The 72089-nt window shown below is 35.6% G+C and overlaps 5 protein-coding genes across 9 annotated transcripts in view; 2 read left to right on the top strand and 3 right to left on the bottom strand.

Annotated features, from left to right (window-relative positions):
- Positions 1–237: 237 nt before the first annotated feature.
- On the bottom strand, positions 238–34163 carry LOC121414033 (syntaxin-binding protein 4-like). Of its 2 annotated transcripts, none has more exons than XM_041607076.1 (23): positions 34079–34163; positions 24335–24380; positions 23334–23425; positions 22725–22823; positions 22167–22236; positions 20963–21037; positions 20184–20293; positions 19149–19236; positions 18754–18883; positions 17093–17199; positions 16164–16603; positions 15245–15352; positions 14481–14689; positions 12348–12444; positions 11212–11342; positions 8566–8691; positions 7920–7985; positions 6174–6362; positions 4628–4753; positions 4141–4184; positions 3098–3243; positions 1554–1611; positions 238–599 (listed from the first exon to the last, which is right to left on the bottom strand). In XM_041607076.1, the coding sequence occupies exons 2-23, from the start codon at positions 24370–24372 to the stop codon at positions 500–502; spliced, it is 2649 nt and encodes an 882-aa protein (XP_041463010.1). In that variant the 5' UTR covers positions 24373–24380; positions 34079–34163; the 3' UTR covers positions 238–499. The 2 variants fall into 2 exon arrangements, with proteins under 2 accessions (XP_041463010.1, XP_041463019.1); XM_041607085.1 differs by having other exon boundaries at positions 34073–34133.
- A 59-nt stretch (positions 34164–34222) lies between these two features.
- LOC121414047 (probable bifunctional dTTP/UTP pyrophosphatase/methyltransferase protein) lies at positions 34223–45359 on the top strand. Its single transcript, XM_041607094.1, has 7 exons — positions 34223–34417; positions 37706–37834; positions 38492–38533; positions 40578–40695; positions 42089–42194; positions 43026–43189; positions 44158–45359. Exons 1-6 carry the CDS (start codon positions 34328–34330, stop codon positions 43162–43164), a joined length of 624 nt encoding a protein of 207 aa, XP_041463028.1. The 5' UTR covers positions 34223–34327; the 3' UTR covers positions 43165–43189; positions 44158–45359.
- A 6577-nt stretch (positions 45360–51936) lies between these two features.
- LOC121414056 (CCR4-NOT transcription complex subunit 7-like) lies at positions 51937–57667 on the bottom strand. The gene is made up of 7 exons (XM_041607107.1): positions 57585–57667; positions 56103–56350; positions 54910–55103; positions 54052–54213; positions 53365–53542; positions 52876–52953; positions 51937–52286 (listed from the first exon to the last, which is right to left on the bottom strand). Exons 2-7 carry the CDS (start codon positions 56211–56213, stop codon positions 52155–52157), a joined length of 855 nt encoding a protein of 284 aa, XP_041463041.1. The 5' UTR covers positions 56214–56350; positions 57585–57667; the 3' UTR covers positions 51937–52154.
- A 178-nt stretch (positions 57668–57845) lies between these two features.
- Positions 57846–65583, top strand: LOC121414064 (spermatogenesis-associated protein 4-like). The gene is made up of 5 exons (XM_041607120.1): positions 57846–58051; positions 58910–59158; positions 61095–61257; positions 62025–62202; positions 63005–65583. Exons 1-5 carry the CDS (start codon positions 57972–57974, stop codon positions 63157–63159), a joined length of 825 nt encoding a protein of 274 aa, XP_041463054.1. The 5' UTR covers positions 57846–57971; the 3' UTR covers positions 63160–65583.
- Positions 65584–68023: 2440 nt separating this feature from the next.
- Positions 68024–72089, bottom strand: part of LOC121414072 (WD repeat-containing protein 17-like) — a 55643-nt gene continuing 51577 nt past the window's right edge. For 3 of the 4 annotated variants that reach the window (XM_041607131.1, XM_041607146.1, XM_041607138.1), the window contains exon 25: positions 68024–71378. In XM_041607131.1, the coding sequence (XP_041463065.1) occupies positions 71259–71378 (120 nt within the window). In that variant the 3' untranslated portion in view covers positions 68024–71258. The remainder of the gene's footprint in view (positions 71379–72089) is intronic. The other variant, XR_005969803.1, reaches the window with a different exon arrangement.

Raw genomic sequence — 72089 nt, forward strand, 5'->3', positions numbered from 1 at the left:
TCTATTTCTAGCAGTCATCATACTAACCAGTCAGTAGTGAATCGTGTGTACAAAAACACTGGGAAAAAAAATTAAAGAAAAGGGAGCAGATATCACAAATTTCAACACATTCAAAGAGGATTTCATGACACAAATACAGACTTTTACTGACTATTTTTTTCTGAGCCTATTAACTTTAAGGATTTCAGTAGCTTATAACCAAGTGTAGATAATGTCTGGTGTCAAGAACTGAATTATTTGTCTGCCTAGAAATCGACCCCATTAATATTGAGAATATGGTTAACACCTGATGGAAAGTGTAAACAATGACAAGTGTCAAATGCAAATCCTGGCAGCCATCACTATCATGAATACTAGCAAGATCATAACTACAATTTGGAGGGTGTTTATGAAGAGTTAGGTGTCAAATCCTCCGTCTCTTTTGGATCATACCCCACATGACTACCAATAACTGTTCACACCAGACATTCTTTGTAGATGTTGATTTCAAGATCGTGTGTCACGTCCTCGTCTCTGGTAGACTATCTCTCTCATTAATGCTTGGAAGATGGTTGACGCCAGATAGGGGGTGTATCCATGTTGTACACTGAGTTACATGACTGCAGGTGTAAATTGAAAGAGCAAAACAGCATTCAAACATTGTTTCCTTTAAAAAAACATTCACTATTTAAGTCCCTCCTTAAAACCCACCTCTTTTAATTAGTTTCACTCTCCAATACTACGCTTCTATTGTGTTCTGTATGAAATCATACGCCTCAGTTAATTTGCATTATCATATTGTGTTCAGATTTTTAAGATGGATTGTGTACTTAGTTATTATGATTATTTAAATTTACATACATGATTATCGACCCGTTATATATAAGTTGTGTATTCGCCGATTATCTCTTTATTTGTACGTATAATTAATTTTTCATAATGGTATTTTCACTTTCAGTTCCTATGTTGTTCTTAAGTTTACTGAGATGTCTTGTATTCTTTTCTCCCCTTCTTTCTTAGCGCTTTGAAACTTACATATAAATTGCTTTATAAATGTTGTACATTGTTATTATCTTACTGTGGCACATGTACAGAGGAAAAAAAAAAAACATTTTCTTTGGCATTGGTATAGCACTGATCACTACCTCAGCAATGCACCGAACTTAATAATGCTGATCCAGAATCAAATATAACTTGGTGTTGAGCTGTCAATCATTTTGTAAACTCAAACTAAGTGTTGGAGCTAGAAGAGCTGCCAAACTGAAGAAGAACATGTCAATGCCTTAAAAGCTGTACATTAGTAATTTGGTGAGGAAATCAATATTTTCATAGGACAACACATAAAATTGAAACAGTATTTTGCAAGAAACCATACATATTTCTTCTCATTTTTCAGTACTTAAGTACTGATATTGGTACTTGACGCTCTGAGATACATTGTAGTGTAGGTAATCAGGATTGAGCATGCTAAACCAATAACTTTAAATCACCCAGTATTGCATTATTAGCTTTCATAATCAAGATTTATTCAAATTAATTGCTACTTTCTTAAGAAAATCATTGCCTGGACTCACTTTAAGAAGTACTTTGTTCCATCGGCTGTGTAAGCCTCCTCCCAGCCATGAGGTAAAGCTATGAAAAGAAGAAAATAAACAAAATAATAAAAATAATCAGTCAGGATAAAATGAAAGGTATGTCATCGCAAGGTTAAACAAAGGCTAAGGCCTCTAGGGAAATGATTCCTTTGGTGCATTCACAGACTTTTGAAATAAATTTTATTACTTTTAAGGCATTCAACCCCCTTGCGTACAACGCCTACTTAGCTTGTTGTAGCAAACAAATGGGAGACTGAATGTCAAACATTTGTACCGCTGCACACACGTACAATCCAAAATGTACCGTTGCACGGCTTTAGGAGGTGACGTCTCAATACAATTTGATTCATTGCGCTCAGTTCGCATATAGCCTACTGGCTAAATGCTGCCCAAGGTCAAGTGCGCTTGTGGGATTTTGCTTTTTTGCTTTCAATACTTTTGCTCCCTTTTCATAGATTATTGCAGGGAAAAACTCTTTTTTTTCTTCATATTTTTGCTAAACTCCGAGGTGTTGTACAATACAAATAGCAAGTATTCTTATTCGTGCAATGGTGCAAGATCTCGCATTCGGTGAAAGAAAGAGACACTCTCTATTCAATATTCAATAGAGCATCTCAATCTCTCAATCAAAGGGACATGCGTTCGAATCCCAGCCATGTCCTGTTTTCCTTCATTAAAGGACAAGTCCACCCCAACAAAAACTTGATTTGAATAAAAAGAGAAAAATTCAACAAGCATAACACTGAAAATTTCATCAAAATCTGATGTAAAATAAGAAAGTTATGGCATTTTAAAGTTTCGCTTATTTTTAACAAAATAGTTATATGAACGAGCCAGTTACATCCAAATGAGAGAGTTGATGACATCACTCAATCACTATTTCTTTTGTTTTTTATTATATGAAATATGAAATATTTTCATTTTCTCGTCATTGTCATGTGAAATGAAGTTTCATTCCTCCCTGAACACGTGGAATTCCATTATTTTAACATTTTGTGCTTCAGGCAATGAGGTCCTAATCATCAAATTTGTAAAAATTGAAATATTGTATAATTCAAACAATAAAAACAAAAGAAATAGTGAGTGAGTGACGTCATCAACTCTCTCAATTGGATGTAACTGGCTCGTTCATATAACTATTTTGTTGAAAATAAGCAAAACTTTGAAATGTCATAACTTTCTTATTTTACATCCGATTTTATTGAAATTTTCAGCATTGTGCTTGTCTGATTTTTCTATATTGATTTAAATCAACATTTTTCTGAGGTGGACTTGACCTTTAATAAATTTCTGCTGCAATGAACACAGATGAGATGTACAGAGTGCTGAGGGCTGATTGAGCTAAAGCTGAGGTAACAATAATAATAACAATGCGCCTCGGAATAGATTATTTCTAGATAGATGGTGCAATATAAATACCTATCATAAATTATTATCATCATATCCCCAACGGAAAAGCATAACATAGAGATGACTACAAATGTCATGGAATCCATGAATGAGATAGATGCTTTTCGACTTACGTTCTGATTCAACCAGTGCTTTCACAGCCTTCACCGTCTCCTTAGCCTCCGATGCAAGGTCGATAGGTCCCTTATGTCTGGCAAGATAACCAGGAGGTCGGAATCCATTCGTCCCTCTTCTAGCATTCTCTCCCTTGTTATAACGGCTGCAGCAAAAATGAAAGAAAAATCCAGGGTATTTAGTGAAATGATTAATAACAAAATGCTGAATGATTTATCACATGTAAATGCTTTTATAATAATTTCTTACTGACTAACGATAATAGCAAAATTGCATCTTAGAGCTCAGTGTCGTTTCACTTTGGTTCCGTGACATTTGCTCCGGCAGCAACAATTGCTCTGCTTTAAATTCCATACAATAATCGAAAGGACCAAATTCAACCCTCAGTTAAACACTATACCTGACCCTAAACCTAACATAAAAACCTATTGCAACCCTAACCCTACATCTTCGGAGAAATTAAGCCCAGAGCAATTGTCGCAGGAGCAGATGTCATGGCATCCCAAGACTGGACCCATCCTTAGAGCTCAGTGTCATTACACAAAGACTAGACCAGTCCTACAAGGACCGCAGCAAAGTAAGCGATCGTTCTCCATATCACAAATATCATAGGCATCATTTTGGAATCGGATTCACTAAAGTTGGATATTGCAATCATTGCTCCTGCATGTCAGCCTCATACTGCCACCTTGTTACTCATATTTGCTCCATTCATTTTAATTTACACCTCAAAATTAAACATGAAAATTTCTTGATGAGCCAACATGCATAGACACATGGTGTATTTTGGTTAAAACTTGATATAACATTTTGTCAAGTATCATTTACTTTAAAGAAAATCACATTCGCATAAACACCAGCTTTAGAAAAAACAAGTAAAATAGCATTATAAACTGTTTTGTTTACTGATAAATTTATAAGGATAGAAAATATATTGATGATAAGATGGATAATTTTTATGAAATTGTATAGGTTCAAGTAGTCTAAAAGAAATCATTAATTTTCACTATAGCTGTTGTCACTTAAAAGTAAAATCTTGTACCTGAGTGTTCCATTAGGGCTTTCTGTCAGATCTTCATGTACCGTCTGTTTCAAAACAAAATAAAACAAGCAAATTGAATTTTCTCATGAGATATACATGTATCAAATTCCATGTTTACTTTCTCATTTGTTTTAATTTACCTTATACTAAATGAACCCCTTCCCACAATAAAAAAGCAACATAAATTTGGGGAGAAAACTAAAAAAAATGTACACAGCACAATATTTCTGCCATTTCAATCAATGCACTGAACATTAAAATAAGCAAGTATAGCATCATAATTTTTCGGCAGCAAGCATTTATTTATCAAAAATACAAAAGTAGACATTTTGATTAAGATTTTGAATGGTGTAATGTTCTCTTATTTCCAAGAGCTTTTAATATTCTTTGCATACATAAGTATGATTATAAGAAGTTCTTTTGATGTAACTGCAGTAGGGAACTGCATCAGATAAATTGTTTAATGTATCCATTATTAGTTTCTTACTTCAGCAAACTGGAGTAATTTTTCCGTGGCCACTTCATAGGTTCTCTTGCTGGCCTGTACTTTTCTCAGCTCACAACCGAGCACTGCTAGACGATTCTGAAGCTCTCTCACGCTGGGTCCATCAGGCTAGGATAAATAAGAAACTTTTCTTTTAAAGGTTTATTCCATCCCCATAAAATGTTGATTTGAAAAATTAGAGAAAGATCAAGAAAGCATAACACTGAAAATTTCATAGAAAATGGATACTTGATAATGGAACCAAGAATTCTCAGTACATGTAGGTTATCATAAATTATGGTGTGGAAATTTTCGCGGATTTCGCGGCAAGATCGACGAGCACAAATTTATGAGCATCAATTTTAATGCAAGTTTTGATCTGCAGCTCAATTGGGTGTATCATTTTGGCAAAGAGATTGCATAATTTTTACCTATAGAGGGCGACATTTAAGCAAGCAAGCTTGAGCTCCGAAATCATATGCATCGCGAGAATATGTTCCAAAGCAATTTTTTTTAAGTCGCCGATATTTAAACTATGATTTGGGTTGAAATATAAATTGCTTTTGTTGTTTGATTGGTGAGTGTGAGATCTGGTGAGATCTGTTTTTAAGAAAACGTTGGGTCGATCACCCACGTTTGTTGATTGATCCCATGCACTTTCAATAGCCGTAATCCCCGGTCCTTACCCGGTGATCGATGGTCCATACCAGGCCAGTAGCACCTATGTTTTGCCTTCCCCGATATCTACCCCGCAAGTTGCGCTAAATGTCACAAAAGCTCATGATTGGATCAAAACAATACTGAATTATGCTGCGTTAGAGATAGAATTATGATCAGAAAATACAATTTCATCGCTGAAATGTTAATTAAAACCATTCACAGATATGGGGAAGAAGGAAATGACTTTGTGATTATGGAGTGTGCAGCGCAAATTCTAGAACCAGCGAATATGTTTTGAAGCTGCCAAGCAGCCAATACAGCAAAAAGAGCATTTACAGTAATAGAAAATGACATATCATTGTAATGCTTAGAGTCTCCTCTTTCATCTGAAACAACTTATATGAATATTCATTACTCCATGAGTGAGCAAAGACAATTTGAAAAAAAGGCACCTTGTACATGTAGATTGTATCGAACGTTCTTAAAAAGAAAATAACATGTTTAAAAAAAATTCAATATATGCACTTACAGATGAAACTTGAATCAAAGAAAATGTTCAAGGAATAATAAAATTCTGTTTAGTCTATACAATATTTGCATTTACTGCAGCTATCTAATCGTTAATAAAAGACTGCATGGCTGATCATCAACAAAATGGAGTGTTGTGTAATTCAGAGAGCTAACCTGTAAAACATCTTCACTTCTTAAAATTATTGAAATTCAAGCATTATTCATTCATTCAATTCAATTTATTTCAATCATAAAATATATACAAAGTAACATGCAACAATCGCGATTTAAAGTAATGAATGAAATTGGAGACTAATATGAAAGTTAAAAAAACTTGTAATTCTATAGAATTATACGACCAGAATACTGCTCAACTTACCACTGGTTCTGGTGGCGTATTTCTGGGCATTTTCTTGACCTTTGACCTGAGCTTGTTGAGTTCATCCTCCAGCATGACAACGACCTCCTCATAATCGAGCTCCATATTCCGTGCTTCCTGTTGGGCCACCTCTGCCAGGTGAACCCTTGATTTCAAGGCTTTGCTCTCATGGATAGCACTCTGTGCATGCTGCAGAGGGATACATGTACATCAATTCACAATAAAGATTAAAATCTATTTCTAGTTATGCGTTTGAAAAATGGCAGAAATTATCTCACTGTGATACTAAAAAATGATGTTTGAATGCAGCTACATGTATGACCTGGGTCCCGTCTTACAAAGAGTTACCATTGATTCAATCGATTTCCAACTATATGGAAATCCATTAATTTCACATTTTTTTCTCCAGGAAATTTTGCACTATGTCCTTTTTAAAAAAAGGGAAGCACACACATTTTCAAGAAAAAGATGAATGCATGAATATACATCATAGGCCTAGTGAGAAAGTATAGTGCTTTGATGACGTTGCTGGCTTTCCATAGTTGTGGTTGATCGGATCAATCGCAACTCTTTGTGAGACGGTAAAGGCATGGTCACACCGCCCGAGCGTTGTTAGAGCGGTTGTGAAGCGGAGATAAAAAAATCATCACTGCTTGCTACCGTTCACCATTTTCGATTTTGATTGTTTTTATTTTGTTTTTCGATTTTTTTTTTAATTTTTCCCCAATTTTGTGAGCGAAATTCGACCCCCTCTCCCCCCCCCCCCTCTCCCTACCGCTCCACGACCGCTCCAACAACGCTCGGGCGGTGTGACCAGGCCTTAACATGGTGATTTGCTGCAAAGAATGATTATCATAAAAAATGGCACTAAACTCATTTTATTCTTCAAAGCATGTCCAAAGCATAACAAAGATAAACATGTATGAGACTACACGAACACTGCAGACCAAATAATATGTGGGCAGTTGAAGAGCAATCCTTTGCAGAGGACGAATTTCATCTTTCCCCAGAATTTGAATATCTATAAGAATAAAATTGAAGGGAGAAGACAAGGCCATCAAGCAATTCCAATACCATAAGAGACAATACCATCTGAGTCAATAATCTATAAATATTCTCTTGTATCTAATATTCTAATTTTTCAAGGGCTACTTTTTCATAACCTACAGCATAAATCTGCAAAATTGGATTAGCTTCAACACTGCACTGAATAGGATTTTTCAGTGCTCTTTTGAGTATATCAGGGGCAAAATAGCTCGAGCCCCTACGTAATTTTTCCCCTAGTGATATGGTAATTCTTCAATTTGCAGAAAAATTGCACTGGTGACTGGCAGCACTAGCCCGAAAAGAAATAGTGTTTCTATTACTTATTACTTCTATCAGTTTCTCTAATTCAAGCATTTAACTTTTTAGAGCCGTGTTACACAAACCTTTCCGCACTTTTTCAAAGAGATGATATACGCATGATAACATTGATCATTATGTGCAATCAAGCATACCATCCATCAACTGTACGATTAACCATACGATCATTCACTAAACTTTGTGGTACCAAAGGACACCAACTTCCACGGCCCATTGCCAAAGAGTTACAATGAAACGCAACTTCAAAAATCAAACACAACTTGACTTTCAACCAATGAAATACGCGTATTAGGGACTTGCGCATGACTGATTGACTAGCTTTTAAATGCAGCTCTTTCAGCAACGGGCCCCGGAAGTGATAACGCAGCTCCAGTCACATACCTTTCTTATTCTTTGAAGCTCCTCCTCCACAGCAGAAAATGATCTTTCCTTCTCCAGCACAAGAAGCTGTGTATATGGTAATAACAAGAACATCAAACTGTAGTCAGTTAAACCATAAATTAAGAAGTGGGCATGTAAGTAAGTTGGGAAGGTTCTTTAAGATATTTTATCAGCTGGAATTAAAGAAATAACTATAATTTAAAGGCCATGTGCATCCCAATAAGGACTTGTCATTTGAATAAAAATTTGCACAAAATTAATATTCATTTTAGCAAAATTTGTTTAGAATTAGCAAAAAAATTCTGAAATTGGCCAAACCTCAATCATAATAAAAAGATGAATTTTTATAGTGCCGTCTCTATTTCCCCAGTCAAAATAGGGTTATAGGAAATTCAGTCCCACTCTGTTAAAAAATCCAGGAAAATGATGGGGTACATGTATCTCATTAGCACAAGAACAGTTCGCCAGTATTTGTAGCATACAAACTGCTTCATGTAATGCCATTGAGGTCTTTATCTTCAGTAGACCCTTATGGAAAAAGAAATAATTTCCACATTGAAAATTATGTTATCTTTCTTTCATTCTAATGAATAGCAAGGGAAGGAATAAGGTAGGAAAGTAACAGAAACAAAATATCTTGACAAACCTGCAGTTTCTCTGCCTCTTCTATGGCGTCATCTCTCTGCTTCCGAAGGTTCTCCATCTCTGCATAATAACCAGGAGCTGGAGCCACCACCGGTGGGGGTGGTGCGGGAGGAGGGGGACTGGGTAGCTGGAGTAATAAACAAACATGTGTATTAAAGTTCATAATGTGGTAAAGAAAAAAAAATGCTTTTTGGGACTAAAGATGACGATGAAATAGACAATCGAACTTCTGCCCATGCATTAACACTGAAGTTTCATCGGTCCTCCAGATTTTACAACATATACAAAAGCAGTGTAGGCCACATAGAGACAACATCAGGGCCCTGTAACACAAAGTTTGCAATTAATCATAGATTAATTATGATTAAGTTTACCTTTTGACTGAACTGACTATAATGTAAAATCAAATTGTTAAAATCGATCCTTAGATCAGTCACTACACTCTGTGTTACGGGACCCAGAACCGACTATAATGATATGGCGAAGAATGGGAGACCCTTCGAGGGTGTGAGTCCTTACATGCATCTTTTCTTTATTGAAATGGAGCCTGATTTAGTTGTAAGACAAGTGGAGCGCATCTGGCAGTCTCGCCTGCATTACGCAATTCAATATAGCAGCAGTGCTGGCTTGGAATACAGCTACTGAATATTTGTTCACCAAAGAAAAAATTCATACATGTATGATAATAAAACACTATGTCCATTGACCCAAAATGACCTTTGACTATGATCATGTGATCTAAGATGTGTGCAAAACAATCATTTATACTTGATTACCCTTATGTCTATGTTTCATAAACTAGATCCAAAAACTTTCAAATGGTAATTCAACAAATACCCCCAACATGGCCAAAGTTAATTGACCCTAAATGACCTTGGTAATGTGACCTGAAACTTGCACAGAATGTTAAGTGATACTTGATTACTCTGATGTCCAAGTTTTATGAACTAGCTCCATATAAGTTACGATTGAAATTTAGCAAATACCCCTAACATGCCCAAAGCTCATTAAACCTAAATGACCTTTGACCTTGATCATGTGACCTGAAACTCGGGCAGGATGTTCAGTAATACTTCATTACCCTTATATTCAAGTTTCATGAACTAGGTCCATATACTTTCTAAGTTATTATGTCATTTCAAAAACTTAGCCTTAGGTTAAGATTTGATGTTGACGCCGCCCCCGCTGCCGTCGGAAAAGCTGTGCTATGCAGGCGAGACGAAAATGGACAAAAACGAATTCCCTTTGACATAGAGGCCCCTTGAGTTGTAGAGTCCTTACTTTCATATGATGGAAGAGGGTTTACCTAAGTAGAAGAAAGGATCTAATCTTGTCGGTTTATATGTATATTTGTGAATATGTTTACATGCACAAAGGGATCCATTCCATACAGCAATATGGGACTACCATTAAGAGGATCTGAGAAAGTCACTTTAACCCATTAAGCCATATAAAGCCTAAGACAACTTGAGCAGGGGTCTATGCAAAAGTGCATTATATGGTGTTATGCCTATTTCTTTACATTGCCTCTTGTCTTCACATACATCTGCAGGATTCTACAAAAAGAAAACATGTTAACGACCACAAACTTTACACCTGCAATGAATACACAGATATTTTTAACAAGTGGAATGCCTCTGGCCGTCTCACCTGCATCACGCAGTTCAATATAGCAGCAGTGCTGACTTTGAAAACTACTCTAACTCGCACAAGATGTTCAGTGATATATGGTTACTCTTATGTCCACTTTTTATGAACTAGACCAATAAACTTACAGAGATATGATGGTTATTCAACAAAAAACCCCAACATGGCCAAAGTTCATTGACCTTACATGACCTTTGACCTTGATCATGTGACCTGAAACTCGCGCAGGATGTTCAGTGATACTTGATTACTCTTCTGTCCAAGTTTAACGAACTAGACCAATAAACTTTCAAAGTTATGATGGTAATTCAACAGATACCCCCAATTCGGCCAAAGTTCATTGACCTTTGACCTTGGTCATGTGACCTGAAATGCGCACAAAATGTTCAGTGATGCTTGATTACTATTATGTCCAAGTTTCATGAATCAGATCCATAAACTTTCAAAGTTATGATGGGAATTCAACAGATACCCCCAATTCGGCCAAAGTTCATTGACCTTTGACCTTGGTCATGTGACCTGAAATGCGCACAAAATGTTCAGTGATGCTTGATTACTATTATGTCCATGTTTCATGAATCAGATCCATAAACTTTCAAAGTTATGATGGGAATTCAACAGATACCCCCAATTCTGCCAAAGTTCATTGACCCTAAATGACCTTTGACCTTGGTCATGTGACATGAAACTCTAATAGGATGTTCAGTAATACTTGATTAACCTTATGGCCAAGTTTCATGAACTAGGTCCATATACTTTCTAAGTTATGATGTCATTTCAAAAACTTAACCTTAGGTTAAGATTTGATGTTGACGCCGCCACCGTTGGAAAAGCGGCGCCTATAGTCTCACTGCTATGCAGGTGAGACAAAAACCTTAGTCAAAATAACATTTTTGAGGCGTCAAAGTGCACCCTCCTTATTCATAGACGCACAGACATGGGGGCCCTCCTTTATACTGAAATAATATCATGTTGAATGAGTTAAGAGTGAGGTCCTTACCTTTCTGTGTTGGAACGGAGGAGGAGCAGAGAAATCTGTGACATCGTATCCACCATGACTCATCGACCCTGATCCTACATTACTATCGTCAAGCTTCATGTTGAACAGTTGCTTAGCAACAGCAACAAACTCTATCATGAAAAATAACAAAAACTAATTAATTACCAAGGAATTATGAAAACAAAAAACTAAGGCACTCATCAATGCAATCACGGAGAGCGTGAATGAATCTGAAATACATAAAGAGCTAATCCATGAATGCATATATTAAAGATGTTTGTTTGTCCAAAAGGGAAAAAGAGATTGTTAATCAGAACATCTGTGAGGCTTTCATCCAAACATAAGGCTATTACATGATGAATGTACCATATATACACTTTTTATTCCAAAACATGCAAATTTCATATGCTCATATCTGAAAATGAAAAAAAAAATATTTAATTGGAACATTTGCAGCATAATTCCAAACATAAAGACATTTCAAAGAAGTATGTATCATATACATTTGTTATTCCAAAGGTTGGTTATCTCGGAACATGCAAATTGCATATTTATGCCAAGATGTCTCTTAGTACGAATATGAAAAGAGTTCATTAATCTGAAAATTTGTGGTATTTTTCCACAGGTTTGTTATTCTAAAGGTTTGTTAATCTGACATTGTAATTCCCAAGATTCGCTGGTCCGAAAATGAATAATGAAGGAATTAATTTTTTTCCAAAGGATCAATAGTCTGAAAATGAACTAGGGTTTTAAATAACAAAGCTTATTTCATTTGCAAACCATTGATATGACAAAACTTGTTTCATTTTGGGAATTATGAACCTTCAAAATAATAATTCTTATGTTGTGTTTAGATTTTATGAACCTTCAGAATATTATATCTTTTTTCATTTCTGAAAAACAAACCTTCAGATTGACAAACTTTCCAACTAATTAACCTTCAGAATATAAAATCTTTGGAGTATTTGGACCATCAATATGATGAACTGTAACCAGTATGTCCGTCCGAAATATTTTTTAGATTTTGATGTTCACCATGAGATGGAGGATTTATTTGGGGGGGAGGGAGCAGGAACAGGGAGCTTATACCATAGCTGCAGTGACTGATATGCAACTAAAAGCAACAACATTCTTACCTCCATAAGGGACCATGCCACTCTGGTCTATACTCAGTCTTCTCATTAGTTCCTGGTTCTCACTGGGACTAGGATGGATCCCAAGATATTCCAGGGCCTAAAAAATACCAATTATTTCCAGGCCAGTATTAGAGTCACAGAATAGTCTAACATCAAGGGAAAGTAGTATTGTAATCAAGGCCAGAATTAGAATCACAGAGTAGTCTAATGTCAAGTGAAATTAGTTTTATATTCAAATCAATATGCATTATGTAAAAGTTTGTCAATTTGTCAAATTTCCAGTTATACTACAATTTTGTTCAATATCCACATGGTCTAACACCATTCAGTCTATATGACATGCACTTTTATGAACCAATAATCTAATGAACAAAGTGGAAATCATACCATCTATTCCTTAGACCAAGTGAGAGTAAGATTAAATGGGTATTGAACAATTGCAAAGAACGGATCAAACAGTAATTAGACCAATTTGATCATAGTCCTGGTCCCTGTTGCATAAAAGTTACTATCATAGAAACTTTGCCATCCAATGGTAACTACCATGGTAACAATGCTCATCAGCCAATCAAAATCAAGGACTCCATGAAAGTTACCATTGGATGACGAAGTTACCATAATAGTAACTTTTTTGCAACAGGTGGGTGTTTCACAAAGCTGTTACGAACAACTTTGCGCACGAGTGGTACCTGTTCTTGGGTCATAACGCAATTACATAGGGATGTCCCATAGCACAGGAAAGGATCACTAGTCGTATGTAAAGTGATTCGTATCTTACGAACAGCTTTATGAAACACCCACCAGGGCCCAAATGAGCTTTGCCCATGTGGTAATAAGACTACATGAGATTTAGACCAGCGCTTCACAAAAGGTGGGCTGCTCTCCCAGGTGGGCCGCAAGAAGCTCCAGAGGAAAAAAAAATGGGGGGAAAACTATAGTATGTTTCACAGACCTGGTCCCGTCCGGCAGCCCAAATATGTTTGATCGATCTACGTGGGTCAAACAAATCTAAAGCATGCTTTATGCACGTTGCAATATGCATACAGATTATGATGGTTTCGATCTAACTTTGATGTGAACCTTGTCAAGTATGCATATTGTGTAGAATTTAGTTAATTGTCGCCCATTTACCGGACCTTTGCGAATGCAGTTAGTTCTTGACATGTTTGTTTCGAACGTGCTTCAGGACTTTGTGTTCAAATTTCATGAAAACATACTTTCATCAAAATGGACCTTTTTTAAAGCGATTTAAAAAGGGCGAGGAGGAAATAAATTGAAAAGTCTCTGAATATAACTGTAAGAAAATATGACCCTGAATACATTAAATTGTGATTCATCATGACTGGCAGTGATGCAAAATCATGAGCGATGTGTGTCGAATGTTGAAGGTATTCAGTGTTCTTGTTATTAAGTTATGTTGTCACGGTTGTATACGTTTGGAGGAGGGGCTCAAAAGGCTGGGTTACCTAAAGTTATATGCACTAATATGCCCATTATCATTAATTTATATCTTTGAGTCGAGACAAGTAGTCATATCGCTTTCTTCAAATTTTGGTAGGTGGATTAGAAAAATATTTGAGAGGCAAAGTGGTCCTCGAGTAAAAAAAAGTTGAGAAGCGCTGATTTAGACCTACTACTTGCAGACCAAGTGAATGTGGAGATGCTGTGGTCGGGTGGTCTAAGGGGCCTGACTAGACATATGAAAGTCAGGGGTTCAATCCCCGGCCACGGCACTTATGCCCATGAGCAAGGCATCTACTATGTATGTGGGGGCATCATGGTCTTGTGGTTAAGACTCTCATCTTTCAATCAAAGAGACATAGATTCAAATCTAAGCCATGGCCTGTTTTCCTTCACCATTAAATTTATCCACAGTAATTGTGCTGCACTCAACCCAGGTAAGGTGAATGGGTACCTGGTAGGAGTTTATTCACGCAGTGCACATAACAGCTGTTCTACTAACACCAGGGTAATTATGCTGAATTGTAGAGCACTTACAGAGTATAATATTCAATCATTACTATCTTATCAACAATGCACTTTAATCCTACATTCAAATAAGTGAAAATGCTACATGCATCCTTGAAAACCACGTGTGCACTTGTTTGAATGAATCAAAGTCATTTTACTTACCACCTGAAGTTTATCAATCTTCAGTCTGACCTGGGGATCGATGGACAGCCGTCTGCTGCCAGGGCGGGGCACTGGACTATGGGCGGGGGATGAGGATGCAGAGAAGCTGATTGGTTGGTTGGTATAGTGGCTAAGGTTGTACAGAGGGAGCACTGGGGAGGGGTCACCCCCAGGGGGTAGGGGCACCGACGATCTCCTGTCAGAGACACCTGGTAAACAATAAATTCAAAAAAATACACACCAGTTGTGTAACAATATCAAAATGATGTAGTACAGAAACCAATAACATTACCACCCAAGGATCTGTATGTATTCATAAGAAAATGGGGGCCAAGCATTTCTGGAAGAAATTGTGCAATTACAAGATATTAGAAAAATAAGAATGAAAATTCCAGCAAGATATCAGGCCTTTCCAAAAAATAACAATACACTCTCCCACATCTTATCTGTGTTGGTGATCTTAAGCGAGATCATTTTTTTTAGCTTAGATTTCATGATTTCACAAAGTTCAATTTATGTATGAGATCTAGATCTACAATGATTTAGTGACAATAAACCTTGGCTTTACAGACTTTCTCAAAAAAAATCAGTGTTTATTCTAACTACAGCACATTCATTTATCTTTGAAGGTTATTGCAATTAAAGTGGCAAGATATAGACAAGAAAATTTTATTACATAAAAATATCATAAAGGAATTTACTTTCTCAATTTTTTTCATCTACATTACTGAGTATTCGCATTTGCATTACTACAGCTATTTTACCATTTGTAGTTACTCCCTCTGGTGTGGAGGTCATCTTAGGTTCCATGTATGTGCCAGGTTGAAGGTGAGGAGGGAGGGCGGAGGGTGGAATCATCTGGCCTTGGTTACCTGGTAAAGAATTAGTTGTGATTCTTCCAATCATCTTCATCTTACAAAATAATATACAATCCCCATATCTAATCACATTTCTGAAACTCGCTGTTCTTCACAACGATTACATTCTAAGATCAAAATAGTTCTCTACATTACTTCATCTTTACGGAGATCAAAATTCATTTTCACTTTTTAAATGATGAGATTGATATGTGGATTTCAAAGCACAGAGATTAAATAAATGAACTCAAAATAAATGCAGTTCCAATTCAATCTTTTAGTGAACATTTTGAAGTTCACCATGGTACCAAGTTGGCCCAAATTAAAGTTATTGGGCAATTAATGTTTCTTCTTCAGTTTTAAGCCTGGCTTGCACCTTTTCGTTTTGAGCTGTGTTTTAGCCGAAAACACAAATTCTCAGCATACAATGCAGCAAAACGTTTGCTTGCTATCACACAGTAAAGCGAGGTGTGCGAGCAAGATCAAGGTAAGTCAAGCTAAATCCAGCACTAACCAAGCTAAATCCAGCACCAAAATTGCGTTAATGCCTGCGTAAGCCATTCACTATTGGTCGCATTTGCTTCTTTGGATTTCGGTTGCATTCCGTTACAGATGTTTGGAAAAAAACTTCAATCTACCAAGCTAAGCACAATGTTTCTGTGTTGGTGTGCGTACTGACATTGTATCACCTCGTTTTGATTGCGTTGTGGTGACATTGGCCATGCCTGTCTGCATTCAGGCACTCCTCAGCTGACCACAAGCCAAAAATGCAAAGGTTTGAGCCAGTATTAACAAAAACTACATCTGTACATGTATGCGTGCCTACCCTGTGACCTCGGGTTCATCTCCAGTAGAGTTGAGGGAGCAGGCTGACCTACAGCCGGGGACCTCCTCTCAGTTAACCCCCCTCTTGGTGTGATGGTAGAATCCAGTGGGTGACTGGTATTAACAGCCTGCTGTGGAAGGTTCGACTGAGGCACGGGGGTGTGACCTTGCACATGGGGATGAGGGACATTACTAGAATGTGGAGAGTGGTGTGAGGGAGAGGGGAGATGGGGAAGTGTCCTTTGACCTATGACATCACCATGGAGCATACCATCGAGTTGTGGGGATGAATGGTGAGAGTGGGGATGGGGGGACTGATAGGGGGAGCTGAGAGAGTGACTGATGCCCGATGGGTGTGAGCTAGGGGTGTGGTCGCGGTCTTTGTTGACGGGTGTTCGGATACTTGGAATGTAGGATAGACTCACTGAATTCAGATCAGACCTGCAAAAAAAAAATACAAAATGACAGTTTAATCAAGGACAATTGCTTGATCCCATAGAAAACACTATAATGTTAAGCCACTCAACATACTGAACAGGAGAAATTTAGACATATTAACATCATTTTCACCAAGTGAATGCTACTGGATTATGTTCTATGGCGATATGGCCGACCATAAACAAATGGCAATTTACTTTGAAAATTGAATTTTAAAAAAATATTCAAAAACAATGAAACAAGATATGTGTGTTTTATATACAAAGGCTGTATTCTAAACTCTGGTGGAAAGTTGTTGTTTGAACAATGGCACTATTTCTTTTCTTCATGTTTAGTGTGCCAAACAGATTTAACAAGAAGCAAGCCAAGATCAATGACGGAAGCCAATAAAAGTGAGGGGGGATAATTAACCATCTTTCTATAACCATTATGGGCTGAGAATACATTCACTATTTAAACAATTTTACATCAAAAACTGAAATTAACACTTACCTCATACTGATCCTTGTAACAACAGCCTGGGCATCTTTCAAGGTCATACCCGCTAATGGCTGATCGTTGATGGCCACCAACTCGTCCTGGACCCTTACTCGTCCATCCTGTAAAGAAGAGTTAAACCACAACCCATAACTCTAAACCATGCATTCACAGCACACCTGAGCTTTGGTGGATTCACAATATGGTGTGTCATCTATCTGTTGCAATAGACCAGGGCTCCGTAACACAAAGGTTTGCGATGGATTGCAAATATGAAAGAACCGCACTGATTGGTCCCTGGTCAGTATTTTAAACCAAATGCGCATGTAACATTGATCTTGATTTGTCAGTTCATTTAGCGATTGATCGCTAATCTTTGTGTTACGGAGCCATGTTCGTAGTTACTACATGGACAATTTTGGTCAAATAACCTTTCATTTCTTTCATTATGATAGGCAGATTTCAAAGCAAGACATTACGTAAGCATGCCCTACATAGCAGGATGAAGAAATTGAATAGACCAGGTGACTAGAATAGCACACCAATGAACACTTTATGAAGGTATTTGTTGCATTCCTACTTTGAATGCATATCATAGTATGTTGCACAATGTACTTGGCAAGCTGTGAAATACCAGTCGTTCGTGGACGCATTGTAAATGAAAAACACAATTCAAAAGAATATATGAATAATCAAGACATCAAAGTTGGTGCTTATGATTTTAAACCACCATGTCACTTTAGTACAAATGACCTTCCTCTGATCATGCGCAGAATCTTTTGATCATCCGCAGAAAGGAACTACGAACTGGCTTATTATATTTTGATGGGGGTGTGCCTCACGAAACCCTGAAATGGGGATCTAAAGAACTGACTACAAGGGTAAAATATGGGGCCTTGGGAACTAAAAATATACCGGGTGGCGTGAAAAACAGAATCTACGGAGTAGGATCCTGGAAGTGAACTACAAGGTATACGGTGGTGCGCGCTATCGCTGTGCATGTGGGTGCTAGGGTGCATAGCACCGTGGTATAGAGAAAATATGAAGCCGTGCATGCAGCCACAAGCTTTGCGATGCTTGAGCCAGACAATTTAGACAGGGCTTGGGAACTGAGATGTTTAATAACATGGGTCTTGAGAGCAGGGCACACGGCATCTGAACAAAACTTTTGTCATTCGGAGCATCTAGGGAATTAAAAATTAGGTCTGAAAAAGGGGGTCATCAAAGCGGCACGTCCCCGTACCACCAATACATGTGTGTGCCCCCCCTCCCTGAGTACCCAACAACTTAACCCTAATTTTTTCAATAAATCTTTTGCATTAAATGTGAAAGTTCCAAGAAGATTATTAAGTTTGGCATAATGATAGGAATTATGAATCAAATTGTTTTGCATCAAGTCCTGTGGTCAAAGTAAAGTCCAACTCGGCTTCAAGTCGCAGGCGATGATGACGTCATTGCGATTTGGATTTGAAGTTTCTTTATTCCTACAGGAGGCTCTAACAAGTCTGAATTTTTATTTCGGTAGTCCTACCACGATTCTGAACTATGATTGCTAAGATTTTATTGGTTGGAATGTTCATATCAAATGTTATTACAATTTCTTTGAAATTTGGATCGCAACGAATTGTAAAGTGTGCGCCGGGCTTAAGCTGTTGAAGAGATGTTTGTAGGCTTACCCTATAGCAATCCCCTCCTTCCATAACTCTGTCTATAAAGATTCCTGGTCCTTCTTGATTATCACTACCTCCGTACAGGTGAAGACCAAGACCAGACACCTTGCTCACTATGATGTGGAGAACACCTCTCCTAAAAAAATGAAATGATTAAATAAATAAATCAATCAATCAACAAATGAATGAACATTTTATACAATTGACAATATATTTAATGATCATTCGAAAGGAAATACGTGAAATAATTACAAAACAATCAATCGCTCTGCTATGCAGGCGAGACAAAAATTGCATAATCCAGTTTTATACCTTGATACAATAGAAACCTCTTTTGAGAATAAGGGCCTCTATGTTACAAAATATTATTTGAATTTAATAGTTTTTAAAGGAATACGTACCTTCTGCCATCATTGTCTGACTGGTCGGCAGATGAGAATGATTCCACACTTGATGTCGGTGAGGAGCCCTGAGATGATAAACCTGGATCTAAAAGCAATACAGGTAAAGCAAATATACCACTTTCACAACAAACATCTATTTCAAATTCATACCACAATAACCATGGAGCGATGTGCACAGGGGGTTACTCTTCTGACTTTGAAACAGAGGGTCGTGGGTTCGAATCCCAGCCATGGCGTAATTTCATTCAGCAAGAAATTTATCCACATTGTGCTGCACTCAACCCAGGTGAGGTAAATGGATACCCGGCAGGATTAATTCCTTGAATGCATGAGCGCTGAAAGGCAGCTCGAGCTAAAACCTGGGTAATAATAATAATAACATTGCGCCTCGGAATAGAATATTTCTAGATAGATGGCACTATATAAATGCCTAAATGCATAACATTTCAATTTGTAACGTCTAATATTCCAAAAATGGTGAGGAGCATTTCCTTTTTTGTTTTCAATTAAAAATCATTAAGTAGATGATTTTCTGCTAATAAAATTATTATATTTAAAATAGAGGAAAATAAAGCATTGGGACCCCCCTTAAAAAATCATAAGCATAACATTAAAATGTTGAATAATAATAATAATAATGGCATATTTACCCAGGGTAGCCACTTCAATTTTGAAAACTTCTCCCAGCGGGCCCTGCTATTACCCCGGCTTTAGCACAGCTACCTTGATCAGGCGCTTGAGCAAATGTTCATACAGAACTTAAATGTACATGCATCCCCTTTGGGGGTACACAATTAATTATAAGATACAAATTGTGACACTGAATAAAAGATGTGGGGACATTATTATACAATTAAAACATGGTATTTTACAAAAGTGGGATTTTAATCTATTTCAACCATTCAAAAGACATTAAATATTTTCAATAGAAAAATAAATCTTGAAAAAATGCCAGAAATAGTTTTGCAATAGATACATGTACTGAACAATTATGCCAAAACAATAAAGATGAAATTAGGAAAAAAAACTTACATGCTATTCTATGAGATCTAGATGATGTATAACTAGTAGCTGAACCCGAACCGAGTCCAGATAAACGTCGAGCTAATTGATTATTCTCTAGTAATCGCTTGAATCTCCTCCTATGGTAATGTATATGATGTGAACAAAATTGATAACCAATCAGTCAATTACCTATCTTTGAACCTGTTTTGATTATCAATTATCTGTGTCAGGAATCTTACCAATCATACAAATTTAAAACAAATATAATGAAAATTAAAGCATTCATGTCATTGTCAAGAAGATTTACAAACAGTATTTCCACAAAAAAACTTCTTAAAAAATTTTTGGCAATCAACATCACTTTTTAATCATGAATAAAAACAGTAATAATAAAATAATAATAAAACAAATGAAAGTAATACTAAAAAAAATAGAAAATGTCAATTATAATAATGACATTAATATTGAAATCTATATTGATACACTATTTGTAATCTAATAAATGTTATAATTGAATGATATTTTTGCTTTCTTTGAAGCACTAGTTTAAACAAATGATGAGGAAGTTGAAATTGATATATAATACAAATATACTGCCAAGCTAACAATTTTGCAGTCATTATATTTGCATAAACTTTGCTATTACACAATAGCAAGAAATATTAACTTCCTGATGTAGAAAGTGAATGATGGGCAATAAAATCATATTAGTATTATACTCTCATGAATTTCTAATCTTGAAAAAAAATTGTATAATATTATGGTAAAATACTGTACCATTATTAAAGTTTAAGGAGAATACTCACAATGTTTGTGGACCTCTCGATATAACAAGTGTCACATGGTTTGATGCTGAAGCACTACGGAGCAACTGCACAGCCCTGGGAAACACCAACAATAAAAAAAATTGCAATCAGTTTCTGAAAAATCAAATCCTTTAATATTCAGGTATCACATTTTCAGAGATCTCATTGAAATTGATATTACTATTACAATACATATTTAACTGACAAATACTATACAATATCACTTAAGCCCTATCATCTTTAAATTTGCATCTTGTTTTACAGTTATGGGGAGCATCTGATTCATGAAGAACTCCCAGGAAATACATTGTATAGATGAACCAGTGAATATTGTAAGATGAAGCTGAAAAATCGAAAGTTTTTACAAACATGGATTATGATATATCAATTTTCCCTTGAAAATAATGACAGTTTTACACCTTTGGAGGGTTTTGAAATTATTTGCTTCATAGGGATTTTTTTAAAAAGGCACAGAAGATTTTGAAAATGTATTCAGAAGCTTTGGAAAGCACATTTTCCCTTGAATTATTTCCATGAAAATATTGTTCCCACTCTGCATTGACATGAAATTGTATCTTCCAAAATTACTGCGAGTCCTTCTTCACTACATATATTTATAATAATACTAATGATAACAATTGGCTTTTCTAAAGCGCAATATCAATCTACGACTGCTTAAAGCACTTCACAATTATTCTTATCCAGTCATTGGATTCATAGCTTTTAAGCAGCCAGTTAGGTGCACACTTGCTAAACCAACCACAATGACGGTTTCCTACCGGTACCCAATTAGCACCTGGGTGAATGCCTTGCTAAAGGACGCTAGGGCACACTGGGATTAAAAAGCACAACCCTCTGATTACAGGGCAAGAGTCAGAACTGCTACACCATGACGCTTCCACATGTACACATACCTTGATACAGAGAATGCCTCCAATAAATACAAGTGCATCAGCTATAAGTCTCCAAGCAGACTCAAAATTCACATTTTAACAAATAATACCGTGTCTAGGAAGAAGACTAGACTAAAAAATCTTCAGTGTCAGACAACTGCAGTACATGAGTGAATTTAGTCTCCTAGATTAGACACTGAACTATGCACTATGAGAAAATCAAGGATACGTGCCTGCAGAATACTCAATTATAGCGTTCTTCCTTAAGATTAATCTAATTTACTTTCGGAAAAGAATCATCAAAAACTCACCTTTCATTTGAAACCATATTCAAACTTTCATTGTTGACACTCTTGATCTGATCCCCTTCATGAAGACGTCCTGTTAAAAATAAATCATAATAGTAAACTAATTCTTTATTGCAGAAACAATATCAAAGGCATGTAAACATAAAATCAGGGTGAGATATGTGGAAAGGTTTAATACTAAAACCAGGGGTGGATCCACAAAAGGGGGGGGGCAAATTTTGCCCAGAGGAAAAATTTGACAAGCAAAAAAAAATTTAAAAGTTCTTCACTTTTGAGAGGGGTGGGGGGCAGCACACAGGCCAGCTGTGCCCCCCCCCCCCCTTGGATCCACCAGTGATTAAAACCTCTAAAACCAAAACAAAGTTTGCATTTTAAGTTATATACAAGCTTTGGGAAAACATGAAATTCCCCAGTACAGTATACAAACAGACAACTTTCCTCAGTTTAAAAATAACTGTTGAACCTTTGTCCACAGGTTCCTTGCAAAAAGAAAATGTAGTACATACAAATGAGGATTTCTAAACTTTCATAAAAATAGGATGGATGGAACTAATGACTTACCACTCTCTGAAGCTAACCCACCAGGGATCACCCTCTTCACAAATATCCCAAAGTCATTCTCTGCAACATCCTCACTATTACCGCCAACAATTTTGATCCCTGACAGAAAGTACCATAAGGAGAATGTTATTATCATTATCAATTGTTCTATTAAAAACATGTCAAACAGATTACATTGAAGAAAAAAAACTTCATAAAACTTAAAAGATGAAGATGCATGATTTCCCAGATATCTTGGAAGTTGAAAATGAAACCAAACATTTCCAAGAAAATGAAATCTCAATAGCACAAACTTGGTCTTCATTAAATTTTACAATATAATATAAGTACTGTTCTGTATGCAAAAGATTTCCTATTATTATCATTCCAACACGAGCAAGTACTCAAAAAATCATTGTGTCGCATACTAGAAATCGTTGATAAATTGAACTATATATACAAAAGAACTGAAATTTAATGTTAACATAAAAGCTTTGTTTTTTCATAATGGTATAATGTTTTGGGGAAATTATTTTACCAAACACTAAATCACTACCTTGATTTCCATATACTGGAGGAAAAAAAAGGAGTAAAAAATACCCATCCATAAGTGGTAAAACAAATATTTACCTAGTCCTGTTTTACAGTTGTTGAACACAATAGTATCAGTCTCTTCAAAATGTTGAGGACTGTGAGCTGGTGATGTACTGCTCTCTAAAGCACTGTGTAACATAAAAAAAGCAGGAGGGTTTGAAATTCTAACCTATCAAACAAATCTTAAACGAATTTCACTTTTGATTACAAATAAAGATTCAGGGCTTAAAGTTTAGATAATATTAGAGAGGTCATTGTTTTATAGGGAACATCTGAATATAAGCACAAATGGCAATAGTAACAATAAGAAAAAAATCTAAAATGAGAGGGGCATTCAGGCCACTGCTCAGGGCATCTAAGGGTCACGGCTTTGGTATTAGACTCCATACATCAATTCAATTTAAGCCCTGAAAATTGCCTTTCAAACACTATACCCATTCATAAGTATGAATTCCCGTTATCTCCTGATGGGGGGGGGTAGTCTAGCTGCTCGGATCATCTCATCTACTCTTTTCTGCCAAGACTCCTCATATCATCTACCCTTTTCCTGCGACTAGTAATTTTTAGGACTAATACTATTCTCTCTCCTCATCTTATTACTACACTCTCTCACCTTTCAATTCCACCCAATCTCTCCCAAGTTCATGTTTTGTCAAATTCTGTTTAAAAAACTATGCATATCATGAACCACTTTATTTGTACGGGCCCAGGTCAGCTCGGCACTTGAAACAGCTCATCCTCGACGATGGATTTGGTACCGAGTCGCCTGTCATAAAACCTATCCTTATGGTAAGATTCATAACATAAGGCAAAAATAAATTGAAATCATAGCAGAAAATACAAACATCTGTCTACAAAATAGCAATCCGATATTGGACAACTCAGCACCTAATTTTTTGGTGAAGCCGAGTTGTCTCAAGTGCCAAGTTAGGTGGCATCAATCGGTACCACCATGTAAACATGTTTCATAGACAAAACAGTGTAAACCCTAGAGTAATAAAGCTCATTGGTGGTAAATTATTAAATTGATTTCCTACCTGATTTCAGCATCAGTAAGTATTACAGATTCAGACATCTTGGTCCCTGGACACACACAAGAAAAATCAAAATAAAATTAGTCGTAAATTAATGAGACCACATGTCTTTATAGGTCTTTATGGCATTAGTGTTGCTCATGCTAACTTGTGTGTATTCACCTGATGAATGCTAATGAAACTAGAGGAGGAGGAGGAGAAGGAGAAGTAAAAATGTAAAAATGACCATAGATGATTGTGATTTTTTGCATGGTCAGCCCCCCCCCACTTTGAAAACCGCTCCGCAGCCCCTGGTAGTAGTAGTAGTAGAAGAAGAAAAAGGAGGAGGAAGGGGAGAAGAAGTAAGAGGACGCAGAGTAGGAGAAGGAAAAGAAGAAGAAAAGAAAAAGAAAGAAAAAGATAATGAAGGAGGAGGAGGAGGAGGAAAAAGATAAGAAGAATTTAAAAGGAAATGCAACACTGTGTCTAGCTATGCAACCGAACATTTAAAAACACTTTAAACTATTAACCTTCCCTTTACCAGGTCAACTTTCTCGGGTCAACAGAAAACAATTCAACTTTCACAAAATATACATCTTACCACATATTACATAATCTAGTCTAAGACTAAACCTAAACTTTAACAATCAATTGCATCACAAGAGAATTTTTATATAGATTCTATGCCATGTATATTAAAGAGACTGTCCATACTAAGTCAAAGCACAGTACTTTCTGTCATTTTGTTTATTTGTTTTTTGCACTTTTTGTTCTATCCTACTTTAGGTTTGAAGGGTTTTTTTTCCTTCAATCCCAAAACCTTCAGTATTAATATGCCTGGGGTCAGTTGCAGAAAGAGTTGCATTTAAACGCAAATCAAAAAATCAATCGCAAGTCAAAAAATCAATCGCAAGTCCAAAATGCGCGCTGTTCATTGGTTGAAAATCAAGTTGCGCATGATTTTTAGAGTTGGGATCGATTGCAACTCTAAAAATCATGCGCAACTTGATTTTCAACCAATCAACAGCGCGCATTTTGGACTTGCGATTGATGCCTCAAATCAAGCAAGATAAGAAGAAAAGAGATGAAAAATGAAGAATAGACAGAAAAGTAAGAATGGAAATGAAATGAAAAGAAATGAAAGAAATGGAAAAGGAAAAAAGGAAAAAGGGAGAGGGAGGGGGAAGACGGGGAGGAAAAGGGAAAAAAAAAGGAAAAAGAAAAAAGAAAAAAAGGGACAAGAAAAATGAAAGGAAAAGGAAAGGAAAAGAAACTGAAAGAAAAGAGAAAAGAAGACAAAACAAAACAAAACAAAAGAATAGAAAAGAAAACATTAAAAGGAAACTAAGCCTGAGTCATATCGATTATTTTGAAAACCGGTGTTCGACAGCTCTAATTCGATCGAACATCGATGCATCGAATATTGAAGGCGGGGAAAATTTAGTCTTGTTTTTGCGTCGATGCGATGCGCTTTGCATATATACAATTGTACGCACTGACGGTATGCGCTGGCATTGGCCGGGTGAGCGTTGCACAAGCAGATGACAGAGCAAAGTTCGTTTGTATTTTCCATGATCACAAAACACACAAAAAAGGCTGGGGACCAAAGCAGAATTCTTCCCAAAATATCTTCAACAATGATATTTGCAGATGACAACATATAAGTTCAAAATGAAACAATAATAAAGACATGAATCACGCAGAGTCGATCCGAATGATTTTCGGTCGACTAGCATTCGCAGTCCATTCACCAGCCCCGTCCGCAGCTCCGTACATTCACTTTCCCGAAACGACAGGCGTGCTTGGCGTCAGCGCCAGCAAACAAGTGCAATCAACGGAGAGCGCTGTAACTTGCCTGAGATTGTGTAGTTGGATCCAAAATGAGCTCCAAATAAATTTATGGGAATAAATACGTGATTTTCTCTGGATGGTCATTTGAATTGCTATTCAATGCTGATATAACGATTGTGAGGAAAGATTGTGGAATATGAGTTATGACAATGTTCGAGAATTAATCCTGATGACAATCCAGTTTTTTTAGACGCAATTGAGCATGCGATCAAAATAAATACGAATGTTTCGAATCGAGCCCTAAATTCATCTAAATTATTACGATTTAACAAGATTTTATGGTCATACTAAGAATATTGACGATGTCAGCAAAGTATGTTATGTTCATATGGAAGACATAATACTGGGATTATTTCTATTGTTATTCCATCTCTGGACGTCTCCTCCAAGCTCCGAGAAAATAAGCACAATGCGCATGCGTGTTTGATGACGTATGACATATTTTCCCATTCATGAAATCAGAGCCCAAAGTTGGGCACAAACTAGCTTCAAATTGATAGGAAAAAATATCAAACGCAATTTTCTCTGTTTTGTCATGTTAAATGTTATTATATGGTGATATTACGAACTTGAACAGAGTTTTTGCATGAAGACAATGTTCGAGAATCAATCCTGACGTGATGATTATTTTTTTAGACAAGTGCACTAGCTCGACTCAAGTCAAGTCGATCGTCATGAGATGTCCGCCATTGAAAATTGAAACGAAATACAAACGTTTCACATCAAGCTCTAAATTCATATTAATGATTATCATATGCAAATTATTGTTAAATATTACGATTAAATAATGCTCTATGGTCATGATTTTAATATTGTTCATGAAAGCAAGATTTATTTTACGTTGATCGCGTCAATTTCCGGCCATTTTCTGGTTTGATTAAAGAACAGTACTGCGCATGCACGATCGGTGGCCATGACTTCCATTCATGAATTCATCGTGCATAAATTATCTCGGCACGAGCAGACGAGTAAGACTCGAACTATGATCGAAATAAACTTCAAATTAATGGTGAATAGCATCATAATTACTCATTCGGTTTCATTTTGGGGGCAATAGAAATCAAGTAAGTAGTAGTAAAGTTGGACATTACTGATATTTTGATGATTGTGTAAACCAAACGAATCGGCCGGCCGACGTATTTTTTTTTTTTTTCGATGCACCGATTTTGCAAAATCTGCACCGGTGTTCGATGACATCGATCGAACACCGATTTTAAAATCGATTCGACTCAGGCTTAAAGGAAACCAAAAAAAAAGAAAGAAAATAAACTTAATAGGAAAAGAAATAATAAAAAAAGAAACAAAAGAGACAAATATAAAAAAAACTAAGAAATTTTAGTTTAAAAAATGGATTAAAAAATGAAAAGAAATTTAAGGAATAAGGATTAAAAGAAGAGAAAAAAAACCAAAAGCTTGTACCTGTTTGAGTGTGTCAGTTTTAACAACGTTCTCATTCAAAAAGAATATGAGAAAAGTTATTATTCTAAATAGCTGCACGTGGGAAAATGATTAATTCTGACTGGTTGCCATTATAAGCCTAAGGACAGTCCCGAGACTAGTAATAAGAAGAAACCGCATTTGTCTTTGTCCGTCTAGTTACTAGGGTGTCTGGAGAAAACAAATTATTTTTTTTTATTTCAAGAAAATCACATTTTCTTTGTGAATTTGAAGAGAAATGACTTTCAGACTGACAGAATTGTAACATTTTTGAAAAAAAATCCAATTATTGGCTGCAAAAAAGAAGAATGAAATTAGGTCAATTTTCAGCATTTCTCTGCCATAGACTGTGTAGTTAAGAAATGGACACACACAAATCCAAATTTTTAGCTTCCGAGAGCTGTTATAAATTTATTAATGCCAAAAACTTGTCCACAAAGAGTACAATGGGATTTTTTATGCTCTTTCTGATGGTATGATTTTTATAAAGATTTGGAGCCCAGATCACAATGAAAATGTGACAAAGTGAAAAAATTGTGCAAAACAGAAATTTCATTTTCCCATAGAAAACGCATGGGGAAATACAAAAATAAGACTTTGCAATTTATCTCTAAAATCCTTATTTAAAATGGTCATATAAACTTAGGAGTCAAATTGACTGTTAACAGAGCTGAGTGAGAACTAAAACTGGTTCAAAAGAAACTGCTGGCTAGCGACCGACGGGTTTCCATTCTCAGCCGTTCTCTGATTGGTCAATTAATTAGGCAGTGCGGTGTCTGTGTGTTCCGTGTGTGTATGTGTGATGCGAAGCGTGCAGTACATGTGTTCACTGGACGTGAGGGCATAGAGTAGACACCCAGTCGTTTTCTTGATTTTAACTTTACAATAACAACGATCAGGGATGGGTTTATTTTGTCGCAGTGTGTGCATGTGAAGGATATTACAGCTCTTAATCAGCTCTCTTTCCAAACTTAAAAGTGTAATGATAATTGCTACATTCCAATTATTTGATTTGTTTGTTTTAGAAAAGGTGTTTTATTTTTTACTCAGTCTACAATCCTCTCATTGATTAAAGAGAGTCTTCACTTAATTGCGTTTCATTACATTAACAGAATGACCACTGTAATGAAAATGGAAACATGCCAGTCAATTGACCAGCAAAATGTGAAAATGGAAACATGCCGGTCAATTGACCGATATAATATGAAAATGGAAACATGCTGGTCAGTTAACCATATGTTTCAGTGTATAATGAAAATGGAAACATGCCGGTCAATTGACCAGCAAAATGTGAAAAATGGAAACATGCCGGTCAGTTTACCATATGTTTCAATGTATGATGAAAATGGAAACATGCCGCTCAGTTTACCATATGTTTCAGTGTATAATGAAAATGGAAACATGCCGGTCAATTGGTTATATGTTTAAGTGTATAATGAAAAAGGAAACATGCCGGTCAATTGACCAATATAATATGAAAATGGAAACATGCCGGTCAGTTTACCATATGTTTCAGTGTATAATGGAAATGGAAACATGCTGGTCAATTGACCGATATAATATGAAAATGGAAACATGCCGGTCAGTTTATCATATATTTCACTGTATAATGAAAGTGGAAACATGCCGGTCAATTGAACGATATAATATGAAAATGGAAACATGCCGCTCAGTTTACCATATGTTTCAGTGTATAATGAAAATGGAAACATGCCGGTCAATTGACCGATATAATATGAAAATGGAAACATGCCGGTCAGTTAACCATATGTTTCAGTGTATAATGGAAATGGAAACATGCCGGTCAATTGACCAATATAATATGAAAATGGAAACATGCCGGTCAATTGGCTATAGGTTTCAGTGTATAATGAAAATGGAAATATGCCGGTCAATTGACCAGTGCACATGCATAATGAAAATGGAAACATGCAGGTCAATTGACCGATATAATAGAAAATGGAAACATGCCGGTCAGTTAACCAAATGTTTCAGTGTATAATGGAAATGGAAACATGCCGGTCAATTGACCAATATAATATGAAAATGGAAACATGCCGGTCAATTGGCTATATGTTTCAGTGTATAATGAAAATGGAAACATGCCGGTCAATTGACCAGTGCACATGCATAATGAAAATGGAAACATGCAGGTCAATTGACCGATATAATAGAAAATGGAAACATGCCGGTCAATTGGCTATATGTTTCAGTGTATAATGGAAACATGCCGGTCAATTGACCAATATAATATGAAAATGGAAACATGCCGGTCAGTTAACCATATGTTTCAGTGTATAATGAAAATGGAAACATGCCGGTCAATTGACCGATATAATATGAAAATGGAAACATGCCGGTCAGTTAACCAAATGTTTCAGTGTATAATGAAAATGGAAACATGCCGGTCATGGTTGTATATTTCAGTGTATATGGGAATGATGAAAACATGCCAGTCAATTCTGTTCATTTTCTCTCTTAATTTTTGTTTATCCCTCATTGTCTATCTACTAAAGAGAAAGACTCAGACGCAGTGTGTTTTTTAATTTGCTTTTTCATTTTATATTCTTTGAAAAACAGAATGTGACAAGAACGTTTTTAATCAGCTATCATGATATATGAAAAAAATGTCAGTGCGCATTGAAAATGAAATTTGGCAACAGACAAATGAACATGATTTTTTTTTCATTTTTTCAACATTTTTTTTATTTATTCACCATGCAACACACAATAAATCGACAGAAATATAGATATAAGGCATAGGAGGAGCTGAACTTAAACAAAATATGTACAGATAGCATCATAGGCAAATACTTCATTTGAACTAAAACATTGGTTCTAATTAAAAATGAAAAAAATAGAATAATGATCTATATCATGTTAAAATATAGACATTACTATGATTACAGAGATTATATCATCTTGATATATTTAAAAAAAACATGTATCAACTATACCATGAGGAAAGTATGCTTGGAAAAATCATCACAGACTTACAGTATTTTGAAAGAAATAAATCCATACAAGTACAACTATACATGTATAACATATTCTCTGATAAAAAAAATTCAGGATATTCAAATGATGAATTGGGCATTGATAGCGGTATATAATTCATGGTGGCCAGTTCAGTTAAAAAAACTGTTCTCTCAGCAGGCCCTGCCATACCCCGGCTTTAGCTGGGCTGCCTAGGTGCTCAAGCATTGAAGGAATGTTAAGGGGATTGAAGGGGGGGGGGGGAGGGGGCATCATGCCCCAGCCCTTTTTGCATGGGTTAAGAAGGTGTAAATTTATTTTCAGTAATACCAATTTGATAATAGAAAAATTATTGGGTTCATAATAAAATAACAAATACATATATTTGCATATTTTAACTGAAATCTGTAAAATCAGTGCACCATATATGTAAACAGGGGCCGCGGAAGCGAGGGGGCTGGGGGCTTTAGCCCCGGCCCCCACTTTTTTCCAAAACGGTGTATATACAAAAAGTTAGAAATGACCGTAGGATTTACGATTTCATGTAATTTACACTGAAGAAAAAGGAACAAGTGGGGATACGTGACATCAGCCCACAAAACGTACCTAATATGAATATTCATGACGATGTGCATCAGTAGGGGAAGACGGGGTAAGTTGAGCATATGGGGCAAGTTCGAGCCACCAGCCCCAGGCCAATAATGAATGAGTCAGACATTGTGGTGGTGTCATTTATTGATGACCCATAGCATAACCCCTAACCCAACCACATTGTTTCCAACTTTGAAACAAAACTTTGAACAAACTTACCCCATATATGGGGCAAGTTGAGCCATTTGACATCGTTTTTTTCAAAGGTCACGACGACTTTCAGTGTGGGGATAGAAAGTTATATATAAGTGGAAAATATTTCAGAAGAATCAAATTTCAAGGCAAGGTACTTATTTCGACAAGATTATTAATCATAAATTAATAAAACTGTCACAACTTACCCCGCCTTCCCCTATACTGTTTTCACAAAATATTGATAAACTTTGAAATTCAATAACTTTGTTATATCCTCCTACACAAAAAAAATTGATTTTAAAAAAGGCATTAACATTCCGAATTAAACCTTTCTTTAAATATATATAGCTATAGGGAACTACACTTTATGTCATCATATCAAACTAAAACAACTTGAAATACAGCTGATATGCCTTCTCCACTACCCCCCCCCCCCCCCGGCCGAGCCCCGATAATACCCTAACACAATAATAGCGTGGTAATCCCTTGTACTCATGTATTGAATTTATATAGTCTCATGAGAATTAAAAAGGGGATTAGCATGGAAGTTCCTTTTGACATGGATAAGTCCCTTCAATAGTAAACTTGTCAGACATTAAGCATCCTGCCATATAAATCAACAATATAAAATACATTATAATTACAACTATTAAATCATATGCTATAGGCAAACCAAACGCCCATACTCACTGACATTTTTTTTGCACTGAAACATGTCAATTGACCAGCATGTTTCCATTTTCATTATACATTGAAACATATGACCGGCATGTTTCCATTTTTATTTTACACTGAAACATATAGCCAATTGACCTGCATGTTTCCATTTTCATTATACACTGAAACATATGGTAAACTGACCGGCATGTTTCCATTTTCATATTATATTGCTCAATTGACCGGCATGTTTCCTTTTTCATTATACACTCAAACATATAACCAATTGACCGGCATGTTTCCATTTTCATTATACACTGAAACATATAGCCAATTGACCGGCATGTTTCCATTTTCATCATACATTGAAACATATGGTAAACTGACCGGCATGTTTCCATTTTCGTTATACACTGAAACATATGGTTAACTGACCGGCATGTTTCCATTTTCATATTATATCGGTCAATTGACCGGCATGTTTCCACTTTCATTATACAGTGAAATATATGGTAAATTGACCGGCATGTTTCCATTTTCATATTATATCGGTCAATTGACCGGCATGTTTCCATTTTCATTATACAGTGAAACATATGGTAAACTGACCGGCATGTTTCCATTTTCATATTATATCGGTCAATTGACCGGCATGTTTCCATTTTCATTATACACTGAAACATATGGTAAACTGAGCGGCATGTTTCCATTTTCATATTATATTGGTCAATTGACCGGCATGTTTCCATTTTCATTATACACTGAAACATATGGTTAACTGACCGGCATGTTTCCATTTTCATATTATATCGGTCAATTGACCGGCATGTTTCCATTTTCATTATACACTGAAACATATGGTAAACTGACCGGCATGTTTCCATTTTCATATTATATCGGTCAATTGACCGGCATGTTTCCACTTTCATTATACAGTGAAATATATGGTAAATTGACCGGCATGTTTCCATTTTCATATTATATCGGTCAATTGACCGGCATGTTTCCATTTTCATTATACAGTGAAAAATATGATAAACTGACCGGCATGTTTCCATTTTCATATTATATCGGTCAATTGACCGGCATGTTTCCATTTTCATTATACACTGAAACATATGGTAAACTGACCGGCATGTTTCCATTTTCATATTATATTGGTCAATTGACCGGCATGTTTCCATTATACACTGAAACATATAGCCAATTGACCGGCATGTTTCCATTTTCATCATACATTGAAACATATGGTAAACTGACCGGCATGTTTCCATTTTTCACATTTTGCTGGTCAATTGACCGGCATGTTTCCATTTTCATTATACACTGAAACATATGGTTAACTGACCAGCATGTTTCCATTTTCATATTATATCGGTCAATTGACCGGCATGTTTCCATTTTCACATTTTGCTGGTCAATTGACTGGCATGTTTCCATTTTCATTACAGTGGACATTCTGTTAATGTAATGAAACGCAATTAAGTGAAGACTCTCTTTAATCAATGAGAGGATTGTAGACTGAGTAAAAAATAAAAGGCCCTTTCTAAAACAAACAAATCAAATAATTGGAATGTAGCAATTATCATTACACTTTTAAGTTTGGAAAGAGAGCTGATTAAGAGCTGTAATATCCTTCACATGCACACACTGCGACAAAATAAACCCACCCCTGATCGTTGTTATTGTAAAGTTAAAATCAAGAAAACGACTGGGTGTCTACTCTATGCCCTCACGTCCAGTGAACACATGTACTGCACGCTTCGCATCACACATACACACACGGAACACACAGACACCGCACTGCCTTAATTGACCAATCAGAGAACGGCTTAGAATGGAAACCCGTCGGTCGCTAGCCAGCAGTCAAAAGAATGGGGAAAGTTCTGACACAATTCTTAGCGTGTGGGACTAGTGTCTCTCTCGCTCTCCTCAGTAGGCGGCACAGATATTTTTTTCTTAAATAACGAGAATTTTCATCCTTCTATAACACACGTTATCCAATCATACGCAATATTAGAGTACAAAATTTATTTGTATTGATAAATAACTTACACTCACCTCTAAATTATCCTCATATTGCAGAAAAAAAAACAGATTTTCAATGTCAACAACACAACGACGGGGACGCTGCGCTGCGATAAACAAATCATGGTATCTTTCAAAAAAAGAAAAAGCATGCGTGCATGCAGTGCATGCAGACACAATCCAATTCAATTGATTAATGAAGGACTGGGACGTGGGACCTGAACCTCCTGTCATTCCTGACTTCACCTGAAGGGAATAAGTGTAAACTGCTGCCGTGCTAAGATGTTGCAACCAATTTTATCAAACTTAGGAGGGAAGAGAATTGTTTTGGCTTCAGGCAGTCCAAGACGAAAAGATATTCTTGCCCGTATTGTGAGTAAAATTTAGATTAACGTTCGTTAGGCCCAGGCCAGGGGCAGGGTGACCAGGCAGATTTAACAAATGAAATATGGGACAATTGAAAATTTAAAGATCAACAAAGAAGGCTATAGTGTCACAGTGTTAGACTTGAATTGTGAAAAAAATATAAAGAATTGAAAGGGATCAGGGAGGGTGAACGAAAGAATGAAGGAGAGAAAGGAAAGACGAAAGAAAAGAGAAAAAAGGTTTCCGTCACTCTTTGAAATGAATATAGAAAGAAAGGAAGGAAAGATGAATAAATGTGTGAAAGACAAAATAAAAGAGAGAAAGGAAAAAAAGGAGGAGGAAAGAAAAATGTTTCCTTCATTCTTTGAAAGCCAACGAAGAAAGAAGAAAACGGAGGAAAGAAGGAAGAGAATTAAAAATAAGGGAAAAGAATTAGAAGGAAAAAAAAGAATGAAAGAAAGGAGGAGAGAGGGAGGGAAGAATGAAGGGAGGAGCGGAATGAATAAAGAAAATAATGGAAGGAGAGAAAGAGCTAAAAGAAAAGGGAGACTGAGCACGAGAGAAGGAAGAAAGAAAGAAGAGTTTAAGGGGGGTGATTTGGGAAATGGTACTGGTATAGCCTTGGGCCAGTTGCATGAAAGGGTCTTTGGTAGAACCGTTCTACGTAAGAACGAGATATCGCTTAACTGTTTCACAAAGCCAATTTGGGCAATACGAATAATGGTCCTTAGAAAGACACCTCCAGACATGTCCTACGTAGGCATGATCTTCTTTGCACACTGCCCGCCACCGTCAGCATGGAGAGAATATGCGTTTACGGCAAGCCACACTGACATATTATTACCATTATCACCTTTAAACTTTTTTTTTGGGGGGGGGGGTCATTTGAGTGCAATCTGATGCATTTTATCTGGGATGGCACAAAGTTATCTTTTGTGGGGTATAATTTCACGTCGTCTTGCGCAACAAGACGACCCAAAACAGATGTCATTTTAACTTCTCTAACTTTAATCTAGGCCCAAATAATTTTTTGAATGTTTTCTTTATTCTCCCTCCTGTCTTTTCCTCACCCCTTTTCCAGTTGTTTTTTTTTTAATAAACTTGAAATATTGCAATGGGCAGCAATCTCTCTCATTAGATAAACAACATGAAAAACAAATTTTTTTAAAAGAAATTATGACTGGTAAAAAATGTGTTTGATGTTCAGCAACAAAAAGAAGAAAAAAACACGATACAAATCTAAGTTGTTACTAAACATGCAAAATCATTTATTTATTTTGTATTTTATTTTTATATTAAATTGCAATTATTACTTTTTTTGCTGAGATTAATTTTAATCAATGAAAATTGATTGATGGATTTGTGCTAACTTGAGATGATGAATGAAACATAAAAATCTGTACAGCAGTAACAAAATAGCTAATTGAATTTAAGATATAGATTAGGCCTAATAGCTTACGAATCCATCACAATCATTACAAATGAAGATAAGTTCATAGTATCAATACAAGAAAAGTTTATGGAAAGTCCACACAAAGAGGCGCATTTGAATCATAGGGTAGGCCCTATCAGTCCCTATGTCATATTAAAGCAATAGTGTAGTCTCGACTCCTTAATCCCAAAATGCTGGACATATATATTTTTTATATTCTTAAAACTTATATTCTTATATAAACTTCCATAAAGTTATCAATTTTAAATATGACCAGTGTGTATAATATCGTTGTCATTTTCAGCATTGTTCATTGCGGATTGATTTTACACATTTTTATCAATATTGCAAAGCACTACGTACTTTACCTACTTGGAAATGTTTGCAGCAATTTTCATATGTTGCTTGTCTTCGATCATCATGCAAATGTATGTTTATTCTCTAAACACATTGTATTTCTTGCATGATATCTGACAAATAAAATAAATAAATTAGATTTTTCACACGCAGCCTTTCATATTTTCCTTTTTAGTGTCAAACAATCAGACACATTGATCTTGTATACTCCATTCAAAACCTATTTTTACCTCAACAAATAACATTTAACTCATAATATGCAAAATCATCATTATAAATAAGTATTCTATAAAAAAAATCAGAATATTGAACTAATACAATGTCGAAATTGCTTAGTTAATCCAATTTTTATTTCGGACAAGGGTCTCTTTCGTTCAAATATCAATAGGTGTCTCTAAAGGACACCATGTTCTAAATAAGGGAAATTCATGGAAATTTCGATTTTATCCAATTATGTTTGTGAATCTTTAAATATTTTTTCTCTTTTTACCTCATAAAGTAAGCTCCATACATCAATTCTACGATCAGTAATGAATAAAACATTATTTGATTTCCATTTAGTGAAATATATGATTTTATGAAAAGTCGTCATTCTGAAATAAAACGTTCAGGTGGCGATGAAGACTAAATATTTTTCTGATACTATCGATATCAAACGATGTCACGGACTTAGAAGACAAACTTGCCTTCGTGAAACGGAAAGCGCTGATTTGTCGCCAATCTTCCTATCTCAGAAGAATGGTCCTAGGACGTTCCTATGTATCGCTCATCTCATCGTGCAACAGGCCCTTACTCTCCCTGGCACTTGATTGCAGCCTTAGTAACTCTTTTAGAGTAGAAATTGATTTGAAGTGATTTGTTTTTGTTTTTTGCTCAGTGTTGGATTTTTCTTGCTCTCACAATTGAATAAATGATGGGCCTTCTCTTGGCTGCAGCAACCCGAACAAGTATGCATGCTGTGTTCGGGCTGCACATAGCAATATTCCGACTAACCAGGTGAAATAAAAGGAAGGTGTTGGAATAAAAGTTCAACAACAACCTTATTTTGTTTTTAAAGATATATAATAAAAGAAATCTACTTATAGTATACTCCCGAATCAAGCCGGGACATAAGTGGTCCTTAAAACGTTGAGTGGTTCCACCCAGGATGTCACCACTGAATGAAGAGGTAATGTCCCCAGGGGCAGTCGGCAGGGCAGTTGGGCTACAGGCCTTCTTGAGAGTTAATGTTAATTTATCAACACTAAAGAGGCAAGACCAACTGAAGTGCATTATTCAGTTATATGTAGACTCGATATTAAATAAAATGTTACTATCATTTTGTTTCAGAACATCGATGTGAAGATGGGTAGTTCCCCTGATAATTTTTTTTAAAAGATTTGGTAAGCTACACAACACAAATCATGACACAGCCGGTGTAAATCCGTATCCCCATATATATTATACGCACTGAGTAACAGGATGGGTGTACTTTTTCATTAATGTATATTTTTTTATCTTTGCAGGGTTTGACCTTTGAAGTTATTCCATCGACATTTGAAGAGAATCTTGATAAAAGTTTGTTTACCCCTGAAGAATATGTTCAGGAGACTGCGAAAGGGAAGGCTCTGGAGGTTGCTGAAAGGTTAAAAGGGGTAAGTATATTTATTTGGTATTGTAGGAATTATATAAAATAATAAGTAATGATAATAATGATGATGTTTTTTTTATTTTGATATTATTGTGTTATTAGTATTATTACTGTCATGATTATCATTGATATTACTATTGCTATTTTTATTATTATTATTGTTTTTGTTAGTAGTAGTAGTGGTGGTGGTGGTGGTGGTGGTGGTGGTGGTGGTGGTGGTGGTGGTGGTGGTGGTAGTAGTAGTAGTAGTAGTAGTAGTAGTAGTAGTAGTAGTAGTAGTAGTAGTAGTAGTAGTAGTAGTAGTAGTAGTAGTAGTAAGGTAGTAGTAGTAGTAGTAGTAGTAGTAGTAGTAGTAGTAGTAGTAGTAGTAGTAGAAGTAGCAGTAGTAGTAGTTGTAGTAGTAGTAGAATGCTATCTAGTAGTAGTAGAATGCTATCTAGTAGTAGTAGTAGTATAGTAGAAGTAGTAGTAGGATAGTAGTAGTAGTAATAGTAGTAGTAGTAGTAGTAATAGTAGTAATAGTAGTAGTCTTTATTATTCTTAATATAATTATGATAATTAGAATTTAGAATTGCAATTATGATAAACTCTATATTTCAAGTTCATTTTCTTTTCATCAGAATAGATGTACTGTATTTTTTTTTATTTGAAATATTTTCAGCCTTCAATGCCAGACCTGATTATTGGAGCTGACACAGTGGTGGTAAGTCAATATTACAATTTAAACCGCAGATAGAAGCTCAACCTGGTTGGCTTTTCAAAAAGCTGTTTGTAAGCTACAAGATACTTTATGAGTGACTGTTGATCCTATCTTAGGAGCTGAATCCATACCAATAAAATTTTGGTGAACGTGGTTTACCTCAAGAAAGGATCACCAGTCATTCAATAAAGTCGCTCGTATCTTCTGAACAGCTTCATGAAACATCCACCAGTATTATTGTAAGTGTAATATACTGGGGTAAGACCGGGCGTCCTTGATGAAACGGTACAAACCTGGGGGCTGTTTCATAAAGCTGTTTGTAAGTTAAGAATGACTCCAAAAACGACGGATGATCCTTTTTGTGTGGTAAATGATATTCACCGTTAAATTTCATTGGTGATTATTTAGCGCATAAGAAAGGTTCACCAGTCATTCTTAAAGTCGCTCTCAGCTTACGAACAGCTTTATGAAACGCCCGCCTGCTATAGCAAATACCTACATGATATAGAAGTACCACCTGTCTATAAAGACAACAGGTTTGGTTTGCTTTGAATTATTTCCCCCATGGAAACATGCATAAGAATTCACAGGACCCTGTCCTTAAAGGTCAAGTCCACCCAAGAAAAATGTTAATTGAATGAATAGAGAAAAATCAAACGAGCATTTAACGCTGAAAATTGCATTAAAATCGGTTGTGCAATAAGAAAGTTTTTACATATTTAAGTTTCGCTTATTTTTCACAAACTCATGCACAACTCAGTGACATGCAAATGAGTGAGTCGATGATGTCCATCACTCACTATTTTGTTTTTTATTGTTTGAATTATACAATATTTTGTTGTTTTTTTTTCCATACTTGACAATAAGGATCAACTTGACTGAACCATTAATGCTCATTTCACATGTTTAGGGAGGAATTAATCATTGTTTCACTTGACAATTAGGAGAAAATATAATTATTTCATATAATAAAATACAAAAGAAATCGTGAGTGGATGACGTCATCTGTCTCCTCATTTGCATACCGACCAGGATGTGCTTAATTTTAACTGTTGTGTGAAATTAAGCGAAACTTTAAAATAGTCATAAATTTCTTATTTTACATCTGATTTTGATGAAACTTTCAGTGTTATGCTTGTTAGATTTTTCTTTTTATTCCAATAAACTTTTTGTTGGGCTGGACTTTAAGGACAGGGTCCTGTGAATTCTTATGCATGATTCCATGGAGGAAATAATTCCAAGCAAACCAAACCTGTGGTCATTATAGATAGGTGGTACTTCTATAGCAGGCGGGCATTTTATAAAGCTGTTTGTAAGCTGAGGGCGACTTTAAGAATGACTGGTGATCCTTTCTTATGCGCTAAATAATCACCAATGAAATTTAATGGTGAATATCATTTACCACAAAAAACGATCACCAGTCGTTTTTGGAGTCATTCTTAATTTAAGGACCACCTGCATGCTCAAAAAAAACACTTTACTTGTGTCCCTCGGGAGGTCTTACAGGAAAATGAAGGAGTGATTGATATTGTTATTTATGCTAGTTTTCTTTATAATGATCCAGAAGGGTAATAATTCTTCATTACATATTGAATTTCAATTTATTTGATTATCAATTTCCTCATAATTTAGATAGGAATAACCATCATTTCTGGGGATTTATTTAACAATTTCTGACACTTTACTATCGTCCCCATTCATGTATTGGTGAGTGGACCCAACATAGTAAAATGTACAGAGACTGAAGCTTTTGGTCTACTCATATTGGTACTTTAGGTCTCCAAGCAAATGGGCCATATTTTATCTCTTTGCCCCATCTGCAAGGGATCTCTTGGTATTATATAATATTTCCTATTTTTCAGAAATAATATCATGTTCTCTCTGATATTGAATGTCCAGAATAAATGGGATGAAATTAGAATGCTGATTTTTTTTTTACAGAAAAGTTGCTTCATGAAAAATACTCACTCTTGTCCTTGGATTTTGAATACATATAATGATTATTTGTATAAATAATATTTCATCAATATTTGATTTATTTATATAGGCTCTTGGAAATAAGATTCTTGAAAAGCCTCAAAGTGAAAAGGGTGCCATTGAAATGCTTACGGAGCTGAGTGGATCAACGCACAAAGTTCATACAGGCATGATACTGATAAAACAATGTAGGTCAAGAAATACATTGGCCCGAATTTACAAAGGTGGTTTTGAAAACCCACTGTTGAATCCATGGTTTATGCAGATTTCCTGTATAAATTGCACTTAATTTAGCGTGTATCGGGCGCGTGTATAAACAATGTCCAATGCTGATGCGCGCTTTTGTCACAGTGCGCCAAATTGACGCCTGTTACCATAGTTAGATATGCTATATTATTCATGAGTCTACCGTTTGAAGAGTGGACTCATGAATGAAATAGCGTGGATATCCACGGTAACAGGCATCAATTTGTGACAAAAGCGCGCATCAGCATTGGACATATTAGATATACACGGTTATCCACCTTTGTGGATTCGGGCCAATGTCTTCAGTTTCTGAGTTCCTTTCTCCTTGCCTCTTCCTCTTCTCATCCTAATTTTCCTTCCTCTTTGTCTTTTTCCTTCTCACCTTTTATCTTCCCCTCCATTCTTTGTGCTTACTTCTCTCTGGTTTCCTCATCTTCTCCTCCTATTCCTTCTCCTCGTCACTCTCCTTCCTTCTTCCTCTTCTTCTCCATCCTTCTTTCTATTCTCCTACTCTTTCTTCCTCCCCTTAATTCCTCTTTTTTCCCATCTTTATTTTTTTTCTCTCTCTCTTTTACCTTTCCTTTTGTATTCCTGTTAATCTACTCTATACTCTTTGCTGTATTTATTTCCTGTTTCTCCGTAAACATTGAAGAAATGTACTTCCCATTTCATATTTTGAATAACTCTCTGATTTATTTGATTGTTAGATTCTGTATATTTTACTTGATTTGTTCTATAATGTAAAATCACATGTTTTATTCTTAAAAACATCTGCAACACACCCTAAATATGAAAAAGACAAAAGTGAACATGAAATGATTCTAGATTCTTCCCTATCCATCCCATACCTGATCAAAATCAGGAAAAATTGTGTTTCTTATTTTCGAGGCCTACTTTTCAGGAATTACTGCCTAAATCTGCAACATTGGATAGGCTTTACATTAGGGGAGACCGGGGTTAGTTGAAACATTGTAATTTTCTTTAACGCCTGTAAAATAAATTTATGCAATACTGCACTCAATTTATTGCTATTAATAATACAACATTGTTGACTTATTATTGCAATAAATTGAGGGCAGTATTGCATAAATTTATTTTACAGGCGTTAAAGAAAATTACAATGTTTCAACTTACCCCATGTTCCAACTAACCCCGGTCTCCCCTACACTGAATGGGGATTTTCCAGGGGTGAAATCACCCCTTGCCCCCGTTTATTTTTTCCCCTGATTAAAGTGTATTTATTCCAGTAATCGACTCACAAGTTAAACATTGTATTTGTGCCCTGGTAGCAAGATGTTATATGTAGCATTTTGATTTTCGTTTTTACTTTACCAGGTGATGGGGAATTGACCACAGTTAAATTCTTTGAGACAACCGAAGTCATGTTTGCTGAGCTTACACCAGATATTGTCAGAGGATATGTGGCTACAGGAGAACCAATGTAAGTTTGGTGGTTCCTTGACATTTGCTCTGGCGACAATTGCTCCAATGGAAAATCTGCTCGTTATTCAGCCAGATGTAAAATCTACCGGTAGCCTCCAAATTCTAAATAAACCCTAATCCTTGTCTTAATTACATTATTCTGCACCAGAAACTCTCTTGCAATCCTAGCTCTAACCCTATGCCCTCTGAGATATTAAGACATGAGCAAATGTAGCAGGAGCATATGTCGTCGATTGGTCTACCCACTTTGTCCATTTTCCATTTGGTCTTATCCCACATGGTTTAATCTTTATAGTTCATCTACTCTTACACCCAATTTGCCTACCAACCATTTGGTCTAATTGCTATTTAGCCCATTTACCATTTTGTCTAATAGTCTGTATGGCTAGACAAACTGTTTCTGAACAAAATTTCCATTTGACGCAGTGAAAAATTAATAGTAGTGTGTAGTAGTAGCAGCAACAGTGGTAGTAGTATTGGTAGTAGTAGTCCATGTATATCATGGACGGATCCATGGTTTTCAAAAGGGGGAATATGACAAGCAAAAAAAAAGGTTCTCACTTGTGTACGAACAGCATATCCCATAAAAATATTTGCTGTGACTATGAAGGAAATATGAAGGACATATTTACATTATAAATGTTGACTACGACTCTCAAGGGGGGGGGGGGGGCATGGGCTGGAAATCCCCCCTTAGATCCGCCACTAATGTATATGACGGTAGAAGAAAACAATGGAACCAAATTTATCAAATCATCTTAAATTTCCCTCGAGTACATGTCAGCTTGAACTGATGATCTTATTATCGTATTGTTGTAATCATTCACAGGGATAAAGCAGGAGGCTATGGGATCCAGGCAATAGGGGGAACGCTGGTGAAAGGCATCATGGGAGATTATTTCAACGTGATGGGATTCCCGCTTCATCACTTCTGCTGTAAGATGCTTGAACTCTTCGGGAAAAGCTGATGTTACATCATGCCCATCAATGCCATTTTTGGTCGCATGTCGTAAGGTGGTCCAATTTCGTGAACAGGGTAAAAATGGTCAAAAATTCTATTTTTTGATATGTTATAGCCATTACCATTCTCTAAATAATGGAAAAGTTTTAAGTCTCAAATACCTTTATTTTTCCTTAAAATGACTAATTAACAGCTAATTATTACATAGACGTCAATGTAAATGTGAATTTTGAAATGTGTTTTTCTCAAATTGGACCTGCTGCACATAAAATGGTGACAAAAGTTTATGCAACATTGGATCACCCTAGTAAATTGTAGTTATAATCTTGAAACATCAATAATTAAATCTGTACCAAAAATCGAATAATTATCTATTATTGTATGCATATTAATTATACTAATTAACAGTATTTAATTTCACATTTTACCCCTAAAATAAAAGTCACTGTATTTATATGCTTGGCAAAATGACAACATCATGGGTAGAAATGTTTGTTGCAATGATACACAACATTTGTACTAAAAATTAAGATTACAAATTAGATAATTAATCAAATCTCTCCGGTTTACTAATTGATTAGGTTGCAGATCAGAGCTGACATACACATGTATTCCATTGCTGCATATTTTCAAAATTGTCAAATTTTTATGACATTTAGTTGTTCCCTGCTTTAAAACGCCCAGAAATATGAGGATAACAGTCATATTACATATTATAGGAAGTTGTTAATTAGGTTTAATTAATATTTTATCATTTACCGCATCCACCGGCTCCGCCACCCCTATTACTTCAAACTTAATGTGCTATAGTTTTTGTTCCTGATATTGTATTGATCTAATTCATAGTAATATATTTAGCCTATAGTTCTAGCTTCAAAATGAGATATTACTCAATAAATTTGGTCAAGATGCTGTGATGTAGCAACAATTTATCCATGGCACCGTGTGGAAAATTGTTCATACGCCACCCTTTTTTCATACCCAACTTATGAAATGCGACCTTTTGGTCGATCACAGGGCAAATTGTTGGCTATTCATTCAAATTTTAGAGAAACTCTGAATAAACAAAGAAAAAAGGTTTCTTTATAAAAGACACTTTTAATCCTCCTCTTGCATAAGTGCTGCCATTACAGTTTTTTACCTGTTGATGAAGCAGGGGAACTGAGGATCCTACATCCAGAGCTAAACCTTATACAAGAAATACCCCATTATATGCCTTTTTCTAAACTTCAGCCACAATACACGTGGTCTGCTAAATTCTGTGTAAAAATCATGAGAAGTCAAAAAATATCCAAACTTTGATTACACAGTATATTTCACATATTTCCTGGCCCCCTTTTCACGTTTCATGTTTCAATGGTACAGAAAATTATTGTTAGCAGATAATATTGAACTATTTGAGGACCAAAAGTGCTGTTAAAGGTATACGTTTGTGGGATTCAAGAGGGCGCTGTTGGACATACGTACCCGCTGCACGCGGTTCCAGCTGCCAATTGTCAACAACGTTATAATACGCAGATGCCATGTTCTGAATGCCCAAGCTCCCGACGACAATTCTGAGTTTGAGTATGCTTCGGCTGCTGTTTGAAGATCCTGGCATATTGGCTTCACCTTCTACTGTGTGAAGTGATGTCAGCAGATGTTTGGACCAATGCTGATGTAGCCATAAGCAGCACAGCGTATGTGTACTGTTCATGTGTGCATCTGCTTCGCGACTGGCTGATGATTGACAGCTGCATGCAAATTTCATCAAGGATCTTTGTAAAGAAAATGTTCTTAAATATTTCAAAATATTCTGCTTACAGTACAGCTTGTGACAAAACCATCCAACATCGCCCTCTTAAATCTCTTAAATGTAAAAGTTTAGTCTCATTTTAACCACACATTTGTATCAGACTTCAGAATAGTGGTTAATCTATACATCCCTGTAGATTTCCAGTGTGGCTTGGCATGAAAGATATGCAGTGTAATTAATTAATGGACTATCTTTTAACTACATGTGTTTGGTTCCTTCGAAGAAATGTCAAAAAATATCAAACAAAGCTTAAATATTTTTTTTTTCTGTTGCCATTAAGGGCAATGATGTGAAGTATGAGTGTTTTGGAATCTTATCTGAGATATCCGGTTACCCATTCACCTCACCTGGCTTGTAATATTAGTTTTGATACATTTTGTTGTGCAAAGTATTTCTATTTCCTTTATACTTCATTTTCCTCTCTCTCAACCGCTTAGAGGCAATTTTGCGATTTTGCGGTATATAAAAATTGTTTATTATTATTATATCCGTGTCATTTCTAGGCAAGTTGCTTGTCAAAATATGTCAAAACTTATTTTGTTTACAATATTGTATGAGGTGATACATCATGAACCCAGCTAATAACAAGATATTTGCAATGAGAATTTGCTTTAAATAAAAGAATATATTCCTTGAAACGCAGTGCGAGTAACAGCTGGTAAATCCCAAATTATTTTGCTGCATTACTGTACAGAACTTACAGACTTTCTACAAAGTAATTATTAAGTGCTACACAAAGCAAGTATATTTATTGTCAATATTGATGTTTAATGACTTTGCTGTCCAAGTGAAAAATGAATGTGTCTTCTGGCATTTTGGTTTTGAAAATAATTCAATTTTAGTCACATCTAATCTGAAAACATTCCAAATAGTACGACCAAACAACCCAGTATTAACTTTGCTCAAGAATTACTTGAAAGTGAGATTGGAAAAGGGGGGGTGGGCTCCTTTAAATTGTGTTTGGATAATCGATTATTGATAATATACTTTAAAAATTGAAGCCCAAAGATGTTATTCGAATTGCCTTGTATAAATTTGTACCAGCTGCTCAGAAATGATGTTGGCACTAGCAGAGGCCTAATATCACAACAACACTTTATAATGATAACAGTATATTTATCTAGGGTAGCCACTTCAGTTCCGAAAAGTTCTCCCAGCGGGCCCTGATCTTAATTATTACCCCGGCTTTAGCTTGGCTTTAGCATGCATGGAATTTCTTCCTACCGGTTACCCATTCACCTCACCTGGGTTGAGTGCAGCACAATGTGGGTAAATTTCTTGCTGAAGGAAAACACCCCATGGGCAAGGAATCGAACCCACGTCCCTCAGACGAGATTCGTAACCACTAGACCACGACGCCCCCACTTATTACTTATTTACTTCTTGGATTAACGTTTTACATGCATCATAATTGAAAAGATGTGACTTGACCTACTGTTACTGGTTAGCACTAAAAGCGGTTTCTGTGTAGCTGGTTCTGTTTTTTTTTTAGAGAGAGACTCCCTGAAAATTTGATTTATGATACATAAGTGGTGTTCAATCAGAGCTGCTACCCTGTACAAGAACATTTCTATATTTTAAAAGCTGAAATTTTTTTTTTTTGTGAGGAAGGTAGTTTTTGCATGAATGAAACCATCAAAACTATTATTTTTTTTCAGTACTAATTACTCAAAGTCAGTTAGTTGGCAGCTCTGTTCAATTTTCCATGGCATTTATAAGAATGACCTCCATTCAATTCAAGTTCAGAAAGATCTCCCTGATTTTCACTCCATTTGTGCAAATGGATGATTTTGACAATTCCCAGATTTTGAACTTATCAATTTAATTGTAAAGGCAAGGGTGGGGCTGTACTCACTGAATCAGCATATTTTGTATGTCGTAATGTATCAACGGAAAATGAACAGTACTATGTATGATTTTTTTTTATCAACATGTACATGAATGTATCAATATCATTGTGAATAATGTAATAAATTGAAATTTGATTTTAAGATGAAATGTGTACCTCTTTTTTTCTGTTTTTGGCAGGTTTTTTAGGGGGGGTTGCTCATTTTATTCTGATTTTGCAAAAAAAAGTCATATAAAAGTCTCTCGAGAAGGTTAAAGCCTGGCTAGCTTTGTTAAAACCCCAAATGCATTTATAACTAGTGCATTTTCATTCTTAGATTATATGAAAGTATATACCCTAAAAAGGTTATGATGTGGATATGAAAAGAATACAAGATAAATTTTGTGATTTTATATTGAATTTATTTTGATTGGTTGCCCAATCGTTTATAGGCAAGAGTAGTGCCATTTGCCTCGCCATATCTGAACAATAACCTTTGGAAAATGTTGCTGAGGTTTTTCGCACCATCTGAAAGGGTTTCAGCAACATCTGAGAGGGTTTTAACAAATCACAGGTCCGATGCAAATATAATGAATTTTGCCAAGAAAATTTACCTCCTTGCTCATAGCATTCTGCAATTTATTTTATTTAATGTGCCATATATCTTTTATTTGACAAATTCTGCCTACACATTGTTGATTCTACCCCCCTCCCCTTCCTCTTTCTCCATTTCCCCATCTCTCTTTCACTCACTCCATGTACTCACATGTCTCCCGTCTTTCTATTCTTCATGTGTGGAACAATGATAGATCCGATGACCAGGTTAATAGTAACTACAATGTAAAGTGCTTAGAAACTCAAAAAATGCCATTCGACATGCCTGGAATCCACGATTCTGATCAACTTATAAACATTATCATCACAGCAGTTACCGTCAGACACTAGCGTACCTAAGGGGGGGCAGACTGCCCCCCTGACAAGTCGCAACTCGTGCAAGGGACATATCCCTACCCTCCCTAACGAACTTGAAGACTTTTTTTTGCTTGTCAATTTTTTTTTGGGTACGAAATCATTTATTTGTGGTTGAAGCCTTTTTTTTTTGCTTGTCAAATTTTTTGGCGGACAAAATTGCCCCCCCCCCTTGGAAAATCCTGGGTACGCCACTGCTGTCAGATGATAACAAAAACAATAGTAGTATTCTTCAATACAACTTGACCCGTCTCTCTCCCATCAATCAAGATCACTCTTCTCCATCTCTCTATCTCGCCAATCAAAATAATCACTTCAAATCTTAAACCAAACTACACAGACAAACAATTAAAAATAAAATCCTTTAGTTAGTGCTTAGCAAGAAACTTAATGTACATTTATTTACAAAAGGTGTCTTGAGACTCCTCGTACAACACATACATGTTGAGACAATATATGAGCAATTAAAATGATCACAAAATTATTGGGTCAATCAAAAAAAGTACAAAATGGATCTGGCTATAAAGTAACTTTGGTTTCAGTACAGCAGAATTTAAAAGAAATCCTTCCTCCCCTATTAGGTCTTGGAACAGAGCTAATTGTGATTTGTTTAATAGCCATATGGTTGTTGATTGTATCTGAACGTAGAATAAAATTACTAGACATTTTTTGCTCTTTACAATTGTGAACAATTAACATTTTTGTGTGTCACAGGTACAAAATTTGCGTGTAATTAACAACACATCTTTCTTTTCATTACCTCCATCAGAGTTTAAAAGAACAAAGCAATTATTGCACTTTGGGATAAATCAAAAAGAGGTAGGCTGATGGAGGGAAATGGGGGACATGCCTTCAATTCTCTTATGACAATATAAAGCAAATAATGTAAAAAGTGAATTTACAGTCTGTACCCTGCCTCCATAGCATCCGACACAGTTCTGTTACATTAATAAATCAAAGAATATGGATTGCTCCTGTGTTAACGAAGAGTGTTTCAAGAAAATATATATTGGGCATGGCTAGTGCCAGAGAAAAAAGGCTATTGGAAGAAGACCAGTCAATAGCATACAAATGATATACATTAGAGGGGGCACTGGTACAAACTATTCACACAAGATACCTCTTGAAGTTCTAACCTGTGTGACGCAATAGCCGAAGATGTCTAACTATCTTGGAGATAATGAATGCCAAAAACACTGTATTATTTGTTTTATTAAAGAACCAATCAGTCCATTTAAAACCATGAGCAGTCATAATGTTTTACAGGTAAATAATGCAATACCTGAAGGTAAAATGAATCTTAAAGGTAAATGCTAGTTTTGGTAACGATATCAAAATGAGTTCGTATAGAATCCAATGAAATGACCACCGAAGTGTCTGTTTGTATAAATAAAACGCATGTGACAAAGGATTCTGGAAGAAATTGTGCAATTGCTGAGAAATCAGCAAATAAGCACATGATTCGGGTAGAGCGTCGGGCCCGACGCTCTAAGCAATAATTATACATTGTCCCTTATCTGTGTTGGGGATCTTTGGTGTTAACATTTTTCAGCGTAGATTTCAAGATTCACAAAGTTCAGTTAATGTAACTGTACCAGATCTAGATCCTCAATGATATACTGACAATTCAGCCTTGTTTTACAGACTTTTGCATGAAATCAGTGTTTACTGCGACTACTGGAATTTCTCTTTAATTGTTCAACAAAAAAGGGAAATTTGTTTTCCCTGTCCCATTGTGGTGACCCTTTATGGAAACTATTAGAAGTATCATGTCCTCTTCTACTGTGCAATTCCATAGAATAATCAACAGTTTAATACATCTGATCCCCATCTTTCTCAATATTTAACCCCAATTCATGGACTTCTCAGGCCATTATCATTTGAGAGCATTACAACTTACAAATCAAGTGAATTAGAAAAAAACAGAAATGATTCATTCGGAAAGGTCCCACCCACAAGGGGTCAGACTTAATGTACATAGCTTTATGGAATTTCCCTATAGCAAGATAGGCATCAGTGCTTTATACATTGACACATACAGTTGTGCTCAAATGTTAGTGAACCCTACTGGAAAATGCACTCCTTCATACCGAGTGTTGAATGTAGACAGTAGACAACAATATGATCGAAACAAACTTTATTGAATGTAATATTATATCACATGAATTCACAATTAAAGGACAAGTCTACCCCAATAAAATAATCCAACAAGCATAACACTGAAAATTTCATCAAAATCGGATGTAAAATAAGAAAGTTATGACATTTTAAATTTTCGCTTAATTTTACAAGTTATATGCACATCCTGGCTGGTATGCAAATGAGGAGACTATGACGTCATCCACTCACTATTTCTTTTGTATTTTGTTATGTGAAATATGAAATATTCTAATTTTCTCCTCATTGTCAAGTGATGCAACGATTAATTCCTCCCTGAACATATGGAATTTGCATTGTTTAATACTATATGGTTCAGTCAAGTTGGTCCTTCTTGTCAAATCTATAAACATGAAATATTGTATAATTCAAACAAAAAAAAACAAAAGAAATAGTGAGTGATGGTGAGTCACCTAGTTGTGCATATCACTGTTTTGGGAAAAATAAGCGAAACTTTAAAATGTCATAACTTTCTTATTTTACATTCAATTTTGATGAAATTTTCAGCACTATGCTAGTTTGATTTTTCTCTATTTATTCAAGTCACCACTTTCCTGGGGTGGACTTGAACTTTTAATATCGAAATTATGGTAGGCCTTGAACATTCTGTCTGGTGGGGGTTCACCAACTTTTAAGCACCACTGTAGATAACATCCATATGGTTCCAAAGTCACAAAAAAATAAAAATATCATCATATCATGATTTGAACAATGAATGACAAACAAAGTGTATAGACTGTATGTACAAAAAACAAGAGTACATGTAGATGCTTTGACACAAGACAAGTTCAAGTTAAGTGGCAAAAAACATCCATTTCGCCTCACCCCCTGCAAACTTGTTCTCTTATTGGCAAGCTGTCAAAACTTGCCTATGCAAACCTCATGATTTGTACAAGAAGTCACAAATTGTGCTTGTATCAAATGTATGAAGATTTTATAGAAATACTGATGTCTATAGAAGAATGTGATTATCAATACACTTGCAGCATACTGGTTGAATTACATTTCAGTAGAAAAACAAGGATTGCTACAACATGGAATTTCGATCACCTTTGCGTACTGACATTTCCATAATTTTTTTTTTCATTGTGGATCCAGTTTATTATCACATTATTACAAAAAGGACATAGGCTGTAATCAAAACGAAGTTTTGATTCACTTACAAAGTGCTTTACACTAAACCAAAAAAAAGTAGATAAAAGAACCAAACTTCATTTTTTGCACTTGATGAAAATGAAAATGGCAAGTTCCAGTAGAGAAATAATTAGCTAATGAAGTTACCTGCATTTTTACTATCAATTAATCCTTTCCATCTTTTGCTTGGTCAATTTTCATAAATCTGAAGGCAAAAATATCTTTCAATATGCAGTCCGAGGGGTTCCCAACACAGATTCAACTTTCATTGAGTTCAAATACCATGTTTTCATTAGCAGACAATCTTTTACCAAAAGTTCCACAGCAGTTTCAACCAAAAAGTGGTACAATTTTAACCTATTTTGGACCCTCTGTAATATCCCAGCTTTAACATCGGTGAGTTTTCACATTTACAAACGGGACGGATACTACAACATAGCAAATCTATTGAAAATGTCTGTCAAATCCCAACGAACAGCTCAGAGGACTTTGTCAAAAACTGGCGAACGGGGCCAGCAGATCGTCCCAAGATTTGGAGCTGAAGAAAATTTGCTAATACGTCAATTGCCCAGAGTCCAAGATGACACCGCTGTTTCAATTAATCAATTTTCGACAAGGGCTGCTTTGTCAATAGACTCTCAATGTTCCAGAAAACATCTGTGTAGTGGCTGTGAAAGCTGCCTATTGATTTCAACATATTCGAAATCAAGCAAAAGCCTGAATACTCATATCTCTGGGTACGTTTGATAAGAGGTACCTGATTACAGAAAATACGGACATTCCAGCATATGATGAGGAGGGTTGAGAGTTCAGTGTTTCATGAACAAACAGTCGTTTATTTTCACTGACTTATTCGTTCTAACCAATCAGATGCAAGGATTTGCCATAGCTTTTAACATCACCTTGCTATCATTATAAATGTATCCTTAGTTTCATACTTTAACAAGACAAGTGGTTTGGAAAACAAAAGGCTGACAAGAAGACGTTGGAAGAAACACTGAAGCACCCTGGGTAATGTCAAAGGTCATGTTAGATTGTGAGGAGTGGGGAGGAAGGGAGGAGGAGGGGAAAGTGGAGGAAAGGGACGGGAAGGGGGGAGTGGTTGGGGCTCGGGTTACGTAGCTGTAGTCGTAGGAGCTGTGTTATTCTCTTCCGTGTAAGCCGATCCGTTCTGCATGTAAGCCGATCCCAGACCATACAGGTGACCGCAATACTTGTCATCATCAATGTTATCTTCAAAATAGCACTGGGAAAGAAAGTATAAGATGAGGATTAAAATAAATATGCACATTTTTTTTACAGTGAACATTCATAAAGATGTACATGTAGGGTTCTGGACAATCATCATTGATGTTATTATCTTAATGAAACCTAATTTACAATATCACAACAGAGTAAGAATGCATCCTTACAACAAGTTACTGCAAATTTATTTGATTTGGATTTTTCCATGAAGTTGGTTTACAAATATTGACATTCAGCATAACTCAATACTAATTATCATAAACATTCGTTAGTAGGCTTTACATTAGTACAAAGACCATGTGTTTTACAGGTAATTTTGAGCCATTTAGATTAATTTTTATGAAGTTAAGGAGCAAATCAGTGTTTACTGCTGCTACATGGCCACAGTATCCAAGTAGCATCTGGGTATTTACATTTGGTCCTAAAAATGGAATTATGGCAATTAGGTTGACTAAAACTTGATATAATACGCACATTGACTTTCAAGTCAGGTAGCTGAATACCTCAGACTTCCTATGCATAGTTTTACATGTATTTTTAAAAGAGAGTCTGTAAATCATAAAACTAGTTTCATTTTAAAACCTACTTACCTCTCTCATTTTAAGGAATGTTTGTACAGTGAGGAGGCTATCACTGCCAGCTTGATGTTGAGGTCCTATCCTCTGGATCTATGAAAAGAAGGAATAAACATTTTAATGGAGGTACAGGTACAGGTTGTGCATAAGTTGACACAGAGTGATAGGAAACAAGGAACAGGATAAACACCGAAGTAAATACATAGTAACAAGAGTTTCATTAGACATAATGATGAAGGGATCAACATTTTTGGCTTGCAAAAGATTAGCCCAGAGTTAGATCATTGCCCAAGTTAAACTGGATTTCAGAATACGGGCCTCAGTGTCCAGGATTTTTTTTGCTACATGTATGTTTTGAACTCACCTGCCCAATTTTACTATTGTTTATATCAAACCCCTTGGCAAATTTAGGGGCTCTTTATTAGTTTTTCCAGGGCTCTGTAGGTCATTTCAGGGGCAACTTCGCCCAGAGCCCCACTGTATTTTTCCCCCCCTTGTGTTTACCTGAAGGATATCAGCTACTTCTTGAAGACCCCCCTTGAGGTCTTTACAGCTCTTCATCAGGTATTTCACATCATAGATACATGGGAAGAAGATCCTCAGGAGCTCAAAGAATTCTGACTCCTCTGAAGGCAGGTTGGTCGCCGTCATCAGCTTGACCAGGTAGGCAAAGTCGTAACTACTGCTCAGACAAAAAAAAAGAAATAACACAGGATAGTATTCAGCATGGCTGGGTGAAAATGACCTTTAATCTCATTTTATAATGAAAAGGATTGATTAATGATGATTACCATACTTGCCAACAAGACAACCAAGAAACAGATTACTAAGAAATTCCCCAATAGAGGAATATTCTGATACTTCCTATTCATTACTACAGGAAAATGTTTGTATCAATTGGAACACACAAAATGGCATGTTCCTATGTAGGAGCACTTGGAACTTTCCTGGCAGGTAGGGATTACTCATCAAACACAATACAAATTTAGAAAGTTTAGTCATCTGAAAGAGAAGCGCTTCCTACAATGTGGTACAACTGAACCATAAATGAAATGCAACTATATTTCTGAAAATCTTTTTTTTTCATACTGCAGGAGAGCATTTCATGAAAGGACTTGCAATTATTTTTAAGAATCTTACAAAATGTTGCCTAGACTGTATACTGATCGATTATAAAAATAGACAAGTTACCTGTGGAAGGTGACCCACTTGACACTGTCATTGAGAACCACTCCCGATGTCATCAGAAGCTCTGCAAAGTGATCAACCTCGATTCCTTCATCTTCATGCTTCTTGAACTGGATACCTGACCCAGATAGGAGCTCTATTGAATCTTTAGCGTACATGTCTTCACTGCAAAGTTAATTACAAAGGCATTCAGAATTATTAAAACTCCGTAATATAAGTTTCTACAGATGATTTGCTGTGCAGTATCAAGAGGGTTCTTACAACTAGACAAAATGCCTCAAATATTTGTTCACTGCGTATTGATGGTTTACCCAAGGTTAAATTGGCATTATATAATAAACATGAATCCCATAGGAAGATAAATGCATCTGGCATGTGAAAGATGAATGCCATTTGTGGTAACGACTTCAAAATGAGTTTGTACAGAACTCAATCAAATGACCACCCAAGTCCTTATACAAATAAAATAAATTGTATTACTGCGGAGCAATTAGCAAACCAATACAAGCATGATATTGTTGGGTCGTTTACCAAGTACTAATAATACACTGTCCCACACATGCTTATCTGTGTTGGTGATCTTTAGTGTGATTGATTTTAAGCTTAGATTTCATGATTCCACAAAGCTCACTTAATATAAAACTGTACCTGATCTAGACCTACGATGATGTAGTGACAATTTCATTACTTGGTTTTAGACTTTCCCATAAAATCAGTGTTTACTGCAACTACATTCATCATTATCTTTTAAGAATTAACAGGCTTTTTTTTTTATTCTACAAAATGACATGCAGTATCCGGTGAGTTCTTGCATCAACAAACTGATGTCCCGACAGGACTTGTTGTATCATGATGGTTTACCTGAGATTAAACCTGAAGTTGAACTGGAACGTTGAGCCCGTCTTCGGAAAATTACCCTGTTCATCACAGAAGGTAATGCCTAGCTGTATTATCTTGAGCAAGTCTACGTTGCATCGATGCAGCTGGTATTGATATTCGGAGTTGGTGCGGAACTCGCCCAGGGGCCGGGCTACAACGCCAGGAAACTCTGTATCCTGGTGAAATAAGGATTTCAACAAGGGAATCACTGGTATAGAGAGAGACTAGTTAACAACAAAGCATTGTAATGAATGAAGTAGCCAAGATAAACACATCAGTGATGCTTTATTATGCATGAATACTAGTAATGTAGATTGAATTTATCATATTCTTTGCTAAAATGTGTTAATGACTAGTTTGACCCAATTTTTACAATAAGTCGAGCTATTTCATAAAGCTACATGTATTAATGACGTTATACATAACTTTAACTGGTGATCTATTCTTGATCTGATATGCTTTAAATACACTATCAAAACAAAATCATACTAAAAATATCATTAATTTAATACTCCTTCCCTATCATAAGAGCCTTATGAAAGAAATAATTTTAATGAAAATTCAATTTTCCTGATTTGTTTATCGTGGAAATGTGGTACCCAACTACAGTGAGCATTGGCAACTTTACTCAAAAAGAATTTTCCCTCATTTATTGCATATATATACTGTTACCATGGCAACCCAGTACCACACACTTATCATGCAAAATGTGTATTGCACATATATCCACTCTCCAAGACAAATGTATGTAATACATATAAGTCTTGAGGGCAACGGGTGAAAACTGTACACTGTGACTGATTAAAACATTATAAATACCCCATTTACAATTTGTTTGGCGGCACGTATAAAAAATGAAACAAAATTAAGAGAGTCCATGTACAGTAGGCTTCAAGTTCCCTTCTAAACTCAGTCAAACTGCCAATTTATATCTAGTGCACTGTCACAATTCACATCACAAATGAAAATGTAGTCTTCATCGTGAAATAATTGTAGTGATCATTTCAGATAAGTCATGACTTTTGTAAAGATCATTAAAAAATTATGATAAGGTAAAAAAATTTTGGGATCAGCTACAGAAAGCCAATCAAGGCATTCGTAATGGATCACATGACGGTGGGACTGAGGTATAAACTCTATATTTCACAGAATGCACATAAATGAGTAATAATTACCATGGCCACATATTTGTATTTCTGTATGATGATGCGAATCTTCCTGAACACATCCTCTAAATTTGTGTTCCAAACGTCAACAATGTGAGGTTCATTAGTCTGAGTTGGCATGGTGTCTGTACTTGTCTGTACTTCTTTATAAAACACACTCTTCAATACTCTTCTGGCTCTTTCTCTAACTTTCTCAGCCGGTGTTATACCATTGTATTCTCTTTGCTTTCACCAAGAATGAGTTCCTTTCCTGTGCCCTGTAGTATATAAAAAAAACACATATTGTAATATGATTCTTTTTTTCAATTGTTGTTGGTTGGAAAACTAATAGAAATCACATAATTTGGATTCACATTCAAAATATACTCAAGTTTCATACAAATAAAATCATCTTTTTTTTCACTTAAACTCATTTGATACATCGAAATGCAAAATTTACCCACCCTCGATTTAGGAGCATCGTGTCACACGCAAGAGTAAACATGAAACTTTCCTTTGAACGATCAAACACATTTTCAAGATTTCATTATGACACATATTTTTACCCTGAAATTCATTGAATTCATTAATTCACTACAAGCAGTCATGACAATTAAATAAACAACACATTTCAATTCAAACAGGCACTTCTTATTGAAAGAGAGAAAAAATCAATCGCAAATAACATCAGAATTAAAACAAAGTAGATTAATTGGGGAAAGATCAAAGAAGAATTGAAAGGAAAAAAGATACAGAAAAGATGAAAAATATAGTAAAGAGATTGAAGAGAAGAATGAGAAGAGGAAAAAGAGGAAGGAGAAAGAAAGGTCTTCTTTTATGGAAACAGTATAGGCCACCATCTTGTGTATTGTCATACCAGTGGTCAAAGGAAATAGCAAAAATTAGAAAGAAAAAAAAAGAAAATACACAGAAAAGACAAAAAAATGAAAGAACAAATGAAAGAAAGAAAGAACAAATGAAAGAAAGAAGGAAAGAAAGAAACTAGCATTCTGCATTGTAGCAAGCAAGCAAGGAGTTTGGAAATAAAAGAAAATTATGAAAGGGAGAACAGAAGATATGAACTAAATTTAGGAACAAAGAAAAAGGGAAATAAACGACAAGGAGATGGCTATGGCTATGCTTTGCTTTGGATGGGAAACAATCACACAATAAAAAAATGAACATGATCTCTTTCATTCCATGTGCTATTCTCACAGATTTAATCGTAAGCAATTTGAATTACTCTGTCACAACAATGTGATTTTCCCGTTCAACCTGTGTGCATAAATATCGCATAAGGCAATAGAGCCAATGGTCTCCACATCCGTGTCATGGGTCTCCGAACTTAGCTTTACCTTTAGTGCGCCCATGCAGCGACAAGGACTGAAAATAAATGACCGGTACGAGCGGAGTCCGTCGTTTCATTATCACTAAATATACATGAGTCAAATTAAAAAAACAAAAACATCATATATTCAGGACAAAATATCTTATAAAATTCAGAAAAATTACCTTCCAGCAGTCACGACCAAACCCGAGTGTCTCTTCCAACGAACTCTAGCTGGCGCGCTTCAAAAAGGTGAGCAAATCCTCCGCGCCCCCCCCCCCCCGTCCCTCCCGGCCTCCCCACCCCGATCGACGGCAGCGTAGTCATGTCAACAAATTCATTGAAACACCGCGCCGCGGCGCGGCCATCGGGGCGATATCGAAGCAGCAGGTAACTCTGGTGGCCTAGAACCCCGGTACTTGTTGTGTATGATCTGGCCGGCTGGCTAGCTAGCTTGTTGCGCTGCGGCTCATATCTCATGCCAATTGTGTCGGGATCGATCGCGTCGTGAGCTTTGTTGCTTCACTGTCTTTGAGTTTCAGAATCAGATTAATACTTGTTAAATTTACAAAATGGCAACGAAACTACCGAGAGATGTTTTGAAATGGATTCAAAGTCTGGATCTCACATCTCCTGTCAGAAACGTCAAAAAGTGAGTTTTTAGTTGGAGACCTTTTTTTTCAAAGGAAAATAATAGGCCTTTGGGGCCTATATAAAAATCAGACATGTCTCTTTTGAGACTGATGGGTGAGTGTGACACTTATCCAAAACTAGGTTATGATCTGAGAGTGAGAGTGTGTCTGTCTGTCTGTCAGTCACTCACTGACTCAGGCAGAGTCAGTGAAAGACCTCAGTTTTCTTGAGTTTTGTCAGTGTTTTTACCTTCCGAAATAAGATTAAGAAAATCTTCATTTCAGAAGCCAAAACTAGTGAAGTCAAGTCAGACAAATTTGTCTTCTTGTTCAATTAATTGTGCGCATTAAAGACAAGGCAAATTTTCCAAAACCCAATGAAATTTTAAATAGATCTAGGCCCTATTTCAGAATGTAAAAGACAAAAATTAGATTCTGAACACATTGTCATTGAGAAAAAAAAATAAAATGTGATGTCATTCATCATTGTCAATTGTAGTCAATGCTCTGACTGAGACTGAGACACAGGTCAGAGCCAGCAAAATCCATCTGTTTTGCTTTTGGAGGAATATTTTTTTATACTTTTTTTAAATTGATCAGCGTTGTTGATCAGTGTCTGCACACCTAATTGCTAACAAAGTTGAGACTAATCACAAATTTCTTTGATATTTCATATAAATTTCAGTAGATGTTAATCCTTAATGATTTGAAGATTTATTTTTAATGAATGTGCCATAAATCTTAAATTCTGTAAATAACAGAATTTTAAAAATTCTATTAAATAGGGTGTCTATAGACAGAATTGATCGATATTAGTAAAGTGGTAATCCACAGATCTACATTTAATCTTGCTGTTTATTTTCTCTTCCACGACACAGAGATTTTTCAAATGGCTACCTTGTGGCCGAGATATTTTCATGGTACTACCCCCAGGACATCACTATGCACTCTTACGACAACTGCAGCGGAATTCAGGGCAAATTGGGCAACTGGTCCTTGTTGCGTACTTTCTTCAAGAAGAAGAATATTGATATTCCAAATCAGTTGATCGATGGGACTATTCATTCAAGACCTGATGCTGCAGAGTTGCTTGTTCAGTACCTGTATACAAATCTCACAAATCGGAAGTAAGATATTCCCTAATTTCTGTTTTTAATCTGGCAAATTAAATTGAAACAATAGGTTAACTCTTTGCGTGCTGAATTAATTTGGGGGGACAATGACAATTGTTTCCATGTTTTATTTAATTTGAGATTTCCATATTGCACCATTGATACTTTTTATTATTATATAGATGTTATTCAAGAACTATTGCCTTTTATCAGCTTATCTAATTTGAAGGTAGGGTAGACAACGCAAAGGGTTAAAAAAATAAAGGGGTAAGAAGAAGATAAGAGATATTTAATAGTTCCATGACTGCTGCTGCCTTGTCACTGATGATGATAATGATTTAGTGATGATGATGATGATAACTATACTAGAATCCTATAATTGTGATCATAAGAATGATAATGATAACATTGATGATGGTAAAATGATGATTGATAATGATGGCGATAATGATTATGATATTGATAATCATAATGATGACAATGATAATCATGATGATGATGATGGAGATGGAGGTGATGGATGAGAATCATCCTGGATGGTGGCGATGATTATGACCGTGGATGCTGCTGCTGATGATGATCATGATCATGATGGATGATTATGGTGATGATAATGATGATCATGATCATGAAGTTGATGATGATGATGTTAAAGATCATGATGATAATCATGACCATCATGATAATCATGATCATCATGATGATCATCATAATCATGATGATGGATGATGATGGTGATGATTATGATGATCATGAAGTTGATGATGATGATGATGATCATGATCATCATGATGATGATGATCATGTTCATGATGATGATCATCATCATTATCATCATGATCATGATGATGATCATGATGATGATCATCATCATCATGGATGATGATGGTGATGATTATGATGATCATGATCATGAAGTTGATGGTGATCATGATCATGATGATTATGATGATGGATGATGATGGTGATGATTATAATGATCATGATGATCATGATAATGATCCTGATGATGATGATTATGATGATAGTGATGATTATGATGATCATGGTCATGAAGTTGATGATGATGATGATGATCGTGATCATGATGATTATAATGATGGATGATGATGGTGATGATTATGATGATCATGATCATGAAGTTGACGATGATGATCATCATCATCATGATCATCATGATCATAATCATGATGATGATCATGATCATGATGATGATGATGATAATGATCCTGTTGATGATGATGATCATCATCATTATGATTTTGATGATATTGATGATTATGATGATCATTATGATGAAAATGGTGATGGTGATGATTGTGATGATCTGGATGGTGATGGTGATTTATCCCTGTCTAAGCTAAAAGTTGGCCTTATTGTTCAGATACCAATGATGAGCCACATGCATTGCCATGATTCTCTTTTATAAAAGGGAACTTTGATGTAATTTTTAAAGGGGATGTTTGAGTTTCATGCTGAATTTGACTTTGGGTCACTTGGCTTTCTTCAGTATCATGTTTCTAAAATGATTGATAGTGTATCTTTAACTACTAAAGTTTAGTTCATATTTGTGTATGATTAATTTATGATCGAATATCTTTGAACTGGATTTTATTTTGCTCCATTTATTTCTACATAATTCTTACATATTCATGTACATCTCACACAGCAAAGTGTTGGATTTGACTTACTGTTACTTGATATTGATAGTTAAAATTCACAGGTTTTACCGAAGTAAGTTTTGCAATATCTGCAGATCTACTTCTCAGTTTATGCAGAAAAAATATTCTTGGAATCAATTGTAAAAAAAAAAATCCATACTAGCTCGACTATAGTCCTGTTAATGTCAATTCTGACAATGAATTCAATATATTTTTTCTCTTTTCTATTTTTATTGTTTTTTGGCACAATCTCAAAATTTATCTGTTATCCTTCTATGCTAATCTCTCAGATTGAAGCGTCTAGCTTTAGACCGTGACATCGACTTCACGGACCATCACTACCAGCAGACCTTGCCGATACATGCCAGGAATACTGCTGCAATGGCAGTTAGAACAAATCTCAAGATCACAGAGTTTGAAACGGAACCAAACATCATCACATGTCAGCAAAAGGTATAGGCATGCAGTTACCGCACCCAAGAGTGGGCGGGGTCGGCAGGCAGAGTGGGGTGGTATTTTTTTCATTGAACCTGAATTTAAAAGCCTTCTTTTGGATGAATTAATCCCCTATAGTGTTTGTCAGTATTCCACTTTATTTCTTAATTATTTGAATGAGGATCTTAAAACTGTGACGTTGAGGATGATATGAAATAAAACTTATTTTAGTGGATTTGTTTTGGTCATGATCCCAATAAAAATGACATACAATTATTGGGGGAATATAAAACCTTTTTTTCCAAGAATAGAACAGGCTGGAAATTCAGGATATAATCTTTGCTTTCTGGTAAACGCGATCACTTATTAATGTTCAAGAGTCTTTGTAATGGAAGAAGAAACATTACCGAGAGCATATTTGAAACTATGAAGAAATAAAGTGGAAGATAGAAAAAAATGATAACTTATATTTTCTATATATTTTGCTAAACCAAAAACAATATTTTGCCTGCATTTTGTCAAATGTCTTTTTAATTTATTTGTTCCAAACCCAATGCTAAAATGATATACTTGTCCTATTTCTTTTATTTCATAAGTTGCTTGTAAATTTTTTACTCTTTATGAAAATATTTTTCAGGTAAATAATAAATAGTAAAAATATAAATTTTGATCTATATTTTATGCTCTTTCACCTAGCCCAGGGTAATATATTGTGTGCCATTGGATTGTCAACTACATTGATGCTTTATTAACATCATTAGTATTATCAATATGTTTACGACCAGGCTCAGGATATCATTACGCGTCACAGTCAGCATCGGCAGGAGGATCGTTTAGAAGATCCTGCACGATTCAACATCAAACCTACTATAGGACAGAAGTGTGTGAGAAGACCCGTCCCCCAAACACCTCATTCCACCCAGGCCAAGAACAGCCCACAGCGGGAATACCTAATCAAAGAAAGTAAGTTAGTTTAATGGCCACCGCACACCTTACGACCCGACTGGTCGGCGACTGGCTTGCGACTTAGTGAGGGGAGATGAATCGCAAGGCAGTCATAAGCCTCGACACCGCACACCTTGCGATCCGATCTGCGACTCACGCATGCACTTTTTGCTTTTTGGCATAGCATCTGAGAAATTGCGCTTACTACTGCGTATGCGCGTTGTTTATCATAATACGCGTTATGCAACTCTGCTGTCTGATTGGCTGGGGGTTGGATTGAGCTTGCGATCCAGTCATAAGGATTAGACATGTCAAATCCTTCCGATTTTCCTTGCGACTTGTCTCTGACCGGTCTGCGACGCTCAAGCTGACAAGAACTGTGAAGTCACATCTCCCCTCACCCAGTTGATATATCTATTTTGAAGTGATATTTTGTTGGTACTCAGAAGCAGGCTAGCAGAACCAAAATTTGATTTCATTTTCTGTTTTGATTTGCAAAAGTAATCAATGATGTAGTTTGTATTGAGAAATGTGGACTTTAGAGATTACCTGATAATCTTTTGTTTTTTTATACTTATATCAGTATATATCTCATTAACATTGAGTATTATAATGATAATAGCAATACTATAAGTATAAAGCATTTGGAGATGCTGTATATAATCTTCAAATTAACAATACTAAAGTCTGCATATTTGTTGGACAAAGGCGAGTTTTGAACTGTTTTGTAAATCGTTCAAAAGAAGTATCATTGAGGTTACTATGATGTATATTATGGTCATTGAATTCATTTGTTTGGGTTTTTTTTTTAATCTTCCAGACACTAATTCAACCCCCATGCAAACCACCTCATCACCCAGCGTTCACTTCAAGGAAATCAAGGTCAATCAACTTGATCATGTGACACAACAGGTGATCCGACCCACCAGCATGTCGCCAAGCAACGTCCTCCCTCCAATCTCTGGAAAATCATAATGGAACATTGGGCTTATTAAAGAACATTTCAATGCCTTGGAGCCGTCCAATCACAAAATCAAGTGAAGTGTATTCTGTTGTATTTGTTGGGTTTTTTTGGGGGGGGTTTGCTGATCTGTATGTTCAGCTTTGTTAGCAGAGAGAGATAAAAAAAGTTGAGTGCAGTCGAACATTGGGCTTTGATGGAAAAGAACATTTCAATGCCATTGTGCCATCCAATTACAAAATCACCCAAAGAGCATTCTATTTTTACATTTTTTGTTGATAAATATGTCCATTTCAGATTATGCCATCCTCTTAGTAAGCGTTGGTAGCACATTGGGTGATTTCAAGTTCGGTGTTGGCCTTGGTGTTGGTGTTAGTGTTGGAATTTTGATTGCTTCCCCTAGCTTCAAAACTTATTCAGAGTTTTTGAAACTGATCCAGATCACATTATTGACATATCAAAAACTAGTGAGTGACATTTCGGGACCATCCTAATGTTATGTTTGGTGTTATAATCGTGTAAAAATTGACCCAACACCAAAAGGTCAACACTGAACTTGAAATCACCCAGTGAGATGGGAAATAGTTGAGTGTAAAAAGTTGAATACAAATAGTAAATAGGATTTCACTGAATTGTCAGAGCTGACATTTTTACTAACAACTTTCAGGAATTCCTTCTGTCTAGGTAGATTTTGAAGCTAATGGAACAGACAGACAAATTTCAGTCCACTTACATGTGATTCATTAACTATCTCGAGCCTGCGCACATGTGTAGTGTCTTTAAAATTTGTGTTACAGCATAATCTGCCAGGCTCCAACAGGTATTTGGTGGGATTGTAGGTGTTTGTCAACTTGAATTATTGAAAATGTCATTTTAACTTATTATTTGCTCTTGTGGTGCCAAGGCAATCGGTTCAAGTAATAGAGGATTTCTGAAATGTTTGACACTGTAATGTAGATGGTTCATATATTAATGTAAATATCCTTGTTGATGTATTATTTAATTAAATGGCTTGTTATAGTAATGCACTGCTTAGGATCACGTGCATGTATATTATGAAGTAATATTTATCGATTGAACTAATTTTTCATCTCACTTTCATTGAGGCACCTGGTATTTTCTTCATACTGATTTCATTAAAACCTGTCTAAAATGTCATTGTGATAAGAGTTGGGGCAACTCAATAATGGCTGTGTAACTCAGAATGACTACAATGTAATCTTTTTGAAAAGTTTAACTCAAGATTTTTTTTTCTTTCTGCGGCCATAAGATAATGTTAATTATGTTTAGATTTTCATCTTTCCCCCAAAGAAGAAGTTTCTTTTACCCCTACCAACAGATTTCTGATAATAAAGTACTTTACAAATTGATAAATTGTCCCTACCACTTGTCACTACAGATAGTCTCAGTGATACAATACTACACGATAACTAGAGAGATCTTATTTATATTTGCATCAAAATTCATGAATTTCATGTAAAAAAGAATCTATTTTTAGGTGTCGTAACATATGAGCCAAATAATGAATGTTCTATTCATTTGTGCAATGAACAGAATACTTAATTCAGTGAAAGATGAAATGGATGATCCATAAATCATTTCATCTTTCACCTCATGAAGTATTCTGCCCATATTGCACTCATAAATATTCATTATTTGTATATCATTGAACAGCAAAACATTCTTTGATTACTTCTTCTTTCTCATTCTCCTGCTTTTAAAAATATATTTCTTTTTCAAGGTTGGATTCCCATTTCGATTTACTAATATTTTCTTAATTATGCAATTTAAATACTTTTCTGCTCCATCAAAATGTGAATGACTGAAGTTGAATACTTATCTCTTAATATTGATGCTAACTTTTGAAGAACAAACAGCTAAGAACACAATATCAATGTTAATTTCAGCTAAAATTCAGCATCCACTGTTTCTAATTTGCAAAAAAATTTTATCTTTTGTTGGAACAGCATATACGCAGGTTCTTAAATGTATCCAAATGTAATTAAAGAAGGAATAAATTCAACAGAGATAAACGTAGGTACAATTAAATTTATATTCCTATAGCAGTTGGGGTCTTCAGCACTGAAAACTGCCATTGATATTGCAACATGTAGTTTATAACTGTATTATTGAAACATGTACAGTGTAGATGATACTGATATTAACATTTATTAATTGCTATAATATGGATATAGGAACTAAAATCGGAATAAATAGAATAATGTGGCTGAGGGTTTTATCTATAGATTGTGTAAATTTTTGCAGTATTTCTTTGACATCGCCTTTAACATGTACATGTTATGCAATAATAGCTTCTAATGTGTATTGAAATGTATTTCAGGAAATTAATTAATTCAAGAGATGACATGTTTGTATTATATGTTAATATTGCCTTTCAAGAAAACATGCATGATAATAATAAATTGTAATTGTCTGTACAAATAAGTTCAACAAAATGTGTCTTTTTACAGTACAGAAATCCTCAAGTTAGATTGCATGAATATGATGTATAGATTCAGCTGAGAACCAAATCCAGAAAAAAGTGTATATTTTCATACATTTTGAAACCCAAAATGAAATCATAACAGAGAAGTTCAACAGGCCTTCAAAGAGATTGTTGTGTAGGATATAACACATACAGGGCCCCACTTTTGACTGATTTTTCTGATCTTTCACACATGATAGAATACCACAGATTCTTTCAATGAGAGAAAATTTATATTCCTCTAAGGTGGCATCCCTTTTGCTAGCTTTGAAGAATGTTGAGATGAATAACACGTACTTGTAGGGGGAGGGGCTACCGCTTCAGGGAGCACATTGAAAGTTTTCTGAAAAGCACCTCAGGAAGAGTATCATTGACAGACGTTACCAATATTTGGGAATCCTTGCATCTGATTGGCTTAGAGCAAGTTAATCGGTGAAAATCAATGACGAAACTCTTCATGAGATGCTTCCACCGGTTCACTGGACTTTGACACCCTTACAGAGCTTTACGCAATTCATTGGTTGTTTTGGTATTGTTGCATTTACTTTAATGTTTGTATATAGCTCTACATATTGTCCAAATAATCCACTCCTACAATGATTAAAAAGTAATAATGTATATATACAGCGTACATATACTGGTATAATTTTCATGTAAAAAAAAAATGCTCTACATGTATGTGCAGCATCCCCTCCCCTCCTTCCACACACACACACACGTAAGAAAAAGAACAAAGTTTAGTCACAAAAATATTCTTCATGTGTGATTTATTTCTTTGATGAAATTACTTCAAAATGTAACAAGTAAATACATTCACATAAGTTAACAAAAACAAAGCATTGTCCAATTTGTGATATTATGCCATTGTTACACACACATACATGGCAGTATGCCAAAGAATTTCAGATATATTCAGATCTCGGATTTAAGAATCTTCAAAATCATGTAATTATTCAACCTTTGTAACAAATTAATCAGAAATAAAATGGAAACTTGTTTAGTTTCGGTATTACAATAACGTAAAACAAACGTATCAATTTATAAAAAAAACTGAGAGAAAATTAAAGTGGTTTCATAGGAGATGTTAAGTGGTCTCAGAATACCAATTTCTTTTAATAGATAACTTTTTTTTAATCAAAGATAAAAAGGATCTCAGAATACCGCATGATGGTTTCATTTCATACAATTTTGTTGCAGTAAAAAAAAAATTACAAAATTCTTGACAAAAGCTTTTAAACTTTATCTGACACCATGATTTTAGTAGCAAATTAACAGTTATCTTTAAGCTTGCTATGATAAGTTTAACTGAAGTTCCCTGACTTTCAGTAAAGAGTTGCTTCTAATAATTTACTTTATCACACCATACTGATACTAATGCAAACCACACAGATGTAAAAACCAGGGTCCTGTAACACATAAAACAGCGATTAATCGTACGCTTGATTTTCATGATTGATTGTACATTGTAGTCAATGCAATCAATTGTTAACAAAATGTTCTCCGATGATTGCTAAGCTTTGTGTTACGAGCCCTAGGTGGGTGTTTCATAAAGCTGTTCGTAAGATAAGAACGACTTTAAGAAAAACTGGTGATCCTTTCTTTTGGTAAATGGTATACACCATAGGCGATGGTTTAGCGCGTAAGAAAGGATCACAAGTCGTTCTTAAAGTTGCTCTTAACTTACAAACAGCTTTATGAAATGGCCTACAGTTATGTTTCAAAAAGAGTGTATCAGAATTAATGACTTAACAGCCAGCAGTGGATAATTTCCTTTGCCTTTTCCTTGATAGTAAAACAATTAAGTGAATAGTATTACAACCTTTCCAGGGTACAATTCGCAATTGTGTGTTCGAGTCATCTTTATACATGTACATTTCTTCTTTTAGGGGATATTCCCACATGGATTCAAAATACAAATTCCACTTCTGTAAGAAACCTGCAAATACTACCATGTCGGTGTTGATTTTGAGCTGCATTTCATAAATCATACCATACCCATACGTATTCACCGGACAGTACACACAATTCCTGAATACAAATCAATTAAGGTTCATGCTTTGGCACCCGGCTGCACTGCATCAAATGCATGCTAATAGAATAGAATACAAGAAAAATATATCTATATATCTCAATAACCTTTCTCTTCTCTATACACAATCAACTAAAACTTTTTACACAATCATATAAAAAAGAAGAAAAATCAAATATACAATTATTTACATCCATTTTTTACATTCAGCATATAATTTCAAGGTGCTTCAAATTAGGTGGTGCCATATATTTCAATGTGTATGCTAGGTCGATTCATTTCAATGCTAATATATACATTCAAGTTCACATGAATATTTATACAAGGAGACATACATCATCCCAATGCCCCCACAAATACAAAAAAAGAAACAGAGAATATTGTTTTGTAAAGACAACAGGACGAACAAAACATGTCAATATTCATTAAAAAGAATACAATGTACTTTACAATCATTCTCACTTAAGATGTCTTCTTAATCAAATTGGATATTTTTTTTTCAATAAAAATTAAATATGATTATTCATCAAATTGGATGTGTACTTCTCATACATTTCTCTTTAAAAAGTTTGTTGACCTTCATACTGACACACAGGTGAATACCAAGAGAATATGCTTAAAAAGTATAAACAATGAGTCAACAAAGACATGGCACCTCAATTGAACTGGGACAACACCCCTTTAACTTAAAACAAACTTCCAAGAGAAATAACTATCAACACTCTACTACTAAAGATGATGATATGCACCATTCATACAGTGCACTTTAAATTTTATGGTTTCTAAGTTTATGTTTCAGTTTATGTTTCTTAAGCACAGCTCAAGTGATTCTATGGATGCTCAAGCAATCAAGGAGTTCCTTCCTACCAGGCGCACCCAAACCCAGGTGGAGGGTGGCAAATGTAAATCAACGGCTTACCTAAGAATGCAAGTGCTGTGGTGGAATATGAACCCTGGACGTAAATAAACAGCTTACCAAAGAATGCAAGTGCTGTGGTGGAATATGAACCCTAGACTTTGTAGTCCAATGCCCAGCGATTTATTGACTGAATGGCCCACAGCATGTCTACTACAACAACAATTTCCAAATAATGCAGAAGACACCTTAACAAGGAAAACTGAAAACCAGACTCTTTCTATCTTGGATTCTCAATGCATGTTTCACATGAAAATTTCCCTGTGTAATCAATCTTAATTACAACTTCTTATTTGATTGTTACTATTTCTATGTAATAGCAATCTAATAAAAAACATTAAATGTTATTCATTAACATTACTTTACAATATTAATGAAGCGTGCATGCAGCAGAACATGTATCTATTGAGTTGTGTCAGTCAAACTTTACAGGCATGTGGCTAAAATAAAGATGTATTTTTTTTTCAAAACAAACATTTAAAATCATACACACATTAAAATGTCAAACTTGCATTATCCCATGCAATTCTTTCTTGACTTTAAGAAATGAAATTATAAAGTGGTAGGGCACTCATTCACTTTAAAATATCAAAAAGCTGAATAAATAATTCAAAAGAGAGAAGTTGTTATCCACATTAACCCGTGAAATACAACACTCTTCCCTCAATTGAACAAAAAAAAAATTTGGACGGACTCTAAAAAAACATCTTCTTTTGAAATTTGATCAAAGCAAGTTGAACTACACGAACAAGAAAGATGACGAATCTCGATGGGTTCTAGACTGTGCACAGTCAAATTTATGCCTCCTGTCATTTCCACATTTGCAAAAAAATCTAATCAATACATTTCAATGAATTATAATCATTATGAAAATTGTGTCGGCAATACTACACATTCATTAAATTAGGATTATTTTCTATTTTAAAATATATACAGTCCGACCTCTCTTATCTGGCCTCCCCTTATCCGGATCTCTCTATTATCCGGACGCACACTTGCCAAGATTTTTTCTTTTTAATCCAATCTAGTACGTGAGTAAATGAGGTTGCAATCTAAACTCAATCCTATACGCAAACTCCCTTTGATTACATATATTTTTCAAGATAGTCTACCTACAACAACATTATTTTTCATGAAAATATCTCACCCAAATCACCGAAAGAACTTAGGCAGGATAATTTTCCAGGAAATTGGGGCGCAGTGCAAACATTTCATCACGTTCTCTTTTTGCTTCCCGGGAAACACAACACATGTCTCACTAGCTTACGCTAGGCCTCATACGGACAGCGCCATCTATTATGTTCAAGCCTACAGTCAGTGTAACAATGGCTGACATTGCAAAGCTGCGATAGCCGCCGCGATGATCCAATTGTAAAACTTAGTTTCATTGAGTCATTCATTCTCTTTCTCTCGAGGTATGCTCGATTTATACCTCAATCATTTGAGCAGGTAAATTATCCAACAGTTTTGGCCACCACTCGATTTTATTTCTGTAAAAATACCGCCTATAATTTGCACTGACACTGCAGTGAATTCTGTCTGTGTATGCCCACTAAATAGACTACGTGCAGCTACTATTGTGGAGGCAGCTGTGTGTATTTAATATTGGGCCTCCCAGATCCAGATAAATCCCTTATGCGGATTCGTGCTGGTACCAACACGTCCGGATAAGAGAGGTCGGACTGTATATATATAATTGATTTGTTCATACAGGTGTCAAGTGAGGTATTGCCATAATATAGACAAACTATTGACCAAAGACGATGTCAAGATATGACAACAATATGAACAAACTACATGTACACAAACAGAAGAGAGATTGTGAATTATCCACAATAAGCCATAAATACAGTATCTCTCTTGAATGTGCTTTGAAAAGATTAAATTTCATACCCTGCTCAACAGTTATGAATCATTCCTGCACAACAATTAAAGGTAGTTTTCAAGATGCATTATATTGTTATTTTCTACAAGATTTTTCATCAATATGAATCATTCTTGCACGAGACATTGAAGGTAGTATCCAAGACAATGTATATTATTATTTTCAACACGATCTTTAAAAAGATTTTTTATTAATATGAATCATTCTTGCATGAAAAATTAATAATGGTTTTCAAGACAATTCTTATTATTTTTCAACAAGATTTTGTCTCTTTTGCCCATCAGAAAGTGGTCTCGATATTACCAAAGATGAGTGAACTATCTCGCAAGAATTTGATCTGACTGCTCATATATACTGTACATTTATATGATTCAATGCAAGTGAACTGTTCTGCAAGTATTTGACCTCTGACCTCTCGTATGACCTATGCTGTGTGAACTCTCTCACAAAAAATTGAACTCACTGCTACATATATTTGACCTATGACCAGTACTTTAGTGCACTGTCCTATAACAATGTGACCTCTGACCTGCACTTGAGTGTACTGTCCGGCAAAATTTGACCTCTGACTCGCAGTTGAGTGCACTGTCCTGCAAAACTTGACCTCTGACCTGCACTTGAGTGTACTGTCCTGTAAAAAGAATTGACCTCCGACCTGCAGTTGAGTGTACTGTCCTGCAAAACACTGACATCTGACCTGCAGATGAGTGCACTGTCCTGTAAAAATTTGACCTTTGACCCCTACACTGTTCATCCTTGGAAAGAGAACTGTGCTGAAGATTGAATCTATTATAATCATTAGAAAGGATTGATGGGCCTTCCTGATCCTACCGGTGAGAACATGCACACTTTAGCCCACATGAGGGCACTGTTCAGTGATATCACAGACTTTCCATCATCCAGGAAGAATGTAGGGCCCTGCATAAATGGAGAAACAAGTGTTAAAATACACATTGTTAAATCTTGTTTACATGTAGATGTAAAACCTGTAGTGACCAATTTCAGAGAATCCAATCATTAAAATCTTGATTTTAATGAAGTATTACAAAGTTTTTTTTCATATATCTATTTGTTACAATTTCTCTATAAAAAAAATACATGTAGAATGCGTGAATTTGTTATTTCAATTTAGAGCCAGATAACACAATTCTTTGTCATGCGATCTCTTTAAATATATACAGGCAAGGTCATATGTCAATGATCTTCCTCATCAGATCACCTTTAACAGATATCTGAGGTCAACCTGCATCCTTTTGACATTCAACAGAAAAGGATGAAAATCTGAATGATTTGGGAGACCCTGTCACAAAAACATGACCTGCTTCAAGGTCAAAAGTCAATGACCTCCATCAACTTATTGGTAATACATGTAGATACATGTACATGTAAATAGATCAGATATTTCATTCATTACCAGCCTGTGTCCTTTTGCCAGTCAGCAGATAATCGGTCACTGATGACACATATACGATATTTCATTCATACTAACCTGTATTCTTTTGCCAGTAAGCAGACAATGGTGCACATCTGAATGAGTTGAGGAGATGCAAAACTGTCATGAGGTAATGACCTTCTTCAAGGTCAAAGGTCAATGACCTACCTCATGAATTTCATTAGCAATAGATATAT

This window comes from Lytechinus variegatus, chromosome 1 (genome assembly GCF_018143015.1).
Source record: "Lytechinus variegatus isolate NC3 chromosome 1, Lvar_3.0, whole genome shotgun sequence".
Lineage (NCBI taxonomy): Eukaryota > Metazoa > Echinodermata > Echinoidea > Temnopleuroida > Toxopneustidae > Lytechinus > Lytechinus variegatus.

What these genes read in the sequence shown, in the direction of transcription:
- LOC121414047 (XM_041607094.1), top strand. Translation starts at nt 34,328, where the DNA reads ATGTTGCAACCAATTTTATCAAACTTAGGAGGGAAGAGAATTGTTTTG. An exon ending in TTGCTGAAAGGTTAAAAGGG is followed by an intron (nt 37,835 to 38,491) that starts GTAAGTATATTT and finishes AAATATTTTCAG; the next exon opens with CCTTCAATGCCAGACCTGAT. An exon ending in CATGATACTGATAAAACAAT is followed by an intron (nt 40,696 to 42,088) that starts GTAGGTCAAGAA and finishes TTACTTTACCAG; the next exon opens with GTGATGGGGAATTGACCACA.
- LOC121414033 (XM_041607076.1), bottom strand. Translation starts at nt 24,372, where the DNA reads ATGTCTGAATCTGTAATACTTACTGATGCTGAAATCAG. An exon ending in CTTACTGATGCTGAAATCAG is followed by an intron (nt 23,426 to 24,334) that starts GTAGGAAATCAA and finishes TATGTTACACAG; the next exon opens with TGCTTTAGAGAGCAGTACAT. An exon ending in GGAACAAAGTACTTCTTAAA is followed by an intron (nt 600 to 1,553) that starts GTGAGTCCAGGC and finishes TTACACCTGCAG; the next exon opens with TCATGTAACTCAGTGTACAA.
- LOC121414064 (XM_041607120.1), top strand. Translation starts at nt 57,972, where the DNA reads ATGGCAACGAAACTACCGAGAGATGTTTTGAAATGGATTCAAAGTCTG. An exon ending in CCTGTCAGAAACGTCAAAAA is followed by an intron (nt 58,052 to 58,909) that starts GTGAGTTTTTAG and finishes TCCACGACACAG; the next exon opens with AGATTTTTCAAATGGCTACC. An exon ending in GGAATACCTAATCAAAGAAA is followed by an intron (nt 62,203 to 63,004) that starts GTAAGTTAGTTT and finishes TTAATCTTCCAG; the next exon opens with ACACTAATTCAACCCCCATG.
- LOC121414056 (XM_041607107.1), bottom strand. Translation starts at nt 56,213, where the DNA reads ATGCCAACTCAGACTAATGAACCTCACATTGTTGACGTTTGGAACACA. An exon ending in AACTTCAGGTTTAATCTCAG is followed by an intron (nt 54,214 to 54,909) that starts GTAAACCATCAT and finishes TTAACTTTGCAG; the next exon opens with TGAAGACATGTACGCTAAAG. An exon ending in AAGTAGCTGATATCCTTCAG is followed by an intron (nt 52,954 to 53,364) that starts GTAAACACAAGG and finishes TTCTTTTCATAG; the next exon opens with ATCCAGAGGATAGGACCTCA.